Here is a 72,089-nt window from a genome sequence, read left to right as displayed (position 1 = left end):
TTCATCATAACATCCTGACGCCTAGGCCTAGGATGTTTTGCGGGCCAGCTCCCTCTGGGGAAGAGTGGTTTACACCGCATTACATGGTGCCCGTCTCTCCTCAGTGCCCTCAGGAGATCGTTCTGCCAACCCTGCCGGTGTTCCAGGGTGCAGCAATCTCCAGCGAGCGCTTCTCTCAGTTACCGCCCGGAGACCACAGCTACGGAGGTCTCTAGAGCAGCTAGTACGGTCGTCCCCTGCCGGTCCACTGCTTCAGGGCACCGAGCTAGTGGCTCTAGGCGCACCAGAAGCCAGTCTTGCGAGACTGGTTCCCTTAGGAGGTCACATGGCGGTGTGGGAGCAGTCAAGCAGTCACGGAGATTGCTGGGTCTGATGGCAGCTGCATCCAACGTGAATTCTATTGGCCTGCTGTACATGAGACCCCTACAGTGGTGGCTCAAGACTAAAGGGTTCTCCCTGAGGAGAAACCCACTCCGCATGCTAAAGGTCACGTGGCGCTGCCTACATGCCTTGGATATGTGGAGGAAGCCTTGGTTCTTGTCTCAGGGCCTGGTGCTGGGAGCTCTTTGTTGCCGCGGGATGCTAGTGACAGACGCATCCCTCACCGGCTGGGGTGCGGTCATGAGTGGCCACCCTGCCCGCGGTCTGTGGAGTGGTCACCATCTGACATGGCACATCAACTGCATGGAGATGCTGGCCATGCTTTGTGCACTTCATTTTTTTCTCCCAGACTTAAGAGGTCACCATGTGTTGGTGTGCACCATCTGTACAGATCTCCTCTCGCAGGTGGAGGCTGCCCCCCGCATGGAGCTTAGAGGCTGTAGGTGTGGTCTCTGAGGAGGCACAACTCTTAGCTTCCGGTCTCTCAACTGAGGTTGTAAGACCATTCTCCAATCCAGAGCTCCCTCAATGAGGAAACTTTATGCCTCGAAGTGGAAGCTTTTCACTTCTTGGTGCAGAGACCACCAGCTCGACCCAGTTAACTGCCCTGATGGTACAGTGCTGGAGTTCTTGCAGGCTCTCCGCAGGGTTGACCCACTCCACCCTGAAGGTCTACGTGGCGGCCATGGTGGCCTACCGCGCCCCTCTCGGTGGCCAGTCAGTGAGCAGAAACCCTCTGGTTACATGTTTCCTCCATGGTGTGCTGAGGCTGAGGCCTCTGGCAAGAAGAAGCTTATGCTAAGCGGTGATCAGTATGCTATCCTAAGCCTCGAGTCCTCTGATCTCCCCTCTTCTGGGGGTCAAGACTCACTCCTTCTGAAGTTTGGCCATTGGACGGGTTGTCCCAGATTTCTGTCAGGCTCCTTCTCCTTCTCTTGCTTTAGCTGTGCTCTTCCACACTAGGCAGAGATTTGAAAGTCTGGCGGCGTGAGCATTCTCATTCCCCAAACAATCTCAACGCAGTTCGAGTTCCTGAAGAGGAACGTCTTAAGGTTACGTATGTAATCCTGGTTTCTCGAAGGAACGAGACACTGCATCGCAGTGCCACACTTCCGGCATCTTTGGCTGGCGCTTGCTTCATCCTTGAGGCTGATTACCGGCTTCGCCGCTCATGCTTTTATGCTACCTGGTCTCTGACGTCACCCGCCTATGACGTTTTGCCCTTCCTTTGGACTGATTATACACGTTATTCAGAGACGTCACGCTGGACGCATTCCCCAAACGTTCTCGTCACAGCATCTCGTTCCTTCGAGGAACCAGGGTTACATACGTAACCTTAGACGTTTTCTAACATGGTGGAATCTGAGTTATTAAAAAAATATATATTTTTGAATATTCAGAATATTTTAATTAAACTCTGAAAATGTTCATTGTTAATTTAGAAATAAACAAACAAAAAACATTTTATTAGAAAAACTATTAATATTATTATTCTATATTTGTATATTAATACTATTGTTTTCATATTTTTATTACAATTGAACATTTTTTTTCCAGATTTTATTAGCAACATCCATACATTAGCCAGGAAAAAGTTTCAAATGTATAATATTTTGGTGAAACTCTCAACAGTTTGGCTTTTAATTAGAGTTTTCTATGACTTTATTAGGATTTATAAGTTTCAATGAGGTTTTAAAATTCCCCTGATACTCCAAATGTCTTAATAATATCCATAAACTGACCAGGAAAAAGTTTAAGATTAATAATAATTTTGTAAAACTCTGTGACATTTCTGTTACATTTTCAGGCTTGAAAATTACCATTTTAAAATTCCCTGATATTTCTCGGTTTTCCATGATGGTAGAAACTTAAAGTAAATAAAAATAAATTCCAAAACCAACACAGGAAATGGTTGAATATTTAGAATATTTTAATGAAACTTTTTTGAACAGCAAATCAGAATGATTCTGAAGGATCATGTGACACTGAAGACAGGAGTAATGATGCTGAAAATTCAGCTTTGATCACATGAATAAATTACATTTTAACATTTATTTAAATAGAGAAAAGTTGTTTTAAATATTAATATTTCAGATTTGTACTGTATGTTCGATCAAACAAATGCAGGATTACTCATTACTTTCTTAGATTCTCTTTAAAAAAAAAAGTTCTTAACTACTTTGAAAAATAACTATGCTAAATGTATCAATCCTTACATAATGAATTAATATTTAAAGTTATTCAATTAATACATAGATTTGCAATTTGCATGAAGCCATGACATAACTGATGTTCAAATGCAAAAAAAAAGGTTCAGTTTGCCACAATCAAAATTCAGTGTCAGTCTTTTTAGTCTTCTTATGTGTAAAACACCACTTCTTGAGTACAGAAACAGTTTTGCTTTCTCGGAAAGTCGAGGACGAGAAGTAAAACACGAATGGATCCAGACAGGTGTTGAGGGTGCTGGGCAGGAGCGTGTAGTACCTCCACCATGGGCTGTCGTTGCTACTGAAACCCACCAGATGAGACAAGTTGTAGGGTAAAAAACAGAGTAAAAAGATGGTCACTGTGCACAACGCCATGCCAATGGCCCTTTGCTTTTTCCCTTTAGTTATACGAGGTCTGGTGTACAGGATGTAGATGCAGTTGATATAGCAGAAGATACAAACTATGAGCGGCAGCAAGTATATAACCACAAAAAATTCAAATCGAACTGGTAACAAGAACTTTTTTTGCTGCTCTGTGAAGTTTTCATAGCAGATGTTTTTGGAAAGGGTGGCATTCGGATCTGGCATGTGGACAGTGATGAATACGATGCTGCAATGGGCAGCGCTGACCAGCCAGATGATGACGCTTCCTGCTGCGGCGTAAAGCGGTTTACGCATCAGTCTGTATTTGAATGGAAACACCAGCCCTAAGTAGCGGTCAATGGCTATAGCCATGAGCAACAGGGAGCTGGTGTAAATGGTGGTGAAAAAGAAATAGGAGGCAATGGAGCACAGGGTCTGGGATAAGTGCCATTCCATGCCAGCACCAGCTTCGTACATCTTGAAGGGCAGAAAGAGCAGGAAGACCAAGTCAGAAGCCGTCAGGTTGAAGAGCAGAATGTCATTCGGACTGGGTTTGTTACCCAGTTTCTTAAAGAAGGTGCAAATAGCTAGTAGATTGGCAGGAAGGCCGATCAGAAACGTCAGAATGTAGACGGCTAAAATCACCCAATGGTTTATCATTTTTCATGTGAATGGACTCTGAAAAACATCAAAATGAGACTGACAGTGTAAATGATAGATAAAATGTCACACTTATAGGTAAATTTATAATTGATTTGGCTAATATGAACAGCAACAGTAGTTTAAAAATGTATTTGGACATCTAAGTCACACTTAAAACCGCATGGTCTAAAGCACACAAATCCACTTTTACTAGTTTAAAGGGGTCCTGATATGCTCTTCTGCAAAGTCTTGAATTTGTTTTGGGGGTCTACTAAAACATGCTTGCATGCTTGGTGGTTTGAAAAATGCATTTTTTTTTTTAAGATAATTTATTAAATTTATGCATTTAGCAGACACTTTTATCCAAAGTTACTTTCAGGCTATCAATTTTTACCTATCATGTGTTCCCAGGGAATCGAACCCCCTACCTTGCACTTGATAACGCAATGCTCTACTAATTGAGCTACAGGAACACTATCTATCTATCTATCTATCTATCTATCTATCTATCTATCTATCTATCTATCTATCTATCTATCTATCTATATGTATATATTAATGTGGCTGACACCTGCATGCAAACTCTCACCCACGCATACAGACTTTTTCCTGGAGTGAGAAAATGAAGTAAAAACAATTATTTTAAACTCTGTTTTCATGTCGATATATACATTTAAATTCAATATTCCACTCTCAAACGGAGGTAATGACTGAAATTACGTAAAGTCATTATGCAGTCAATATTTGCATGACTTCCTAACATTACAGATGAAAAATATACCTGTGATGTGTCAGTTATCCACGGAGGAAAATGCTTCGCCTTATCTCAGGGAACCAAGGTTACGTTAAATAACCGAAGCGTTCCCTTTCAAACGTTTTGTTATGTATGAGAACAAATCCAATAACGCCTCACTACACCGCACAGATCTCACTGAAAAATATGCTGCTGGACCATGCCCATGAGGCGGCCATTACCCTTGTGGAGTGGGCTCTCACACCAATAGGGTATTCCAGTTCTTCTGATGCATAATCTAGAGCTATTGCATCAACAATCCAATGAAGGAGAATAATCTGACGAAAGGCGCTACTGGCTGATTTGTATAGCGGTTGGCCCCGGCCCTTTTGGCAGGCTGAAGCGCCATTGGTTAAATCGGGCTTCAGCAGAAAGGAAAACATTTGTTTTCCCATCCATAACAAGAGAGTGAACATTTGAAAGGGAACACAATTTCTCAGATGCATTAAAGAAGATCTTTTTTTATGGCCAAACATACACCCTTCACGCTGACTAAAATTCAAAAAGTGAAAAAGCATAATAGGACCCCTTTAAGGACTGAAAATGGTCAGCGTGCATGGTCTAAATGGGTTGTCCCTCTACTCTTATTGATTAATGACAGAAAGTGTCTCCAGAGATGAAACAGAGCTGCTTGTGTGCGATTAAATAGGTAGCCTAATTCTTATACATGCATGGGAATTCATTATGATATGTAGGCATTTTTATATTCATGAAGCCTACACAACAATAATGTTTTACATTTTAATGTTTTATTGTTTCATAATTAACAAGAAAATGTTGTGTGCTGCTGTGTAATATGTGTAATCACTTGTAAACAAGTGAATGCAGCGTTGTGGACCCGCCCAGAGGCACATTTTCTTGTAAAGTGCTCTTTAAATAACAAAAAAATATTCTGCCATTGACTTAAAGGGATAGTTCACCCAAAAATCATAATTATGTTATTAATAACTCGCCCTCATGTCGTTCCAAACCAGTAAGACCTCCTTTTAGATTCAGAACACAGTTTAAGATATTTTAGATTTAGTCCGAGAGCTCTCAGTCCCTCCATTGAAGCTGTGTGTACGGTCTACTGTCCATGTCCAGAAAGGTAAGAAAAACATCATCAAAGTAGTCCATGTGACATCAGAGCGCAGTTAGAATTTGTTGAAGCATCGAAAATACATTTTGGTTCAAAAATAGCAAAAACTACGACTTTATTCAGCATTGTCTTCTCTTCCGTGTCTGTTATAAGAGAGTTCAAATAAAAGCAGTTTGACATATCCGATTCGGGAACAAATAATTCGATGTAACCGGATCTTTTTGAACCAGTTCACCTGATCGAACTGAATCATTTTAAATGGGTCGCGTCTCCAATACGCATTAATCCACAAATGACTTAAGCTGTTCACTTTTTTAATGTGGCTGACACGCCCTCTGAGTTCAAACAAACCAATATCCCGGAGTAATTCATTTACTCAAACAGTACACTGACTGAAGAGAGAGATGAACACCAAGCCGAGCCAGATTATGACTCGCTTTGACTTGACACATGGACTACTTTGATGATGTTTTTCTTACCTTTCTGGACATGGACAGTAGACCTTACACACAGCTTCAATGGAGGGACTGAGAGCACTCGGACTAAATCTAAAATATCTTAAACTGTGTTCAGAAGATAAACGGAGTCTTACGGGTTTGAAACGACATGAGGGTGAGTTATTAATAACATAATTATGATTTTTGGGTGAACTATCCCTTTAAGACTTTAGACCAAGATGTCGCTTAATATATCCAAGATGAAATGTCACATCCAAGATGCTATCATTGTGCAATCAGGAACTGGCTAATTCGGTTCTTCGAGCGCACCTGTTGTTGATGATTACTATGGCTGGATTGAGTTTTCTGAGATAATTGCATGTTCATGGTTTGGTTTAAAAGGGGCTATGTATCAATACTCAAAAACACGATCAGCTATGCAGAAATTGGAAATACAGGCTTGACATTTTTTGTTTCAATGTAGTAATTAACAATATTCATATTTCAAATAAAATTTTATACTTGAACAGGTTTGTTACGTGACAGCATTAATTCAAGTTTCTTAAGGGATCATGTTGTCTGCATCTCCATCAAGCCACTCTCATAATAGCTGTCATCACTCAAATTAATGCATGACTCTACATTATACGTGTGTAATTAATACAATTATGAAGTAATTATTTTATGACAAATGTCTATAATATTAAAAACTACACAACGTTATTATATTATCTTGAAATTAATTTTTAAATGAATATTATTTTAAATTATTGCCCATGTATCAGTAGGATACTCTACTAATAAAGTAACGGTGGTAGTGGACAGATTTTAAGTATCAGTTCTGCTTAAAAAGATGCTATATAATCCTGTTTACTTTAAATAATCCTGCTCCTGAGCAGGTTTAAGCTTACAGACCTATTGCTATGACAGCAACTCCAGGATGAGCTTTGATGAACCAACCAATCCAAGTTAATACAAAACCATCAACAATCAAATCCAGCTGAGTTAGCGACGTACAAAGAACGAGACCCAGGTTTGAGCTGGTCTATGGAGCAGTATATTTTGAGTTCCTCATAATAGCAAGGCGCCAACAGTGCACTTGAACACATACATTAGTTAGACCAGCACACACATAAGCGCACAAATAGGCGCAAATGCATTTGCTATTTGCTATTGTGCCTAGTGTATAGGGTCCCATGACTTGCAGCCATTTTTAGGTTTCATTGATTCACTGATTGTGCACGGGAAGTTGTAGAAGAAGAAAAAGTAAAACAAAATAAAATGACAAAATAATGTAAAAAATATATACAGTACAGACCAAAAGTTTGGACACATCACTATTTTTTATGTTTTTGAAAGAAGTTTCTTCTGCTCATCAAGCCTGCATTTATTTGATCAAAAATACAGAAAAAAAAAATTAATATTGTGATATATTATTACAATTTAAAATAATTGTTTTTAAATTTAAAATACTTTAAATGATCATTTATTTCTGTGATGCAAAGCTGAATTTTAGAAATCATTCTAAAATGATGATTCATTATCAAAGTTGGAAACAGCTTTGCTCCTTAATATTTTTTCAGAACATGTGATAATTTTTTAGCTACTTTGATGAATAAAAAAAAAAGAAAAAAAAAAGAAGCTATGTTTTTAAAATATAAATATTTTGTAATAACAATATACACTACTGGTCAGTAATTTGGGGTCAGTAATTATTTTCTTTCTTTCTTTGAATAAAACCAATACTTTTATTCAGCAAGGATGTGTTAAATTGATAAAAAGTGATAGTAAAGAAAATATATTATTAGAATATATATTATTAGAATTTTTATATATATATATATATATATATATATATATATATATATATATATATATATATATATATATATATAAATGCAGTTCTTTTTAACCATTTATTCATCAAATATATTAGACAGCAGAACTGTTTCCAACACTCATAATAAATCAGAATATTAGAATGATTCTAAATGATCATGTGATCGACTGGATGTTACATGTGACACTGAAGGCTGGAGTAATGATGCTGAAAATTCAGCTTTGCATCACAGGAATATATATATATATATATATATATATATATATATATATATATATATATATATATATATATATATATTAAGTATATTCAAATAGAAAACTATTATTTTAAGTTGTAATAATATTTCACAGTATTACTGTTCTTTCTGTATTTTTGATCAAATAACTGCAGGCTTGATGAGCAGAAGAAACTTCTTTCAAAAACATTAAAAATAGTAATGTTTCCAAACTTTTGGTCTGTACTGTACATAAAATAAACTGCCTTCTAGTTTTGTTATCTAATAAATTTTCATTTATTAATTTATTAGCTAGCATTTTCAATGCAACTTACTTTTCTAAAAAGTAATAAACAGCTTTAAATTATTATTTTGACTTCAAAGTAATTTAATTTTATTTAAATGTATATTTATGCAACATCCTTTTTTTAGTGAACAGTAAGCCAGAATGCACTGAAACATATTTGAACATGAAAGTCAAATCTGCAAATGTCTTAAAATGCATTGTTTAGATAAAAATGTAAAAAAATGATTAAAAAAAAAAAGTGGCTTGGTTTATTTTGTTTTATGGTTTATTGTATTTTCTTTTTTTTTTAAATACTTTTATAATTTTATTTTATTATTTACTTTTTACTTTAGCATCCTTTGTGTGATCAGTACTCATTTTATTATAGTATTTTTTATGTTTAATAATTATTTTATTCAGATTTTGTAAAAGCGTGACTTAGGAGTCCAAATTAATTTTAAAACCAATATTTGATTAAAATAGATTTTTGTTTCGACATAAGGGAAATTACTTAAGACACTTGAAAGTCATATGAAAACTGCCTTACCACAAACGTCCGTGTGCTTCTTGGGGTCTTCTAAGATTTAATCTGATTTAGTTGATTTCCCTGTTTTACTCCTATAGACGTTGCCTGCGAATAGCCATATCGAGCACAGTTAATTGAATAGGATGTTTAAGAGATTCTTATGTAATAATTTAAGGATACCTGACTGGTGTATGGAAGCAGACACAGCTAAAGTTTAACTAAAATGCAAATCTGGACGTGTGCATAATATCTGAACTCGTAGGATTGCAAACTACACACAAACCTCAGTGTAAACAAACATGCATCCAAAAATATGTTCACACACTGGTTTCAATATATGATATTCAGTTTTTGTATTGGGAATATTTAGACTTTTTTTTTCAAAGCTTGTAAAACTGAAATTATAATATAATACAAAACAATTTTGATTTTGTAATAAGAGTGATTCTGGTCTTATACTGTTTTGATATCAGAAATACAGTTCTCCTGAGACAAGTTTTAGCTGAATCAGCTTCAACAATCATAGAAAAGTTTATTTATGTTTATTTATAGATATAAGCTACATCCATTTATGATTAAAAAACAAGAAAAGAGGATGATATGATTCTGATCTTTTGACTTCTTGAATCTAAATGACAAAGGTTGAGCAGCTAAAATCTGAGGATATTACAGAGCTCAGGAGGACTGCTGACTTGTCTCTCCGCGTCATAAAGGAGACCACCCGTGCCATCGGCAGGTCCATGGCAGCGATGGTGGTGGAGAGGCATTTGTGGCTGACCCTGTCAGATATGAAAGAGAAAGACAGGGTCTGCCTCATGGACACACCGCTTGCTCCTTCTGGCCTGTTCTGTGACAATGTCAATTCCATCATCGATAGGTACCAGTATCGATGGTACCTGTAAACAGGCAGTGGGATTCCAGTGGTTCCTCCCTTGCTGCTTTCTAGCACTTTTACCCAGCAGCCCCCTCCGAGTACTAGCTCCGAGTACAGGGACTGCGACTGAAGTTCAGGAAGCTCACACTCGAACAGGATGTGTGTCAGATCAGGTCTGAGTACTGGTTTGTCACGATTGATCTAAAAGATGCGTACTTCCATGTATCCATCCTTCCCACTCACAGGAAGTAACTGAGGTTTGCTTTTGGGGGTAATGCTTACCATTATCGGGTTCTTCCTCTCAGCCTTATTGCACTCTCACCCTGCACTTTCACGAAGTGTGTGGATACAGCTCTGGCTCCATTGCAACTCCGGGGAATCCACATACTGAACTATAGCAATGATTGGTTGATTTTTGACAAAAGACTAAATGGCAAGAAAAGTGTGCTTTCTCCATTACAGAGGTGCACTTATCTGGGCGTGGTGTGGGATTTTACCATGATGCAGGCACGCATGTCCTCTGCTCAGATCGAGTCAATCCTCACTGCAGTCAGGTGAGTCAGAGAAGACCTCTCTGTTAAGCAGTTTCAGAAACTGCTGGGTCTGTTGGCAGCTGCATCTAATGTGATACCTCTTTGCCTGATTTACATGAGACCTCTACAATGGTGGCTCAAGAACAAGGGGTTTTCTCCGAAGGGAAACCTACTTCACATGATCAAGGTCATGTGGCGATGCCTACATGCCTTGGACATGTGGAGGAAAACTTGGTTCTTGTCTCAGGGCCCAGTGCTGGGAGTGATACATCCCTCACCAGTTGGGGTGTGGTTATGAGTGGCCACCCTGCCTGCGGTCTGTGGAGTGGTCGCCATCTGACATGGCATATAAACTGCCTGGAGATGTTGGCTGTGCTTCGAGCACTAAGACACTTTCTCCCAGACCTAAGAGATCACCATATGTTGGTGCACACCGACAAAGCAGCAATGGTTTCTTACATTAACCACCAGGGAGATCTGCATTTGTGCCCCTTGTACAAGCTGGCACACTAAATCCTTGTGTGGTCCTTGGACGAACTTCTCTCGCTCAGAGAAGTGCACATTCTTGAGCATCTCAATATGGGAGCATACATCCTGTTGAATCAGGAGCTGAGGCCCAGGTAATGGAGGTTTCACACCGAGGTGGTAAAGCAGATGTGGAGAATATTTTGGCCAGGCTAAAGACATCCTCTCTGGTTCTCTACAACTCCAACTCCACTGGGGATGGATGCCACGTTACAGACATGACCGAGGCTTCATCTGTACGCCTTTCCCCCAGTCGGCCATTGCAGCCTACCTTGCCCCTCTCAGTGGCCAGTCAGTGGCCAGACACCCCCTAGTAACGTGTTTTCTCCACTGAGGCCTCTGGTTAGATCTCATGTCCCCGTAACTACCTTTCTTCTGGCGACATCTTCTCTCAAAAGTGCTGGGGATCTGCAGGGCCTCTCTGTGGCCCCTTCCTATCTCGACTTTGCACCCGGTCTGGCCAAAGCATTTCTGTACCCTCAAGCATATAGGTACGTTAGGTATGTTCCTAAGGTTCTCTCCTCTACACAACAGCCTGTCGTACTTCAGGCCTTCAGCCCTCCTCCCTTCAGGGAGCCAGACCAGCAGAGGCTTAACTGTATGTGTCAAATGCGAGCACTGAGCGTCCACAGAGCTGCCATGTGGAGAAAGGCGGACCAACTGCTTGTGTGCTATGGCTACAAAAAAAGACCCTCAGTCAGTGGATAGCAGATGCCATTTACATTGCTTACGAGTCCTCTGATCTCTCTTCACCTCTAGGGGTCAAGACTCATTCTACTAGAAGTGTTGCAGCCTCCAAGGCCTTCTTGGCAGGTGTCTAAATGTAGTTTGGTCATTTGGGGCCATATGAGGATTTTCTGTGGGCAACCCACTGTGGGCTTGCCCACAAAAAAACACCTGGGGCCTCTTGGTTTCTTTCATGCAAATGTAGTTTTCTGTGACCATTTCAGTTAAATGAAAACAATAAATTGTTTATGACTAAAATCAAATATGCGTGTGTACTATATATATTTATTAATTATATATAAATACACACCTGTATTTAAGAAAAATGTTTTCGTTTACTGTCTAAAATAAAAAAACTTTCTCACTCCTGAAAATCTAGAAATGGCTGTTCATGCATTTGTTATGTCTCATCTAGATTACTGCAATTCTTTATATTGCGGTATAACTAAATCTCAAATTGTGCAACTTCAGCTTGTACCAAACACTGCAGCCAGACTTCTTTTAAAATGTTGTAAACATGAACTCATCACTCCAATTCTTAGATCCCTACACGACTCTAGAATACCCTGCCTTTAGAGATAAGAATATCCCCTTCCTTGTCTATTTTTAAGTCCTTGCTAAAAACCTATTTGTTTTCCTTAGTGTATTGACTACTGTGATGTTAAATTTTAAATGGGTGGTTTTAATTTTTTTTCTGGTCTGTTTTCTGTGTATGTGTAAAATTCTTGCTATTCTGTAAAGCACTTTGGTCAGCCTGGTGGCTGTTGTAAATGCGCTATACAAATAAAATTGAATAAAAACCGAGATAAAACATCCCCCAAATGGAGGCATGTACAAACAATTGGAATTTGCATTAAGCCAGGTCCCAGATCTTAGTGGTTCACACCTCAAAGGGAACAGAAGGTAATTTACATGGAAGACTCTGGAAAAGGGCACTCCCATTACAGTAGGCAAAATATCTCTTAACTCTTAGGATCTGTACTTTCTAGGATCTTTTAGTCTACTTCTGTAGGATTGAGACCATTGTAATACTACTATTCAAATGATACCAAACATGACTGTAAATATTACTTGCATTCATGTAGAACATTATAATATTGACAATTCTGAGTGAACCAAGTAGAAAGAGAAAGGGAAAGGAATGGGATGAGAAGGAACTGATAATATATGGGAGAGAGGTGTTTCCTGCACCTCCACTGTGTGGGGTGTCTCGAAGATGCTTGTGTATGTTTGTATTTTCTGTTTCTCAGGAGATCAAAGTATCTGTTCTTTCATTCTTACAATAATCAACAGTAGTGAGGGAAGACAGCTTTTACATACACTTCAGTTAGTGACTGGATGTCAGGATACTAAAAGATTATCTTGGTTACAATGAGAGGTTTGGGTATTGTGATCAGTCAACAGGCTCCTTTATAGTACTCAGATGAGATTAATATTCTTAGCTCTGTTCAGTCTCTCGTCTCTAATGACATCAGCCGAGCCCATAGAGATTGTGAGGCTGAATCAAGCGTGAGTTATATTCTTAATGTAGAGGGAATCAAATCCAGTAGTAGAAACACTGAATATAACAACACATTCACTGGTATCTACATGACCGATAATGAAGGTATTAACATTGTAACTTTAACTGCAATCATAGACACATCAGATACAGCATGTGAGCATTACCATTATCATGTAGCATGTCTAATTTCATAACTGCATCATAACTAACAAAACAACTATAAACTGAATAACAGTGTAATTGATTGTTACTCACTCCTACAGGATGCACGCGATACAAAATACACTCAAGCAGAGGCTGATAAATGATAATGAACATCTCTGGTGCTCATTATGCAGTGAGAACGATCGCTAAGTGCCACAGACAAAGACTGCCAGCTTCCTCACAGTGACCTCTGCACGTCAGCGCGTACACGCGTACCACTTCATGATGCGCATCTTTCATTATCAAAGTCTCTAACAGAGTCAATGCGACATCAGTCCGTTAGTCTCTTTATCGCCTTTTTCACAGCCGCCCCCAAATTGTGTACAATTTGTCCCTGTAAAAGGCTAAGTTGAATCTGTGGTCACTGAAGTGCACAGCCCATCCTCCTCAGATTTAGGGATTGCTGGAAGAGTAATAATCTGGGCAGCTGGCCTGTTATACAGTAGACCTTATCCTTGACTTGGACATGTGAAAACCTTGCGTGACCATGTACTGAAACCACTTTACCAATGGGCCAGAGTGGCCCAGAACCTGACCCAAAAGTGATCCGCTATAACTTGGCAATTAAGCCATCTCCATCTGCCCAGTCCTTCACTCCTTCGTTACACTACTTGATGCAGTGCTCCATCATGCCGGCCCATGAGGAGGACATTTGGGGTTATGGCATCCAAGTCAACAACATCAGATGAGGTGTAACCAAGCATCATTGCATTTAAGATAGCTTCAACATCAAGCAGAACTGTGTGCAGTACCTCTTCAAAGATTGGCTGAACTCCTATGACCATTGTACAAAGATGTCTTGACAGACTTGATTTCCTGCTCCCATGTACCCCCCCCCCCCCCCAACATGAGATGCGGCAGGTGGATTGAAACTGAAATCAATCTTCTGTTTGGCAGAAGTTGGTGGAGATCTGAGGACATACTGTGGAAGTTTTCACTTAGCTCCTTCTCACCTCCTCTAAATTCTAAGTAGAGCTCCGCTGGAGTCCCTCGGCAGGCAATGAATCTTCTGAGACTCATCAGAAAGAAGTAGGCATCCATCCCGTGTATTAGGTTCAATTGCACAGCTCAGGTAGTGAGGCAGAGGATCTTGATGAATGGAAAGTCAAGGCTGAAGGCCTTGTGCAAGCTTAGTGTGGTTTTTTAGGCTGTTAGTTTAGCATCTTCTCCTGAAATTCCTGAATCTAAAAGAACTGCCCTGATCTAGTGATCAGTTATCTATATAGGGTGACGATGTCACACCCTCAGGACTTTAGTGAGCCAATGAGGAATGGTAGCTTTGGAGGGAAGGTTTACAACCTTTTGTCCTCAGGCATATGTTTCGCATATGGTCTTTGATTGGATGTGGATGAAGAAACTATTAAAGATTCTGGTAACTCTAATACCTTCCATACCCAGATAGCAAAAATCATCTGGGCCAGATCTGGCCTGGGTCAGTCTGGAAGTTCTGTTCAGTTATTTTTTTGTTCTAATAAAGAGAGCTTCAGTGCCCCTCACTTTTTCTGTAAACAGGATTCTACCTGCTTATTAAGGGGAAAGAGCTGGTCAAAAGTTTGGACACTTATGAAGCCAGCATTTAAAGCTTATTAGCCAGCATTTAATATAATGGTTTTCTATTTTAACATACTTCAAAATATTATGTATCGCTTTGACAGTTATGCTCTTAAATATATTCAAAAACCATGATATACAACCATGTTTCATGTGGGTGTTATTAAATAGAAATGACTATTCATTCAGCTTTTCATGTTTTCATTCAGCATATGGTTATTAAATTGATAGAAGTAAAATATTTATAATGCAAAAAATATATTTCAAATACTTTTGAACATCATCAAAGAATCACACAAATGTTTCCAGGAACTTTCCTGATTGCTCCCGCTTCCACTAACTTGTAAATCACTGCACTGTGCTCCTGAGCTTGTAAAGGGTCCTGACCCAAATGTCTCTCAAGACTCCAGAGGTAAGGTAGGATGGCTTTGATAGGCGCTCTAGGAGGGGGAGCATTCCGCTTCTGTAACAACGGCATGTCTTATCTGAGAATGTATCCAGCTTGCACTCTTTGAGTCTTCCCTTACGAAAATTAACCATGGTTTTACTACAAATAAAACCAAAAAACCATGGTTACTGTAGTTAAACCATGGTAACCACAAATTAACCATGGTTTTGCTATATTAACCATAGTTTAACCATGGTATTTGTAGTAAATCTGTGGTTTTACAAATGGCAGTCAATACGCCAAAAAACCATGGGTTACTACAGTTTTACTATAATAAAACCATGGTTATTTTTCGTAAGGGTTAGCTTCCAACGAGCTTCTCTTTCCTGCTTCGATCGCATAGCCAGCTTACTGCTTTGATATGGCAGGATATCCATCTTCCAAAGCTTCTCCAAATCCTGCAAAAGCTCTGCAGTCTGGCGCGAAATACCAGTAAGAAGACATTGTTGCTTAGATGACGTCCATTGTGTAAAGTGTGTAAAGAATGTCCATCCCAGTCTCAATGGTCATTCCAGGCCTAGGCCCAGATGGCGTTACACCAGCCTGTCTGAAAACCTGTGCTGACCAGCTGGCCCCCATCTTTTCACAGATCTTCAACATATCTCTGGAGTTTTGTGAAGTGCCTTCCTGCTTCAAACGCTCCACCATCATTGCCGTTCCAAAGAAACCCAAGATAACAGGCCCTAACGACTATAGACCTTTTGCTCTAATGTCTGTCGTCATGAAGTCACTTGAAAAACTGGTTCTGGCTTATCTGAAGGACATCAATCAATCAATCAATCACCTTTATTTATATAGTGCTTTAAACAAAATACATTGCGTCAAAGCACTGAACAACATTCATTAGGAAAACAGTGTGTCAATAATGCAAAATGATAGTTAAAGGCAGTTCATCATTGAATTCAGTTATGTCATCTCTGTTCAGTTTAAATAGTGTCTGTGCATTTATTTGCAATCAAGTCAATGATATCGCTGTAGATGAAGTGACCCCAACTAAGCAAGCCAGAGGCGACAGCGGCAAGGAACCGAAACTCCATCGGTGACAGAATGGAGAAAAAAACCTTGGGAGAAACCAGGCTCAGTTGGGGGCCAGTTCTCCTCTGACCAGACGAAACCAGAAGGTCAATTCCAGACTGCAGCAAAGTCAGATTGTGCAGAAGAATCATCTCTTTCCTGTGGTCTTGTCCTGGTGGTCCTCTGAGACAAGGTATTTACAGGGGATCTGTATCTGGGGCTCTAGTTGTCCTGGTCTCCGCTGTCTTTCAGGGCAGTAGAGGTCCTTTCTAGGTGCTGATCCACCATCATGTCTGGATACGTACTGGATCCGGGTCACTGCAGTGACCCTCTGGTCTGGATACAGACTGGATCTGGTGGCCACGGTGACCTCGGAACAAGAGAGAAACAGACAAATATTAGCGTAGACGCCCTTCTTCTAATGATGTAGCAAGTACATAGGTTGTTATGTGAAGTGTTTCCGGTTCACCTAATTAATGCAACCTAAAAATCCTTTAACAGATTTGGATATTAAAAGCATATTAGTATGTTATGTGTATGCCAGGTTAAAGAGATGGGTCTTTAATCTAGATTTAAACTGCAAAAGTGTGTCTGCCTCCCGAACAATTTTAGGTAGGTTATTCCAGAGTTTAGGCACCAAATAGGAAAAGGACCTGCCGCCCGCAGTTGATTTTGATATTCTAGGTATTATCAAATTGCCTGAGTTTTGAGAACGTAGCGGACGTAGAGGAGTATAATGTAAAAGGAGCTCATTCAAATACTGAGGTGCTAAACCATTCAGGGCTTTATAAGTAATAAGCAATATTTTTAAATCTATATGATGTTTGATAGGAAGCCAGTGCAGCGTTGACAGGACAGGGCTAATATGGTCATACTTCCTGGTTCTAGTAAGAACTCTTGCTGCTGCATTTTGGACTAGCTGTAGTTTGTTTACTAAGCGTGCAGAACAACCACACAATAAAGCATTATAATAATGTAACCTTGAAGTCATAAATGCATGGATTAACTTTTCTGCATTTGACATTGAGAGCATAGGCCATAATTTAGATATATTTTTGAGATGGAAAAATGCAGTTTTACAAATGCTAGAAACATGGCTTTCTAAGGAAAGATTGCGATCAAATAGCACACCTAGGTTCCTAACTGATGACGAAGAATTGACAGAGCAACCATCAAGTCTTAGACAGTGTTCTAGGTTATTACAAGCAGAGTTTTTAGGTCCTATAATTAACACCTCAGTTTCTTCTGAATTTAGCAGTACGAAATTACTCGTCATCCAATTTTTTATATCGACTATGCATTCCATTAGTTTTTCAAATTGGTGTGTTTCACCGGGCCGCGAAGAAATATAGAGCGGAGTATCATCAGCATAACAGAGAAAGCGAACACCATGTTTCCTGATGATATCTCCCAAGGGTAACATATAAAGCGTGAAGAGTAGCGGCCCTAGTACTGAGCCTTGAGGTTTTCCATACTGCACTTGTGATCGATATGGTACATCTTCATTCACTGCTACGAACTGATGGCGGTCATATAAGTATGATTTAAACCATGCTAATGCACTTCCACTGATGCCAACAAAGTGTTCAAGTCTATGCAAAAGAATGCTGTGGTCAATTGTGTCAAACGCAGCACTAAGATCCAATAAAACTAATAGAGAGATACACCCACGATCAGATGATAACAGCAGATCATTTGTAACTCTAAGGAGAGCAGTCTCAGTACTATGATACGGTCTAAATGCTGACTGGAAATCCTCACATATACCACTTTTCTCTAAGTAGGAATATAATTGTGAGGATACCACCTTTTCTAGTATCTTGGACAGAAAAGGGAGATTCGAGATTGGTCTATAATTAACTAGTTCTTTGGGGTCAAGTTGTGGTTTTTTTATGAGAGGCTTAATAACAGCCAGTTTGAAAGTTTTGGGGACATATACTAATGACAATGAAGAATAAATAATAGTCAAAAGAGGACCTATGACTTCTGGAAGCACCTCTTTTAGGAGCTTAGAAGTTTATACAATTCTTCCTCTCCTATAGTAGAGAATGAGTGGAACTGTTCCTCAGGGGGTCTATAGTGCACTGTCTGATGTGATACTGATATGTTTTTTATTTGTTGAACCTCAATTAAATTATTAACCTTAACTTGGTTTGGACGTTTTTTGTATTTTCTAGTTCGGGGAACAGACACAGTCTCTATAGTGTCATATCTAGGTGAAAGAGTCTCTATGTGCTGAGAATTAACTGACCTCTGCGACGGGAGGCAGCTAGCAGACGGTTTAGCCAGTCTGTCTGCTTCCTGACCTGGGCCCCAGTTAGTCAAGTATGAACTCTAAGACTATTTGCCATATTTCTAGAGAGAAGAGTGGTGCCACCCCAGGAGGGATGAAGACCATCTCTTTTAAACAGGTCAGGTCTGCCCCAAAAACTCGTCCAATTGTCTATGAAACCTATGTTATGCTGTGGGCACCACTTAGACATCCAGCCATTGAGTGATGACAATCTGCTATGCATCTCGTCACCACGGTAAGCAGGGAGGGGACCAGAGCATATTACAGTGTCTGATATCGTGCTTGCAAGTTCACACACCTCTTTAAAGTTATTTTTACTGATCTCCGACTGGCGAAGACGAACATCATTAGCGCCGGCATGAATAACAATCTTACTGTATTTACGTTAAGCATTTGCCAGAACTTTTAAATTTGCCAAGATGTCAGGCACTCTGGCTCATGGTTAACATTTGACTATGGTGGCTGGTGTCTCTATATTCACGTTCCGTACAATAGAATCACCAATAACTAGAGCACTTTCATCAGGTTTCTCAGTGGGTGCATCACTGAGTGGGGAGAACCTGTTTAATGTTTTGATCGGAACAGAAGAGCAGTGTTTTGACCCACGACTACGCTGCCTCACCGTCACCCAGTTGCCCTGCTGCAGGGGCTCTGTTTCCGGAACCGAACAATGTACAGGAATCCCTGAGCTAGACGCATCCAAAGCTGTATCTAGAGCCCTAACATTCTTACTGTCCTCAATTAAAGTTTGGGTGCGTGTCTCTAATTCTGAAATCTTCTCTGTCAGCCTAACTATTTCCCTGCATTTATCACATGTGAATCCCTCATCAGCGACAGAGATAAATAAACTGTACATTTGGCAAGAGGTGCAAATAACGATAGCAGGCGAAGCCATTACTCACCGTGCTTGATGAAATATTCTTACTGCGGTTGTTTGATGAACTTGTGAAAAACTGGAGCAAGAGAGAGGAGAGGAGAAAAGAAAACGCTAATGACAAGCTAACGAGTGCTAATGCTTTGCAGATGTACTGCACTCACGGAAAAGTGAACTATCAAAGTTAATCTGATAAGATTGATCGATAATATCAGAAATATGGTGTGAATTAAGTTATATTTTGCCACTTTAAAAAACAAACAAACAGACAGTGATAGTAAGATAAAGATTCTAGAGAAAAAATAAAATAAAAACAGCTACACAGAGCTACGATTAGCTACAGAAGGCCAACAGGAAGTAGAGAAAACACTGTCCAACAGCGACACCCGCAGGCAGGAGATCAGGAGGAGATCATCACTGGATCCTTACAGGACCTCCTGCAAATTGCTTACCAAAGAAACAAGTCTGTGGATGATGCAATCAACATAGGATTGAACATCCTGCAACATCTGGACAAAACAGGGACTTATGTGAGGATCCTGTTTGTGGACTTTAGTTCAGGTCTCAACACCATCATCCCAACCGCCCTCCAGACCAAACTGACCCAGCTCTCTGTTCCTAACTATATCTCTCAGTGGATCACCATCTTTCTGACATATAGGCAACAGTTAGTGAGACTGGGGAAATTCATGTCAAACAACTGCTCCACCAACACTGGTGCCCCTCAGGGATGTGTTCTCTCCCCACTGCTCTTCTCGCTGTACACCAATGACTGCACCTCTAAAGACACTTCTGTCAAGCTCCTGAAGTTTGCAGATGACACTAAAGTCATCGGCCTCATCCAGGACGGTGACGAGTCTGCTTACAGACAAGAGGTTGAGCAGCTGGCTGTCTTGTGTAGTGTTAACAACCTGAACACTTGAACTCAAAACAGTTGAGATGATTGTGGACTTCAGAAGAAACCACCCTTCCACTCCCCCCACTCTCCATCATTAACAGCACTGTGGCTGCAGTGGAGGACCTGAAGTGGACAATCACATGGAGTCCATTGTTAAAAGGCCCATCAAAGGTTGTACTTCCTTTGCCAGCTGAGGAAGTTTAACCTGCCACAGGAGCTGCTGAAACAGTTCTACTCAGCCATCATTGAGTCTGTCCTGTGTATTTCAGTGTTGGTTCAGGTACAAAATCAGACATCAGAAGACTACAGAGAATGGTTCGGACTGCTGAAAGGATTATTGGTACTCCCTGCCCACCCTTCAACAACTGTTTACATCCAGAGTGAGGAAAAGGGCTAAGAAAATCACTCTGGATCCCTCACATCCAAGTTGCCCCATCTTTGAATTTTTGCCATCTGGCCGGCGCTTCAGATAGTTACTCAACCTCCCCATCCGGACCTAACGTCTGCAGCATACCCCACAAGCGACTGCACCTGCAGAGAGAACCTCTCAAAGGCTGCTATATCCCCTTTTTTCACCTCAGCGATCCTCTTCAAGGCGACGATGTAGCAGTCCAAACTTTCATTTTCCACTCGAATCGAGTCTGGGGTGTGTGATATACAGTATATCTGTTGCGATAATATGGTAAGTGTTGTTGTAATGATGTGCAATCTGACATTATCAAGTATCACCAAATCACAGTGCACGAGTCACGAGTGCACACAAGTGATTAACAAATCTATTAAAACCCTAAATTTCAGGCATTCTAAATTGTAGATGGCAAAATTACTTCTGTATTTTAATCTATATCACACAAAGAGTACAGCTTTTCTGCAAATATCAGCATGAATGCATTTAATAATAATTTTATACCAGTTCAGTAAAGCAATGTTACTTACGTTTTAGACATAATATTGCTTGTTTTTGATCACAGCACTGCTTTGCATCTCTGTATACGTTTTTTTCTGCTGTAAAGTTGGACATTTTAACATGGGGAGTGTATGGGACTGACTCCCTTTTGCAGCCAGCCTCTAGTGGCCAGTCAATGAATTGCAGTAAGAAAATTAGGTAATGCAAACTGAAACAAGAATAGTTTTAATTTCTTAAATTTCTTAATTTCTTTTGCATTTAATTTGCAATATAAGAAAAATGCACTTAAATTAGTTTTTTTTTTCTCTTCATGGAAACGAGACTCATTTTACACCATATTCACATGCATATTTATTTGACCAATTTTAAATGGTAGTTTTCTTTAAGCACATTGTTTATGCAGAGCGATAAGGAAAGTGTGCATCGCTCTTACACTCATTCTGAGATTTTTTTTCTGGGCACAACATTTCAAAAGATTCACAGGACTTTAGGTCAGTGGTGTAGAAATAAATTACGTTTTCTTGATAACATTTTGCGGCGACCTCTGGAAGTAATCTGATAAATAGAAATTTCTTCAGGATTTCCTGTCTGATTGGATGCATTGATGCATATTCCCATTTCTTCACCTTTTGAAAATGAATCTGATTACTGTATAGAATGGAAAGATGCCAGATGGAGAGGTAGTACGAGATATATGTCCATCACCACCACTGCTGTTAAATAAACACACATTATTAACAATGTATATTGTCATCTTTATTTCCTAAAAATACAAAAGCAACAGTTATTCTTTTTTTCTTTTGGATTTTATAATTCTTCCAAAACTTGACCATCTCATCGTCATCTCTCAATGGTGCAGGTGCAGGTTCTCCTAGTGGTCCTGGGGATCAATAAACAACTATAAAATGGATTTTAAGAGCCTAGTTAATAGTGGATGAATGTGATTCAAAGGAGCTGTTGGTACAAAGGAGGAGTTGATACTCAGAGAATGCAAAGAATTCAATTTCAAATCATTAGAGATTAGGCTGGGGCTGCGACCTCCATTGCAGCCAAGTCTCCTGCTCCACCATGACCTCCCAAGTCTCTTGCTCCCTCATGACCTCCCAAGTCTCTTGCTCCCTCATGGCCGCCTGAATCTCCTGCTCTCCCATGGTGCCCTGATTGGGTAATGCTCTGGAGGCCCACTGTCCTGTGTCTGTCCTAAAGGACCTCCAGAGTGCCCACTCCCCCTCTCCATTGGATGTTAAATGGTGTGGCGACTGACATAAACTAGTGAAACTAGTGAATTCCCTGATATATTAGGTTTTCCAACATGGTGGAATCTGAATCCAAAATATTTTGAATATTGAAAATATTTTTATGAAACTGTCAACATTTTCACTGTTAATTTAGAAATAAATTATGATAAAAAGTTTAAGATTTATAATTTTTTTTTATACATTTTGGCTATTAATGTGACATTTCTATTACATTTTCAGGCTTGAAAATTACATTTTAAAATTCCCTGATATTTCTAGGTTTTCCATGATGTTCGAAACACAGTTAATAAAACCACCACAGGAAATGCTTAAATATTCTGAATATTTAAATTAAACTTTCTTGAACAGCAAATCTCTGAGATGATTTCTGAAGAATCATGAGCACAAGAGACACTTAAATTTTCTTAAATCTTAATTACCTCAAACTTTAGTACTACTTTGAAAATAACAATGCTAAATGTAACAATCCTTAAATAATGAATTTATATTTAAAGTTATTCAATTAATACATATATTTGCATTTTACATGAAGCCATGACATAACTGATGTTCAAATGCACAAAAGGTTTATTTTGCCACAATCACAAGTTCAGTGTCACTCTTTTTAGTCTTCTTATGTGTAAAACACCACTTCTTGAGTAGAGAAACAGTTTTGCTTTCTCTGAAAGTCGAGGACGAGAAGTAAAACACGAATGGATCCAGACAGGTGTTGAGGGTGCTGGGCAGGAGCGTGTAGTACCTCCACAATGGGCTGTCGTTGCTACTAAAACCCACCAGATGAGACAAGTTGTAGGGTAAAAAACAGAGTAAAAAGATGGTCAGCGTGCACAATGCCATGCCAATGGCCCTTTGCTTTCTCTCTTTAGTTATACGTGGTCTGGTGTACAGGATGTAGATGCAGTTGATATAGCAGAAGATACAAACTAAGAGTGGCAGCAAGTATATAACCACAAAAAATTCAAATCGAACTGGTAACAAGATCTTCTTTTGCTGCTCTGTGAAATGTGTATAGCAGACGTTTTTGGGAAGGGTGGCATTAAGATCTGGCATGTGGACAGTGATGAATACGATGCTGCAATGGGCAGCGCTGACCAGCCAGATGATGACGCATCCTGCTGCGGCATAAAGTGGCTTACGCGTCAGTCTGTATTTGAGTGGAAACACCACCCCTAAGTAGCGGTCAATGGCTATAGGCATGTGCAACAGGGAGCTGGTGTAAATGGTGGTGAAAAAGAAATAAGTGACTATGGAGCACAGGGTCTGGGATAAGTGCCATTCCATGCCAGCGGCAGCTTCGTACATCTTGAAGGGCAGAAAGAGCAGGAAGACCAAGTCAGAAGCCGTCAGGTTGAAGAGCAGAATGTCATTCGGACTGGGTTTGTTACCCAGTTTCTTAAAGAAGGTGCAAATAGCTAGTAGATTGGCGGGAAAGCCGATCAGTAATGTCAGGATGTATACGGCTAAAATCACCCACTGGGTTTTCATTTTTCATGTGAATGGACTCTGAAAAACATCAAAATGAGACTGACATTTATCGAGCAACATATATGATAATTAAAATTACACATTTTATTCCATTATTTAATATTTATTATTTGCTTTTTTAATGTAGCATCCTGTGCTTGATAAGTACACATTGTATAGTATTTTTTGTTCTAAGTTTTAAAAGTATTTTATTTTTTAAGACCAATGTACAGTATTTTTGTTATTATTTGTAACGATACGACCTTTGTAATCCTCGGGAAGAAGGAGGCGGGAACCGACGCACAATCAAAACATTTTAATAATTGAAAAATAAACACAAAACAGCGCACCAGCCCCTCACGGATGACTGGTGCGCACAAAATAAAAAGCAAACATAAAATAATGTCCCAGGCCTGGTCCTCTCTCGTCCTTCACGGTCGTCGCTCCAGTTTTATATCCTTCCATCTCCTACGTGGGACTCGATACTGGCGGTGGGGCACAGGTGCAGTTCATCTTCAATCACTACACCTGGCCTCACTCCTCGTTCCCACGCCTCTCGGCCCCGCCCCACTCGCCACATGCCCCCATCGCCCCTCGCAGGCCGGGGGGTAGTCCCGAGACTGCGCTCTACTCCCCCCCCCTCCCTCCGGGGGGGACCGCTCACGGGGACCTGCGGGAACCTGGGGGGTAGGACAGACGAGGCGAGAGAAAAGGAGATGGAAGGAGGAGCGACAGAGACGAGAGAGGGGAGAGAAAAAAATAAAATAAAAATTCCGGTTCCCAGACGCACTGCTGCTCGGCCCTCCACCAGCTGGGTGATCTCCTCCGCGGTGCCTGGTGGTGGCACTGGACGGCCCTCAGCGGACGGCACGACACTCCTCCGCCGCCCGATGGACGGCGACGGCTCCTCCGATTTTGGGCAGCAGCAGGAGTCCCCCGTTCCCTGCCCCTCCGGATTCCATCGCGGAGGCAGCAGGCTCCGGCCCCCTGGCGAACGGCGCCAACTCCTCCGCTCCCTCACGGACGGCAGCCGCCCCTCCATATCGTGGGCGGCCGGCAGCGAGCTCGCCCGTCCCCGGCAACTCGCTCCAGCCCACCGCCTCGAGCGTCCCTGGCGGCACATACTTCGCCAGCTCAAAGGCACCGCGGATTCACCACAGCGGCGAGGGATCTTCAGCAGCGCGTCCCTCCTTCTCCCGGGCTTCAGCACCACTGTAACGATACGACCTTTGTAATCATCGGGAAGAAGGAGGCGGGAACCGGCGCAATATCAAAACATTTTAATAATGTTAAGCTCATCTTCAATCACTACACCTGGCCTCACTCCTCGTTCCCACGCCTCTCGGCCCCACCCCACTCGCCACATTATTGTTTCAACAATTAGTGACTTAAAGTAAATTACTTAAGTCACTAATATGAAAACAGCCTTACCACAAACGTACTCGGTTACTAACATAACCTCTGTTCCCTGACATACGGGAACAATTACTGCATCTGCTAAAACGCTATGGGAAAAAGCCTTTTTCTCACAAAAGTGAAACTGCATGGCCATTGGTTTATGCAGTGTATTAAAAACAAACAAACTGCTTGGCTAATGGAGAGCGCCTGCAAGGCCATAGAGGCGTCTTGAAGACTGAGATCTAGCTTCTGAAATTGTGTTTAATAATTGCTCTGGGAGAAACAAAGGCTCCCATTTAGCGGTCAGAGGTGCAGGGCACATAGGTCAGGCCAAGGTTGCCTTATTGTCCTGTTCGCTTGAGAGGAGATCCTGAGGCTCCTACCAATAGCTGAGTTAACTCTGATAGCCACAGCTGGTCCATCATAAGGGGGGCCACCAGGAGAATCTTGTGTTTTTGTTCCTTTACTCGCCTGATTACCTGTGGGATTAGGACGATTGGGGGAAAAGCAATAAAGAAGGAGGTTGGGCCAATTGTGAGCCAATGTGTCCCTGATCTTTGAGAAATAAATTGGGCAGTGAGAATTGTCTGAGACAAAGAGGCAAAAATATCCTAGTCCTCACTGAAGATCTTCTAGGTCCTCTGACTGCGGTTGGAATGTCCACTCCCCTGAGCGGACCTTGCTCCTTGATAACATCTTTGCTCCAAGGTTCAATTTGCCTGGTATATGCGTTGCTCTCAGTGAGCGCAGGTTGAGTTGAGGCCATTCCAGAAGGCGCTCTACTAAAGTGAAAAGACACTTCGAAGAGAGGCCTCCCTAGCGATTTACCACAGACATGTTGTCTGATCGGATTAACACATGGTGCCCCTTTAGGACTGGCAGGAGGAACTGACAGGCACGACATACTGCTAGCATTTCCAGGCAGTTGATGTGGAAGTCTTTTTCCGTCCTCGACTAGTGGCTGAAAATCGGTATGCCCTCGCACACTGCCCCCGAAAAAGGGAGTTGGAGGCATCTGTCATGATAATTGTAATTCTGCAAATCATCTCCATGGCCACGCCATGTTCCATCCAGTGGGAGTTCTTCCAGAGGGCCAGGGCTGTAACACAGGCCTGACTCACCCTTGGGCCTATGACACCACGCATGGGATGGAAGCCGTGGTTTCAACCAGTGCTGAAGGGGGTGCATATGAAACAGACCCAACTGTAGCACTGGCGATCCCGCTACCATAAGCCCCAGCATCCTCTGAATTACCTTTTGAGGGTATCAATCTTGAAGGAGGTCGCCAGCCTCTGAATGGCCAGAGCACGTTCCGGCGTGACTACAGTCAAAAAAAAATTCCCAGGAATGATATTCCCTGGCTGGGGAACAACGTGCTCTAGGCAAAATCCAGATGGCTGAGGTAAAGGGTCCTGTGCGATATTGATTCTGAATCTGACTCGGCCAGAATGAGCCAGTCATCAAGGTTGTTGAGAATGCAGATTCCCATCCGTCTCGGAGGGGAGAGAGCCATGTCCATGCACTTCATAAAAGTGTGGGGTGCCAGGGACAGCCCGAAGGAAAGGACTGTACATTGATAAACTCTCTCGAACACGAATCTAAAGAATAAAGGGAGGTATTCGGATCTGGAATGTGGACAGTGATGAATACGATGGGCAGCGCTGACATCAGGGGAGCTGGAGCACTTAGGCAGGGAATGTTGCATAGCTTTGGACAATTACTGTCCCTCCATGAACCATCCAGTAAGCTGCCTTTGCTTTCCAAACAATAGCCATGGGCAGGCAGTGGTGCATGGACACCAACTCATCCAGGGGAGCAGCTTTTCATACCCCTTCTCTTCAGCGCTGTTGATGGAAGTGAGGGTGGCTGAAGTAGAAGCAAGAAGGCAGGCGTAGTAGGGCATGTGCCACGATCTGGTGAGATTGTCATGGACTTCCTGGAAAAATGGAGAGGAATGCTGACAAGGGGCTTGGTGGTGCCCCAACAGGCACCAGAATCCAGATAGCTACAGGAGGTTTACTCTGGTGGAGACCACTCTAAGCCCAGCTCTTCGACCGCTGTCATCGAGAAGCTCTTCCTCGCTTCCCCCTGAATTAGATGAGGTGATCAGCCCGGGAGAAAAGGACAGGAGAACACTCTCTCTAGGGCAAGAGCGAGGCATGCAGGATCTGGTCCAACCGTAAGCTCGCTTGAAGCTGGTCACACGAGTTCTCTGGAGGGCATGAGGAGCAGAACCACTCTCTGAAAAAAAGGGATTCATGAGCGGAGAGAGGGGAGACTGAAGGTCTCACAGAGAGAACAATAATTTCCTGTGAGCGCACATTCTGCATGGGATTTCCCCAAACAGGAAATTCTGTTTGGCCATCATTGGCATGCAGGGGAGACCCACAAACCGCAGTGATGGTGTGGAATTTGCAACAACGACAAGCTCATTTAGAAAGCTCCTTTAGTATTTCTGGATGATGTAGGGGAAACTCCTGTGGGAATGCCCGCTTATATAGCCAGATGATCCTCCCATTATGGCAGGCTTTGGTGGACTTCATCATTATAGCCACATGGTTCATTTTAATGCACTGCACTAACAAATGTCAGTGCAGTTTCACTGCGTGATTTAAAAAAGGCTTCAGTTTGTGAGAAAAAAGGCTTTTTCCCGTTGCATCTTGGGAGATGCAGTACGACCGTAGTATCGAAAAGGGAAGGTTTGCGTGCTTCCTGGGGTCCTCTTATAGTCTGATTTGGCAGATTTTTCTGTTTTATTCCTGTAGACATTGCCTGAGAATAGCCATATCGAGCACAATTCATTGCACAGGATGTTTAAGAGATTCTTATGTAATACTGAAAGGATAACTGACTGGTGTAAAGCAGACACAGCTAAAGTTGAACTAAAATGCAAAACTGGAAGTGTGTATAATATCTGAACTCATAGGAGTGGAAATCACAGGCAAACCTCTCGGTTACCGCAGTAAAGATAGTTTGCGGTTTGATATTCAGATTTCTTTTGGCTATAAATATGCAGTGCGCTCTCATAAACATGCAAATGATAATGAAAGTCATTCTCCATGATTTATGAATTCAGGTGATGCTGCCCTCTGGGCCGAAATCTATTTTCTTTTGTTGTGACTCTTAATTTTATAATGCCTATAGCTCCAAAGGTTTTACACGTAAAATGAATGAAACTGGTATCATCTTCACCAGCTTGAGCTGTGAATTTTTCATAGTAAAGCTCTTGTCTGTAAACCCCTTGATAAGTCCGGTAAGTGAAAGATAGGCATTCTTCATTTTTTATGTCTATTTCCAATAAACAGGCAGACTGCTGGAAAACAAAATCATGTTTTAGGTTGAGTTCGATTTGTGAAAACTTTCACAATCGCATTTTATTGCATGGCAGTGTTTATCTTTGCTCTGCCACATTTCTGGTATAACATAGGTGGAGTTTCACTTTTATGCTTGGGGGTGGGCAGCCATTGGCAGACAAGCCACAATAACTTAATGTTTTACATTTCATATATTTATATAATGCATATTCGATATGAAAAATCCAGGTTGTACCAGTGGCCATGTTTGAAATTGTTTAATTTGTATGTTCATTCTATTAATTCATTTGTGCTATTTACACAATTTTTTTCAGTTTGACGGTTTCCAGGTACAGAAACCAAATAATAAAATGTAAAATAGCACTTCATACTTAGTGTCTAAATAATTTTTGGTCGCAAAATTTTCTGGTATCCTACAGTATGAAGAATTTGGGGGTATAATCGGTCACAGTTCAATTTATTTTACAATACTCGCTTACATAAATGAGCTAGTCTATAGTGTCCTGCACCCACTAGTTAAACAATATTAACAATTATTTCTGGTGTCTGAATTTTTGATTTGAATGCGGATTAATACTTGTTAAAACTACAAATAATTCAGTCAAGAGCAGTGAGTGATTTTCTTTCATTTTCTTGTATTAACATTAAAGACACCTACCGTGGTCACTTTAAAAGATTATAATGATTATAATGATACACATCCGATTTCTCTCTAGCCTCCTTCATTTTTTTAAGTTTCTCTAGAGTAATTGGAGATTTTTTTTTTTTTTTTGGTTGTACCTTTCTTTGAATAGGCTACTTGGCTTCAATATTCTGATTTGTGAATGTTGCAGAGTCGGCTATTGTTTTTGTCAGTTGACTACGGTGGCCGAGACCGCTCAACAAGCTGGAACTTAAGAAAACACATGCAAATTGAAAAAAACTTCAGCAAGTGAAGAAAACATCTTCATCAGTTTGACAACACAAGTGTTGCAAATCCTCACAACACATGCATAAACAAAACGCGCTGCAAATCATCACAACACATGCATATAGCGAAACATGCTGAAAATCATCACAACACATGCATATAGCGAAACGCGCTGCAAATCATCACAACACATGCATATAGCAAAATGCGCTGCAAATCCTTCACAACACATGCATATAATGAAACGCACTGAAAAAACTTCACAACACATGTAAATTAAGAAACGCTGTAACTCCTCACAGCACATACACATTAAGAAACAATAAATTAAGCATTACAAATTTATTTTCATTAACCTTGAAATTCTATTTAGTTGAGAATATTAAAGTTAGCCATCTTAAGTAACGTTTTACATTTAATCATGTAATTATTCAGCTTATTTAGGCTAATAATATCCAAAAGATAAAGGAAACTCACCTTTCAGTTCACCAACAACTCCACTGACCAGTAGCCACTGCACGATAAACAAATCCAAGTCGGGTCCGACACTTTTTGAGGTCTCCTTGAAACATTTCCATTGTGGAATTGCAGCGCATTTCATTTATGCATGTGTTGTGAAGGATTTGCAGCACGTTTCGTTTATGCAGGTGTTGTGATGATTTGCAGCTCGTTTCGTTACTGTATATTCAGGTGTTGTGATGATTTGAAGCGCGTTTCGTTATATGCATGTGTTGTGAAGGATTTGCAGCGCGTTTCGTTACTGTATATTCAGGTGTTGTGATGATTTGAAGCGCGTTTCGTTATATGCATGTGTTGTGAAGGATTTGCAGCGCGTTTCGTTACTGTATATTCAGGTGTTGTGATGATTTGCAGCTGGTTTCGTTTATGCATGTGCTTTGATGATTTGGAGCGCGTTTCGTTATATGCATGTGTTGTGAAGGATTTGCAGCGCGTTTCGTTTATGCAGGTATTGTGATGATTTGCAGCTCGTTTCGTTACTGTATATTCAGGTGTTGTGATGATTGGAAGCGCGTTTCGTTATATGCATGTGTTGTGAAGGATTTGCAGCGCGTTTCGTTATATGCATGTGTTGTGAAGGATTTGCAGCGCGTTTCGTTACTGTATATTCAGGTTTTGTGATGATTTGCAGCTCGTTTCGTTTATGCATGTGTTTTGATGATTTGCACCTCGTTTCGTTTATGCATGTGTTGTGATGATTTGCAGCTCGTTTCGTTACTGTATATTCAGGTGTTGTGATGATTTGCAGCTTGTTTCGTTTATGCATGTGTTGTGATGATTTGCAACACTTGTGCTGTCAAACTGATGAAGATGTTTTCTTAATTTGATGATGTTTTTTCAATTTACAGGTGTTTTTTAAGTTGCAGCGTGTTGAGCTGTCTCGGGCACCGTAATTAACCCTTTCCTCAGCCAATAACTATTCTGATTTGCACATTTCTCAGTGCAGTGTTAGTCAGTTAACCTTTCCCCTCATTTACATCACTATTTTGATTTTGATTAGGTCAGCTGACCCTTCCCTGAGTCACGTAGCCTACATCACTATTCTTATCTGTGACTTTTACTGACTCAGGGTAGGGTCAACTGACCCTAAATGAACTGTAGTGAATAGTGATGAATAGTGACGTTACTGACCCAGGGAGCCGTACACTGAACATAATTGCACTGTGAACATTTTATCACAAAATGTTGATGTAAATCAAAATAATGACGTAAATGAATCAGGGAAAGGTTAACACTGCACTGTGAAAGTTTTCACAAAATGGGTGCATTTCCCAAAACTATAGTTGCTAACTAAGTTAGCAACTTTGTTGGTTGCAATACAATTTCCCATTGCCAACCAACTAAGTTGCTAACAGGTTAGCAACTAGGTTTTGCGAAACGCACCCCAGGGCTCAGGAAAGGGTTAACTGACTATAAACTAATATATATATATATAAACAACTATAGCCTATAGCATAACATAAACTATAACATTCGCAAATCGGAATATTGAAACCAAGTAATCATATAAGGGTTCAACAACCAAAACCTTATTGTGAAACAGAGTGTACAAGTGTATATAGCCCATAAGCTCATTTACCTAATGAATTGGAAACCGTTAGCAGCACCGTATAACAGTATTAGCTTACAAGAAAAAGGGGACAAAGCAAAGAGAAACCCTGCCACGCGCTAAAATGCAATTGTTAAAGTTTTCACAAATCAAGCTCGGCCTAAAACAACGATTGCGTGTTTATTGGCAATAGACGTAAAGCATGAAGGACGCTTATCTTTCACTTTCCTTACTAGTGGACTTACCGAGGGGTTTACAGACAAGAGCTTTGCTGTGGAAGAAATTCACAGATCAATCTGTTGAAGACGACACTGGATTCATTCCAGCTGCATTGTAAAATTAAGATTCGCTACGAAAGCATCAGCTGATTTAACAAATCATGGAGAATGACTTTCGGTATTTGCATGTATACTGACAACACTGCGTATTTATAGTCATAATGTGAATATCAAACCGCAAACTATTGCAAACTACTGCGGTCTCACACCGCGCTAGCTTTCGACAAACATATATGGATAAAAAAGGTTACAATATATGATATTTAGTTTTGTATTGGGAGTATTTTGACATTACATTAAACATTTATTTTAGCATGTAAAACTGAAAGTATAATATCATAATTAAATAAAAATAATATTGCTTTTGGTCTTACCCTTTCGAGAACAGAAATACAGTTCCCTTGAGAAATGTAACAGTATGAAGGATCATAGAAAAGGTGTCCAGTCCGAGTTTATGCTTCACACCACTCATCATTGACGTAGATAAGCCTACATGCGTTTATGAAATGAGCTAAAAAAAAAAAGAGGATGATTTCATTCTGAACTTTTATCAGAAGGAAAGTTTTTTTTTCCATGGAACCTATTTTTATTATTTTCCGCTAAATTATTTTTAGAGGAAAAAAAAACCCCGCAATGTTCAGACTTTTTATAATAGGGTACTTCTACTTTTAAAAATGCATTGTATCTAACATTTGACATTAGTTTTAATCACATTACTATGTACGTTAATAATGCATGTAGGCCTAAAATAAGATCAGTAAAATGAGAGATAACGTTACGATGTTGAGGATCGTCCACATATTTTATTAAATATATTTATTTGTGTGCAATGCATCTTTGTTAACAAACTTAGAAATCCATATTGCGGCCTTTGTATTGATTGAATAGCCTATTGTGTGTGTATGTATATAAATATATATATATATATATATATATATATATATATATATATATATATAGCCTCTCTCTCTCTCTCTCTCTCTCTCTCTCTCTCTCTCTATATATATATATATATATATATATATATATAGCTTGTAATTAAAAATAATGTGAATTGGTTGTAACCATAACTCCAGATCAGTGGAAAAAGAGAAATTTCGTTCTGGCTGTTGTGCTAAAGAGTGATAGCATAGGATATAGAAAAATACCCTATGTTTGTTGGTTTCTGTGTTATAAAATCAATAGAAATGCTTTTTAAAATGAGCTCCACCTGTGAACCTGAGGAGAAGTGACTTCAGTTCAAACATCAATTAAAAGTCACCAAAACACCAGCTGTTTCACAGACATTGAGCAGAAAAGTGTTCAAATACTTGCCACTGAATCTGCAAGGTTTGCATTAAAAGACTGTGACTATTTTAAATAATAGTTCACCCTAAAATAATTTACTTACTCTCATGTCATCCAAAACTTGCATGCTGTTTCTTTATCCATTATTTGCATGTCAGGTTTATGTAAAAAGAAGATTTTTTGAAGGATTAAGGTTTGTATAAAAAGAAACTTAAAATGAAGGTGCACACAATAAAAATATTTAACTAATAGTTCACCATATTTTTAATAATTGATTCATTACATAAAAAAATGTTTAACAAGTGTTATGTTTAAACATGCAAATTATGCATTATAAAATTAAATATGCACTTTTTACAGACATCTGAACACCACATTCAGATTCAAAATGACACTGATAACGTGTAATGAAATAAACTCTTAAAAGTGTGTTTTGAAAAAAAAAAAATCTCGTCTACTAACAATGTGTTATGAAAAGACAACCACGCCAAAATCTCTAAACTGACCAGTGCATGAGAAAACAATTTCTGAAATATTTGTCATCTTATTGATCTGCAGACATGAGAGTAATGAAGATGGAGTCAACATGCCTTTTCAAGACAGAAAGTCTAGAGGACCAAACAGGCCAAATCCGAATGAATTTAGTTTCTCTGCTGATATTTATAATGTCTTTTTAAAATATCTTTTAGGGAGCTTTTTGATCTCAGGAGATTTGTATCACTGAGCACAGCTCTAATATCCAAAAAGTATGGTAAAATCAATACATTTTAATAGCTTCATAACTCCTCAAATGTTCTAATCACCAGATAAATGATGCACAGTGTCCCATGCTATTCTGTTGAGAAACAAAGACAGTCGATTATTAAAATTCCTCTATTGTGGATTTTTTTCTTTCTTCCATGCAGTAACACAGCTCTAAGTGATTGAAAACATTCTGCAATGATTTAAATCTGAAAGTGCACAGTATATAAAGTTATTGCCTCTCAAAAGAAAGAGTCGACTCTGAATCACTGAAACGAATCCCAAGCTGTTTCATGTTGACGTCAATATGAAACATTAGCATATTGCCCGCCCACTTGTTGGTCTATTCGCGTTGGTTTGAATGAAAATGCACATTCATTCTTTGCCACTAGGTGCCGCTTGTGGAGCGGTAAAACAGAGGTTTCCCCGGTAACACTGTACACAAATCAAATCAGCACTGTGCTCACAAACGCTGCTTTATCAAGCATTGCATTTACAGGCATGATGACATGAGATAAATCGGACCAATCACCACAGACTAGCGACACACTAAGGACAGACTTGAAAAAATGTATTGTTAAATAATTCACTTGGGAGTTGTTGAGCACTTGTAAATGCATATTATAAGGGAATGAAAGTGTTTTTTGACCTTGCATGCATGTCTACTTGATGTTGGGGACTCCCAAAACCAAAATATGAAATACCTTTCATTATAATAGGGGCTTACATTTTATTTATTATTATTTTATTTTACATTGTAAAAGCAGTACAATTCTTTCTGTTTTGCGTTTGGCAGTGGGGATTGTCAAAAAGAAAAAGAACGACCAGGTAAAAGGTCTCCGTTTTGCTCATGTGCACAAATATGAGATTCTCCTTATATTTTGACTCCTTTACCTATATAGTTTTTTTTTTTTTTTTGTAAAAGTAGAAGTGTGCTCACACTAAAGGTTAAATGTCAGGGAAATTCTTTTATTTCACTTGTTTCTCACACATTCACAGCATCAGCAGGAATTTGTTCATCTCAGAGAAAAATCTGACAAATTGACGGACCCAACCAAGGCTTCTTGAACTTCTGCATAAGATCATATTCACAACTCACATTTTCCAGAATGTTTCAGTCTCTTTTACTCATATTTTCAGTTTTTAGCTCCCACCAGCTCCACAGAACAGCTTCAAGCGCAGATGGAAGTAAACCGTACAATCTGAAGATGGAGCTCAATAAGGTCATCTTGTACTGAGATGAAGTGGTATGCTATCAGCATCATGAAAAAGCAGTTCTACAAATACCAGCCATTTGAGAAAAGTGCTGTTTGCAAAAGTGCACAAATACAGCCTGTTACTGAAACAAAATCTAGATTAGTTGTACCAAAGACCACCTTCAGCTCGTGCTTCACTTGTCTTTTTGCTGTGAAATCTTTACTGATTTTTGTGAAGTAAATGTAAGAATAACTTCCATATTGTTAGAAATATTTCATGATGAACACTTACTGGACTGAAGCGGCACATTTCAAGTCATGTTGAAATTTATCAAATATGATCATCAGGCTTTCGAGGAGCGTTAATTTAGTCATCTCTAAGTGATCATTGTATTGCATTGCATTGTTTTGCAACTGAGCTTTGATCATAAAACTAAGCATGAAATATCATCTTACTAAGACATTATTGGGAGATATAGAGTCACAAATGACATTTTTATAATTTTATGTACTCTTTTATACTGTTACAAAGATGGCATTGATTTATATTACAAGCATCGGAATTTCATCTTACTTTATTTGCCATTTAAATATCAGCATCTGCACCGAATTGCATGCTTTTGCTCAGTTTGGGCCTCTGAATAACACTGAGCTCATTTTCCTATATATCTTTTACTATAGCATACTTAATGAGCAATAAAGTGGTCAATAAACTGTTCCACACACACACACACCACACACACTGAAAGAAATTATTAATTGACTTTACTAAATTTTTTATGGTAAGTGGTTGCCATCAATTTATTTTAGCTACATTTAAATACATTTTTCTGAAACTTAAATTTAATTTATTTTTAAATTGTCTAAATTAGTTTATTTAAATATAAGTTGATTGCAACCACTTACCATAAAAAATAAATAAAATAAAAAATAAATTCAAAGAATAATTTTTTTTGTGCACATATATAAATACAACCGTTTCAGGGTAAATGGGGGAAAGGGTGCAATAGCGCCATCTTGTGGTTGTTTCATTTGAAAATTCAAGTGTGAATTGAGGACACACACAGGTGGGATTTTAAACTTTTGTTATGCAGCACATTTTAAACCATTATGAATGAATGCATGAATAATTAACATTTTACACTGATTTCTGTAATTTGATCAGCCAGCGTGAGTAATTAATCATATCCATTGATGATGCTTACTGACAATTGTGTTGCTGTTTTCCCTCCAAAACGATGTCACTGGAGGGTGATGATGTCATTTTACGAATGTCTTTTGTTAGTTAAAAGAAATTAAAAAACGATAACAAGATGCAAAGTGATTTTTATGAACCATGTGGCTTATAACAAAACTAATGAAAAAAAAAACTAGACCCTAGGATGATGTCTCTAATAACTAACTCTTGTTAGCAGGGGCGGATCTTCCGGGGTGGCATAGAAAGCTTTGCCACCCCTGCTGCCAATTGGCAGCAACGAATTAAAGGTTAGGCCTATGGCCAATTTGAAAATTTACGAGCGCGAATCTTTCGTGATTCGTGATCCCGCTCCGAACTCCCAAACTGACTCAAATGATTCGCGAACCCGCTTGAACTCCCGAACTGACTCAAATGATTCGCGGACCCGCTATGAACTCCCGAACTGATTCAAATGATTCGCGGACCCGCTACGAACTCCCGAACTGATTCAAATGATTCGCGGACCCGCTTCCAACTCCCGAACTGATTCAAATGATTCGCGGACCCGCTACCAACTCCCGAACTGATTCAAATGATTTGCGATCCCCAAACTGACTCAAATAATTCGCGAACCCGCTTTGAACTCCCGAACTGACTCAAATGATTCGCGAACCCGCTCCGAACTCCCGAACTGATTCAAATGATTTGCGATCCCCGAACTGACTCAAATGATTCGCGATCCCGCTCTGAACTCCCAAACTGACTCAAATGATTCGCGATCCCGCTCTGAACTCCCAAACTGACTCAAATGATTCGCGATCCCCATAACTGACTCAAATGATTCGCGAAACCGCTCCGAACACCCGAACTGACTCAAATGATTCGCGAACCCGCTCCGAACTCTGACATATAATCAGATATAAATGTAATTTAAAAAATAAATTAATAATTTTCGATTTTCATATATTGCACCTTTCAAACATAGTCTATTTTGCCGTCAATACTGTTGAAGGTTTCCTTTATCAGTATACTTTATATTTATGCTCAACATGAAGTATAGATATCCTATTGTTGCGCTTTTTTTGATGACATCTATGCATAGTGCCCGGGATCTTGTGCAGTGCCCCCTCGCTCCCTACACGCAAAGTACGCAATCTGCCTAGGGCACCAACTCCCAGAGGGGGCACCATCCCCGCCATTCTCTAATCCGCGCTCCCGACTCCTCATGTTTGCGGTTGAATGTTAATGATTGATGGATGAACATCTATGCCCGGGTAGAGTACATCAGCAATCCAGCGAAGAGAAAAGAAAACTAAAAGTAAAAAAAAAAAAAAAAAAAAAACAGGCATAAAGTTAAAGCATCTTACTAAGACATTATTGGGAGATATAGAGTCACAAATTACATTTTTATAATTTGATGTACTCTGTTGTACTGTTACAAAGTTGGCATTGATTTATATTACAAGCATCGGAATTTCATCTTACTTTATTTGCCATTTAAAATTTAAATACCAACATCTGCACCGAATTGCATATTTTTGCTCAGTTTAGGCCTCTGAATAAAACTGAGCTGTTGTTCCTCTATATTTCAGCCATAAAGTGGTCAATAAACTGTTCCACACACACACAACACACACACACTGAAAAAAAATATTAATTGACTTTACTACATTTTTTATGGTAAGTGGTTGCCATCAATTTATTTTAGCTACATTTAAATAAATTTTTCTGAAAGTTACATTTTTTTTTTAAATTGTCTAAATTAGTTTATTTAAATATGCCTAAAATAAGTTGGTTCCAACCACTTACCATAAAAAAATAAATAAAATAAAAAATCAATTAAATGAATACATTTTTCAGTACACATATATAAATATAACTGTTTCAGGGTAAATGGGGGAAAGGGTGCAACATCTCCACCTTGTGGTTGTTTCAGTTGAAAATTCAAGTGTTAATTGAGGACAGGTGGGATTTTAAATTGATGATGCTTACTGACAATTGTGTTGCTGTTTCCCCTCCAAAACGATATCACTGGAGGTTGATGACGTCATTTTACGAATGTCTTTTGTTAGTTAAAAGAAATTAAAAAACGATAACAAGATGGAAAGTGATATTTATGAACCATGTGACCTATAAAAAAACTAATGAAAAAAAAAAACTAAAGATCCTCCATGCTAGAGGATGATGTCTTGAAGAACTAACTTAAAGAAATGAAAATGACAAGGAATATTATATATTAATCTGCTAAATAATCGAGCTAAATTTTGTATACGTAAATCCAAATATGGGAAATAAGCTTTTGGTTTTATTTTTAAAGACAATACTGAAAACAATTAGATGTTTTTAACCTTTTAAAAATGTTAAAAAAATTTAAAAGGTTAGAAAGATGTAATATATAACTATTTGTAAGAATTTTAATGTTTTTATTTAACTTTATTTCTGCCTTTTAAATGTATTTCTTTAATTTATTATTATTATTAATTTTTATTATTTTATTATCCTAATGTAGCCCCCGACTTTATTTGCAATTCTTAAAACTAAATAAATAAATAAAAGGATTGCAAAAGTTTTTTATAAATTAATATGCACAAAATTATGTTTTGTTTCAAACATTTTGATTATAGAAAGTAAAAATTAAGAAAATTATGAAGATCTATAAATAATTCTAAATAAATTCATTGTAAAAATTCAATGCAGGCCAGACAAAACTGAACATTCAATCAAACCAAAAGTAATGATATTAGTTCAATTTCATCACATATTCACTTAATGCTAACTAATATGATTTCCATCTTCAAAAGTTGTGAATTTGATATTTCTTCATATGTTATATAATAGGCAAGGTCATGTGGATTCATTGTCTGTCTGTCTGTCTGTGTGAATGGCAGAACCAGACAAAGTCAAACCCCGTGACCCGCAGCAGCTCTCCTCATAATCCCATTATGAATCATAAGCTGATTTTGTGTGTCTGAAGAACACATGCTGAGAGCTGAAATATATTAGCACAACATTAGATTGCAATAATAGTCAATGCACGCACATAGATGATTTACCTTATTTAAATCTGTTCACTTTAATGTGTGTGATTGACAGCCTTACACAATACATGCGTTTAAATGACTTTTTTTTTTTTTTAATATAAAATAGTCCCTTAGTTTTTATTAATTAAATGAATGTATTGCTTCCATCCACGTTAAAAGGATGGAGGAACAAAACATTTATTTGTGTCTGTGTGTGTGTATAAGCCTATGTAATGACATTGATTGTCTTTCTATATTTTATACAGGTTCAATGGGATCCAAAAGACTGAGAGCACATAGAAAATCTGTGATTTTTCACTTAAATAAATAATAGTTCAGAAAGCTTATAGAATTGAGAGAAATATTTAATATTCTGCAGAATGTGCTATTTCTATGACACTGATCAAATGTAAGACTACACAATTTGTGATTAAAATATTTTTTTTTGGAAACATTTTACATTAATGTCTCTTTGTTAACATTATTTAATGAATTTCCTAACAATGACCACAATATTGTTTATTTATTAATCTTAGACAATATACACAACAGCAATACACTTTTATTATTGGCATTTATTAATCTTTGGTAATGCTAGTTCATAAAAATTCATTTTTTCATTATTTATTCAGTGCATTTATTAATGGCAAAAGCATTAAAAATGTATTATATGCAGTAGAAGTATTGTTGCTCATTGTTAGTTCACGTTAACTAATGTAGTAAACTCATTGTGACCTGTTTTAGATGTGCATCATTGCATATTTATTTTATAGGCTAGTATGTCAATCCATACACAGCTCATCAGCGACCTCTAGTGCATAAAGACATGAAGTTGCAAAAAATAGGCATGACGGTAAATCACAAGTAAATATTTATTAGATTTTCCTTACAACGGTATATACACAACTATACATACTGCACTGTTTTTATAAAGAAACAAAAACATGGACACACCAGAGCTGCATCAAAAGAGTCGTACGTCATTTCCTGTCATTTACAGGCTGAGAAATGTCCATATCATCAAGCTGTTTTTCAAATGCATAGAGTAAACCACTGATAACTGGGATTGTAACATCGTTTTCGAATAACAAAATGATCCCCGTGTCTAGAATTGTGGCGAAAAAGTGTCATCTGTAAGGCAATCTGTACAAATGTCCATAAATAAAACTCCATCTCTTTCATAGTTTTGTTCCGTATACACATTTCCCGCTGTGTAATGGAAGACTTAAACACCTCTCTGTATGAAAAACACAGTTTAAAGTGACTCCGCTCATAAATGGCAGCTGGACAGATGGATATTTTCCATCTGTGCACTGTTATTATGGTGTCGGGGACACCTCGTGCAAAAGCATCGCTCCTGTTATACAGGTTCAAATGATGCTAACATGCTGCTAGCGACAGACATACATTCAAGGAGAAAAAAATACATCATATATATATTTATATATACAACACATAATCTTTTGGGACAAGATATGACATAAAGCTGCTCTTATACGAATAGCCATGCGTTAGCAGCTATTGCACATAATGAAATGATGAGGAAGTGTTTTACAAACACAACCTTTGCTTGTGCGTTATGGGCAAATCACCATGATACTAACATAGCTTTAAAACCTGAATGAGTCCGAATGAGTCTTTTCTCACAAAACAGTAAAAAAAAAGCCTGTTAGATACATTCAAGAGTGAAATGAACAGCCCAGGTTGGTTTAAGGTTGGATTTTGAAGGCGAGCAGCTCCTCGGAGTGCATGTTATTGAGCGAGCGCAGCTCGGGGAGCTTCAGGAGCAGCTTGGTGAAGACGGCGGCTTCGTTCGAGTGGTTTTTCATGATCAGGTTCCTCAGAGCTCTGATCAGGGTCTCCTGCAGGGCCTCCACACCGTTTACATCCTCGATGGCTGATCGGTCTGTGGAAACATGCAGAATTATTAAACTATATATTACCCTGGACCACAAAACCAGTTTGAATTTGAACTCGAGATTTAGTTGAATAAATAAGCTTTCCATTGACGCATGGTTTATTAGAATCGGACACTATTTGGCTGAGATACAACTATTTGAAATTCAGGAATCTGTGTGCAAACAAATTAAAATACTGAGAAAATCACCTTTGAAGTTGTGCAAATGAATTCTTAGCATTCATCTTTATGGTAGGAAATTTACAAAATAACTACATGGAACATGATCTTTACTTAATATCCTAATGATTTTTGGCATAAAAGAGAAATAGATCAATTTGACCCATACAATGTTTTTTTTGGCTATTGCTACATCTATACCCCAGAGACTGCTTTTGTGCTCCAGGGTCATATATATATATATATATATATATATATTCTTACTATATAATAATAAATAACATTCTAAATAGCCGCTGAATAATATTACTAAAAATGGGTAATTAGTAACAATTAGTGCTGTCAAATGATTAATCGCATCCAAAATAAAAGTTTTTACATAGTATATGTGTTTGTGCTGTATATATTTATTATGTGTTTAGAAATACAAACACATGCAAGAAAACTGTTATTTATATATTAAATATATTTATATTTAATATAAATATAAAATATAAATATAGAAATGTATATATTGTATATTTATATGTCAATATTTCCAAAATATATGAGTGTATTTATATATACAAAACAAATATACACAGTTCACATGCATATATTATGTAAACAAAAACCTTTATTTTGGATGCGATTAATCGTTTGACAGCACTAGTGATAATATAGTTTTGCATGAAAAGTGCTAAATTGAATATCTTGCTGCTCATTATGTTCCAAACAGTTAGTAATTGGTTAACTGTGTTCAGTTCTGATGCCACCTTAGAAGGCAGCTTCCTATGAAGGCAGTAGGCAACAGGACGACTCGCTGGGTAACAGTATCTTCTATTTTATTTTTAGTATTAATTGTTTACTATTTTAGTTTTTATTAATATTTTGAATTAGCTTTTCCATTTCCATTTTATGTTAAGTTTGTGCTTTATTGCATGAAAAGATGCATTGCTATGTTTTTGAAGGGCTCACCTGCAGACACCAGCACCACGGCGGAGAAGAGACTCATCTCTTCCTCGTTGAGCTGCAGGGCGCTGAGCTTCTCGCTGAACTCAAACATGCAGTTGAGCAGCTCTCCGGCACCCATGGAGCGCAGCAGGTCCACGCCGAACTTCCTCCCGCTCAGGAAGGTCACCGTCCGCTCTTTCACATCGAACAACGACACGAAGCGCACCATCAGCACCTGTGTGCAGGCAAACAGAGGAGAGCGTCAAGGCTCTGATGGATGCTTCCGCTGTCTGAAATGCATCGGGACTCTTGTTTTGCTTTACCTCGAAGGTTCCTGCCTTGAGGAGGTTGACCTGGTCGTGTTGGGAAAGGTCCTGGAAGCCCGGGATCCGCTTGGCAAATTCCACCACTTCTCGTACAGCAGGGATGAAGCTCCTGGAAAAGTCCTCCCAAATTTCATGACCAGGCTTGGAGGGGTCCACGAAGGGGGAAACACTCATGGGACACACCTGAGAGAAGACCAACAGAGTCACATTACACCAGATACGCTTTAGTGCTAAAAGAGCTCTGCTCCGATACAATGGCTGTTGAACAAATGGAACAAAAGATACATTTTTTGGGGCAAAATCAAAGTTTAATTCAAATTCTAGGACAGTATGGAATGCATTATTTGCAGAGCTAAATGCATTGCTTATAAATGCATTGCTTCAAGCTCTAAATATTTTCATAATTTAAAATAAATAAAAAATCAAGTAGAAATTATATAAATTATTAACAATATTTTTTTTTTATAAATCCTGTACATTAAATAATATAAATTCATAAAAAGTAAAATAATACAATTATTTTGTAAGATTTATTAAAATTATTTTAAATTTATTAAAGGCAAAACCAATATGTATCATTGTTAGCTTAGCAATGCATCCACAATGGTGGATGCAGCCAGAGAAATTGACTATAAATGTATTTATAATTTAGAAAAATAAATAATTAAAAATAATACATTACAATTTTTTTTTAAAGAACTTAGATACAATAATCACATAGTCTTAATAATATAAATAATATAATATAAATTTATAAATATTGATATAATTGTATACTTTTTAAAATAATTATATGGGTAATATTTGTAATATTTCAACAATATTTTTAATAATTATCTTTTATATTTGTTCATTTTTAATTGGAATGCTTGTGTTTTTTTTTTCCTCTTTAATATTTGCATTTAATTTCTAGGTATAATTATTTTTCTACTTAGTTCCCAAGACAAATATTTAATTGTTATTTAAAAGTTTTTCATCTAATATTTCAGCTTTAAGTCAGAAAACAACAATAACAGAAGGTCACTAACCAGATGTCCTCTGTTTGCTCCAGTCTGGCCTTGGTTCATGTTGTTTCTGTGGTAAGGCATGTTTTCTGAGCTTCGACTGCACTGCTGGGTCTCGTGGTACCCAGTCACATGTTCTCTGTAAGGTCCAGCGGTGGTTTGCACGGTCCCACTCTCGTTCCAGCGGTTCCAGCATTCCTCCCGCGGCTCCTCGTCCTCCTTGCTGTTGCTGCTGAGCGTTTCGGAGCTGGCCGGAGATAAGGACCCTCCGTGGGGCGAGCTGTATGAAAACAGGTCCTCGCGGGGAGCGGGTCCAGTGCTCGGCATCTCTTCCTCCCCGCAGTCGGACGAACAGGACGACGCCGTGTCCATGGGAGTGACTGACTCTGAGTCCCGGGAGAGATCCGAGGAGGAGCGTGGCGAATCCGGCGGCGAGGGCAAGGAGGAGCTGGACTCGCTCTGGCTGCTCTCGATGGCACACGGGACGGTCTGTGCGCCGTGAAGCATGTGCTGCAGCTGACTGTTGTTCATCATGTTATTCATAGCTGTCTGCATCTCCAAGAGCATCCGCTGCTTCTCCCGCTTCGGGATGCGTCCAAAACGCACAGCTGAAAAAGAGATTGAATGTTAAGATTCATTGCATTTAGTTCTTCTGCTTTCTGTTAGACTAAAAAATGTAGTTGTGCAACAAGTCCGTATGTCAATATCAGAAAAGCTTGAGGTCATAAGGAAGAAGGATATGGCTTGTAACTCACCGTCTCGGGACATCCCGACAGATAAACACTTCCTGAAGCGACACTGCTGGCAGCGGTTGCGGTTTATTCGCACTATAGTGCAGCTTTCTGTCTTCAGGCATTTCTTATACTGAATATTCTGCTGGATGCTTCTTCTGAAGAAGCCCTGTAAAAAATACAAAATAACAGTGTTTATACACACAAACACACACACACATATATATTTATATAACATAATATTTTGAATTAGCTTTTATTATTATTATTATTTTTTACATTTTTTATATAGCTTTATTTTTATTTAATTTTCATTTTCAATTAATAGTCAATTTATTACGTTTTTTTTTTTTTTACATTTAAATTTAAATTAAGTGTTCAATTTTATATTTATATTTTTCTTTATTTTGGAAATAATGGAATTGTTTGTTAGCAGGGTTATTTTAGTTAACTTAATTACTAATTTACAAAATTAATAAAACTTTTAACTAGAATTTAAATTAAAACGGAGATGATCAAAATAAAACCTAGTTGAAAATATTAATAAAACCTATAATAGTATTCAAATATTAATTAAAACTCTAACAGTATCTTAATTATACCAAAACAACACCGACAACAACAACACAAAATAAATTAATATTAAAATAATAATATTAATAGTAATAATATCATATCTTGAAATACAACAGTTCTGTTCCAAATGCTAATGACTGAAGAGATCAACTTGGAATGCAAACTATATATATATATATATATATATATATATATATATATATATATATATATATATATATATATATATATATATATATATTGCATGCACAAATAAAGTTGAAACATTTTGCCTTTTGGCATTGCATTCTCTGCAAAGTAAATAAAGTTTGTCTTGATTAAAGTATATACATGCAAAGCTGTAGAATTTGGCTAAAAGGTTCTACAGTGTGCCAATGGTGTCTTAAAATGCTGCCTAACCTGTACAATACTAGGTTTGGGCACAGACCCAGAATGTTAGATGATCCTGAGAGAAGTGTTTCCTCACCTTGCAGCCTTCACAGGCATGAACACCGTAGTGGAAGCCCGAGGCGATGTCTCCACACACTTTACACAGCAGCACCATCCCGTTGAGCTCTGGAAAATCATGTAAGAGTTAGTCATGCCCAGTGGACAAATCCTGCCAATTTTAGACAGCTGAATCACATACAAGCTTATTCAGCGTTTACTCACTGGTGATGGAGCTCTTGGAAGAGAGGGTCTTGTCAGAAGCGTGTCCGCGTGGGTGAGTGTGTTTCAAGAGCAGTCCAGCGGTGGGCAGGTCTGTCAGACGGCTCGGTTTAGAGGGCAGAGGCGGCGAGGATGATGGGGAGCGGCTGTTAGAGCTGTCACTCATGCAGGAGTCAGGGCTGGGGGCGGAGCTTGAGGAACAGACGTAGGCTATCACGCCTCCTTTGATATGAGAAAAAGAGGGAACATTATAAAAATGTGCATTGAAAAATATTTTATTGACAAGAGTATGAGCACCTATGCACATCACTGAACTTGGTTTCGAATATGCATTTTATGGAATAAATTTTTTGGTAACAATTAAAAAGTTAATATAGGCTAGTTAACTAAAACCATATATAAAAATGTATTGTTACTTGGAATAAATAATTCTTAACTGAAATATAAAATAATTAAAAATTAATAAATTTTATTTAACCTAGTTGCCATAATTTCTTATTTTACTAAGTTGATGCACTAAAATAAGGAAAAGAGGGAACTTTTATTGAATGCACACTGAAAAAATGAAATTTACAAGAGTATGACCATTCAAGCACAGTACTAAACTTGATTTCAAATATGCATTGTCTAGATTACCAAAATAAATGTTGCATAGTTAACAATAACCAGGGTTAATACAGTTACCTACAACCATAAAATAAAATAAAAATCCATAAAGAAATAAAATAATCATTAACTGATGATAAAAAAAAAAAAACTTTTGTTATTTGACCTAGTTGCCAACATTTCACATTTCAGTTTAAATGGAGGAAGTCAAATAAATTAAAACAATTTATAAAATAAATTAAAACAGCAAAAAGTAAAAATATTTAAATACCCCATTTTTGTTCTTCTTCTATGATAGCTACAATTTGACCTTCATTGCATTTCATTCAAATATTGGATAACTGCATTATGTAAACTAATTTCAGTAGGTGACCTGGTCATCTTGGTATGAAGAAGTCACACAAATATGCTTGCATAAAGAGTTATGTTTTATTGTTAAAAACTGTGAAATTAGAATCTTCAGCATTGCACATGTTGGATGCACTTCCTCATTATGAACAGCTCATGACCTATTTTTTAAATGAATGAAACTGCACGATTATTTAATTACACCAACCTAATACGGTAACACTACCATGGTATATGGATATATTAATCATTATGTATATCAAATGTACAATAAAAGATGTGGTACAAAAACCCATTCCATCACTTTTGTTGATGTGTGTAAACTGTAAGTGTAAGCAGGCAAAATATGTACAAGTACGGTATTTTTAGTAGTTAATTTGTTCGGGAACATAATATATATGGATTTATTTTACACCAAAGAGCCGTGCATTCACAGAGTGAATAAAAATGTACTGAATTTCTTTAAATGGACAAGGGAGGTTACTTAACCACCAACAGCCCTTAGTTTCTCAGACCCACCCACACGTGGACCTCTCATGTTTTGTACGGGAAGAATATTTAGGTCACGAGCTGTCTGCTGCGTCCTCACGTGGTACTGCAGAGAGTCTCGCGCCAGCGACTGCCACGCTTCGACCAATTAGAGACTATGCGCCGCGCACGTCACGACCAATCAGCAGCGGAGCCCTGACCTAGTACACACAGTGCACATGGCTAGGCTACGAGAGCCATGTGAGAGCGAGCATTCTAGTACTCGGAGTACAGAATGCGCGTGACGTAACCCACATCCACAGTTTGACGCGCTCTGCGCCGCAGCGGAGTCAACGGAGAGCATGTCAAAAGTGCTTTAAACCACAAGATGAAAAACTAGAACATTTCAATCTGATAACATATCATTTTAAACATGTTTTCATTTGATGACACCACAGACAAGTGCTTTAATATGCATTTAGCCTAAAGTAGGTATTACATTACTCCTGTTTGGTCTCTCTCTCTCTCGAGTGTGTCTGTGTGTGTGTGTGTGTGTCTATACACACACACACACACACACACACACACACACACACACACACACACATGCTAATTTCAGTGTTTTTCACCATGAACAGCAACACTGGAAAACAGGTATGATATTAAATGAAATGTACACATAAATCATTAAATCAGTAAAGTCGGGTTTAAATGTACATAAAAAATTCGACAACAAATGCAAATAAATATTTGAAAAGAAGATTTTTAATTACTGATCAAGGGTTTAAGGGGATTTTGCTTGAATACTGCTATTTTAACTGATAAAATATGTGAGCGTGATTACAGAAACATCTCTATAACATGTTTGTGTAGAAATCACACGCATATTCCCTAATATTTCCAGGTTTTTCACAGAATCACCGTAGCGCGGTAGCCTATAACACTGCAATTTATTAACATAACATGAGTAATGTTTCTAACAATAGCCTACTAAATACGTTATGCTTAAAATTATGAATAAGAAATAAATAATTATAAGCAATAAAATAAAATAAAACGTCTTACCTTGCTTTGTTGATGCCATGTCTTCAGACTCTTGATATCTTATAATTCAGGTGGACAATAATAATTCCAGCCTTTTGTGTCAGTTGTAAGCGTTCGGATCCTTCAGCGTTCCATAAAGCTCTCGAGCGTCTCACAATGGAATGGAACTCTCAGGATGTGCACGAGCGCTCAGAACTCAGTGTTCTATAGTTCGTGTTTCCGTCCGTGTCCCCGCCCCGTTGGTGCTCGACTCACGTTGTTAACCCAGTGACACACTTTCATCCATGTGTCTGTGCTTTCACCCGTCCAGAGGCGGAACTCAACACGCGCGCACGAACCCACCGCTGCAACGTGAGGCGCGCTTCTGGGAACATGATGTTTTTCTGGAACGCAACCGCTCCTCGTTCAGAACAACAACAACAGAGCCTGTGACGACGAGCCGTTCAACATTGAGCTCTTTAAGCTTGTCGTTTTTAATGCATGCGTGTTAGTAGCACAGAAACGTTTTGCTTAACTGTAGCATCAAGCCAAACACATACAGAACGTTTCCACCTTTAACTGTACTTTGAGTGTTTAAGTGTTTTCAATGCATCTTTTTGAAAGTATCACATAAAGGCTACATAATAATCTCTTTTTAGTCGTTTGAATATATATTCATGGATCATCAACTGTGAGTCAAGTTTACTCATCTCTCCACAAGGACGAATGACCATATGTGTCCAGATATGGTTTCATGGATGACGACTACCTAGTTCACTTGGGAGTGTGATTTGATTTATAGGTGGGTGGCTGCTAGAAGGGTTGGTTTCAAGTGAACTGACTGACTCTTTTCTAGCTTATTTCAATGCAGCTTTACAAGAGAAATAGTGCTTCAATGATGCAAACAATTTAATTCTACTGTAAAGCAGCTCTAAATCAAGTCATTATTCAGCTGATTGTTAATTCAGTTAACACTCTACTTGTATAATAATAGTCTTATGCTGTAACAAAAATGATATTAAACATTAATATTTATATGCATAAAATGACACATATACTGTATAATAATATTTTTATGCTGTAACACAAATAACTACATTAAATTAAACATTATGCATAAAATGCCATAATTTTATTTCCCCTTATTTACTATAGATATTCAACTACTGTTTTCACTGCAGGAAAACAAAGTCTATATAACACATACAGTAAATGACAGGATCATTAATATGGTTATGATATATTTTATGTAAGAAACAGTGGTCATAAATTGAATTGGTGGTTTGAAGTGAAATGTCTCTTCTAGAAAAGCACACAATGTGTGTACTCCTCGTCTGAACATTTCTCTGTTGTCAGATCACTAACCAAAGAACACTGGGACACGACGTACTGTTCTGTAGACCACAGAAAAGGTGTGGGTTAAACGCACCATCAGATGCTAAATATAGCTATTTGGTTGCATGTTATTTAACCATAATCTACGAATAATTAACCAGATCTTGATCTTTATCTCAGGAAAAATGACTGATATATATCTCAAACATCAGTCGACACTTACAGATCGAGGATGGGTTTACATTTACAGAGATTTTTAAATGTACTTCTCATTCTGTTCCTTGTGTCACAGTCTGTATTCAGAGTCTGTTTTAACAGGATGTCCACAGACAAGAAAGACATCATTGAAATGTTTCCATCAGATGCGTCACAGTAAACAGACAGTCATCTGCTGACCTCTAGTGGACAGACTAGATCTCTACAGTCCGCCTCACATGAGGGACCACATGGAAAACAGCTGATTTGTTCTCAAAAGCTTATTATTAACAATACAGTATGTATTCGAGTCAAAATGTCTTAGGCTAAAACACATAGGCCTAATAATTTAATTTGAATTGAAAAAAGCATGGATTTTTTCCTCTTTAAACCTAAAAGTTGTAGATTCTGCAAGTTAATGCAAATAAATTCATTAACATTGATCGTGTAACTATGCGTGGTCATTCAATTAGATGACGACATGTAATAACTTTTATTATTAGGTTTTACTTCTTTTTAAAAGTTTATTTTAATTGTAGTTTGTTTTTGTAATTATGTCATTTTTAGAACTTTTAATATTTATATACTGTAGCTTTATGCAATTGTAAATTTTAGTTTTAGTAATTGCAATACTTTTTTTTTTTTTTTTTTTTTTTTTTTGGAGCTGGACAAAATAATATAATGGGAGAAAGATTTGGAAATAATATTTTTTTATTTTTACTATTTTAAGGTGAACTGTTCCTTTAAGACAGCTGACTGCAGTGGTGTACACACTAGCTTATGTATGCAAACACTTGACAGATATGGCCTAACTTGAGAAAATTGTTAACTTTGACATTTAATGAATCTGGGGTGTGAAATTCACAAGGATTACCCAACCTTTTGACATTTGTGGTACAGCTTGCTCATTAAAATACACAACAGCTGAGAGATGTGTGTAATATGTGCGAAAGGTTATAGTTTTCAGAAAAGACACAACAGACAAGTCATTATCACATGATTTTAACTAAAGTAAATTAACTAAATAACATCTAATGTCCTGACTAAGATAAACTACCAAATAATTTTATAATTGAACCGGATATAATGACATTTCATGACTGATAATCTTTTAGAGTAATATAAACTGGGATCATACAATGCAACTGTTCCATGTCTTCATTCTGACACTGATCAAGGGCCAAAAATAGGAAAAACGTGTATCTTGTGCACATTTGAGTTTTTTCTTTAAAAGGCTGCAGGTTTGCTGTGCTTGATCGTACAGCTCCACAATTACTATTAAATAATTATATCAATACTAGTTTTATTATTGTAATAATATAGTAATTGTAAACCTTTAATTTCTGTTTTTCATCTAACATTTATATTTTATTTTATTTTGCCTTGATTAAAATATTTGATTAAAATACTTTTTTAAAATAAAATGTATCAGTATGAGTAATTAATAATAATAACAAAAAAATTATAATATTTCACACACACACACACACACACACATGCGTATATATATATATATATATATATATATATATATATATATATATATATATATATATATATATATATATATATATATATATATATTAGGGGTGTAACGATACGCGTATTCGTATTGAACCGTTCGGTACGACGCTTTCGGTTCGGTACGCGGTACGCATTATGTATACCGAAAAAAAAAAAAAAGAGAGAGAGAAATATAATGATATGCGTTCAACAAGGTAGCTCAATAACCCAAACAACGTAACAGGCAACGCCCCTGACACTCCCGAAGAAGAAAAAAACACCATCTTATATGTTTATGTTAGGCTACTCAGCAGGCGCTCGCTCACTCAGTACACGCTGAAGGCTCGTTGCAAAATAGCCAATGCGTTTAACAGACTAGAAATGAGAAGATCCTCCAATAACCAACAGGTCTGGTGTTTGGGTGCACTTTGGATTCCCTTTAAGCTATAATGGTGATGGCAAGAGAGTGGTGGATAAAAAAACAACGGTATGTCGCATCTGCAACATGACAGGGTACACCAGCGGGATTACAAAAAAAAAAAAAAAAAAAACCACCGGGAATATCTGGGATATATGCGTCAGTACTAGCCTATCTGGGAAAAGACGAAAAAAAGGAGAAACATGCACGCAGCAAACTATCCCTGCAGCATTTAGACACTATAGCTTACAGGGAATCCAACCCAAACACCAGACCTGTTGGTTATTTTAGGATCTTATATTTCTGGTCTGTTAAATGCATTCGACATTTTGCAACGAGCCTTCAGCGCGTGCTGAGTGAGCGAGCGCCTTAGGGGCCGTTCACATATCGTGCCTAAAAACGCGTGGAAAACGCTAAGCGCGTCTTTCTCCTGAGGCGTCTGTCTTTGCTAAGCAACAATGACGTGCTCTCTCCATGAGACGCGGAAATTTCAGCGAAGGATAAATGGATTTGCAGCTCTAAAAATCGCTTGCAGTAGCTCTGCTACTAAATTTATTTCAAAATTGCAATCCATATACAACTATGATCAGCTGATCCTTCATCTTGGCTGAGCTTTCAACGTTGTTACGGGAAAGGATGAAGCTGATTGGTTGGTTCTTGTCACATGACCCGCGGTGCGCTTGCGGCATTCTGAAAAGTTGAGATGTTTTTACATTTTGCTGTATCTAAAACGTATCGAACCGAACCGAACCGAACCGAACCGTGACATCAGTGTATCGTATCGAACCGAACCGTGAATTTTGTGAACCGTTACACCCCTAATATATACAGTCTTGTTCAAAATAATAGCAGTACAATGTGACTAACCAGAATAATCAAGGTTTTTAGTATATTTTTTATTGCTACGTGGCAAACAAGTTACCAGTAGGTTCAGTAGATTGTCAGAAAACAAACAAGACCCAGCATTCATGATATGCACGCTCTTAAGGCTGTGCAATTGGGCAATTAGTTGAAAGGGGTGTGTTCAAAAAAATAGCAGTGTCTACCTTTGACTGTACAAACTCAAAACTATTTTGTACAAACATTTTTTTTTTCTGGGATTTAGCAATCCTGTGAATCACTAAACTAATATTTAGTTGTAAGACCACAGTTTTTTAAAACTGCTTGACATCTGTGTGGCATGGAGTCAACCAACTTGTGGCACCTCTCAGCTGTTATTCCACTCCATGATTCTTTAACAACATTCCACAATTCATTCACATTTCTTGGTTTTGCTTCAGAAACAGCATTTTTGATATCACCCCACAAGTTCTCAATTGGATTAAGGTCTGGAGATTGGGCTGGCCACTCCATAACATTAATTTTGTTGGTTTGGAACCAAGACTTTGCCCGTTTACTAGTGTGTTTTGGGTCATTGTCTTGTTGAAACAACCATTTCAAGGGCATGTCCTCTTCAGCATAGGGCAACATGACCTCTTCAAGTATTTTAACATATGCAAACTGATCCATGATCCCTGGTATGCGATAAATAGGCCCAACACCATAGTAGGAGAAACATGCCCATATCATGATGCTTGCACCTCCATGCTTCACTGTCTTCACTGTGTACTGTGGCTTGAATTCAGAGTTTGGGGGTCGTCTCACAAACTGCCTGTGGCCCTTGGACCCAAAAAGAACAATTTTACTCTCATCAGTCCACAAAATGTTCCTCCATTTCTCTTTAGGCCAGTTGATGTGTTCTTTGGCAAATTGTAACCTCTTCTGCACATGCCTTTTTTTTTAACAGAGGGACTTTGCGGGGGATTCATTTTTTGCACCTCTTTATAGGTTTTCCCCTCTCTAATCAACTTTTTAATCAAAGTACGCTGTTCTTCTGAACAATGTCTTGAACGACCCATTTTCCTCAGCTTTCAAATGCATGTTCAACAAGTGTTGGCTTCATCCTTAAATAGGGGCCACCTGATTCACACCTGTTTCTTCACAAAATTGATGACCTCAGTGATTGAATGCCACACTGCTATTTTTTGAACACACCCCTTTCAACTAATTCAACTAATTGCCCAATGTCACAGCCTTAAGAGCGTGCATATCATGAATGCTGGGTCTCATTTGTTTTCTGAGAATCTATTGAACCTACTGGTAACTTGTTTGCCACGTAGCAATAAAAAATATACGAAAAACCTTGATTATTCTGGTTAGTCACATTGTACTGCTATTATTTTGAACAATACTGTATATATATATATATATATATATATATATATATATATATATATATATATATATATATATATATATGAAAATATTTCTATGGCAATATTTTATGGCAAAATAAAACTGGTATTTTAGTATATAATAATAATAGTAATAGTAATAAAGAAATGTGCATGTAAATGAGAAAATTAAGGTACAGATCCTGTCTCTGCTTTGTGAATATTCTATAATGTTTTTACGCACAAATGTGCAAACTTAGCAAGACAATTCCCAGGCAATCCTAAATCTGCATAGAACCGCATAAAAATAAATAAAACATGATCTGAATTGGTGCAAATATTAGAAAATGTGGGGGGCTGTTGCTTAGTGGTTGCAGAACTGGATCTGATAGACAAAAGATGTTTGCCAGAAAACGTTTTCACATTTTTGCAATATAAAAAATATTGAAGTTTAATGTGACTGATGTTTAAAGCGCATGTGACAAGCACAGGAAGAGATAAAAACACATGCACTGAACACATGACATTACATACAAGAAATGACAATTCAGCCACAGTGTTTATTTATGCTGTTTTTCATGAAGCAAGTGCACAACAGTCCATTCTGGCCAGAGCTGGCATGTAGCAATATGTACACATCATTTTTTTTTTTTTTTCTTTTCATATTTTTTTTTAATTCACAAGCAAGCCTATCGTCCAATGGCCGCCATGACATTGAGTTTAAAAAATACATACAAACAAAACAAGAGGGCAGAGTTTGCAGTTACATGCATGGAAACCTTACTGACTTCTAACAAAAGGAGAGAGAGGAGAAATTAAAGAAATACATTATACAGTTATGAGAAACTCAAAGTAGTTCATATAAGCTGTATTTGTTCCTGATGCCACTTTAAAAGAAAGGATATGCATACATTAAGTTGAAGGACAATAATAATAATAATAATAACAATAGTATTCCTTTTCTCCCAAGGGAATTCAAACATTCAGATAATTGGAAAATAAAGTCCCAATCTACTCTTTGTATAAAAAGAAGCTTTCAAGTCAACAAAGGAGAGTTTCTTCACAGAAAGGTCTACAGGAAGTTGGAAGGAAGAAGGGCCAGATCTATTGTTGCACTTGGTGAGTGTGCTTCAGCAGACGGGGAGAGAGAGGTAGAGGCACAGCAGGGCTGAGGGGGGTATAGTGTGTGTTTGAGTCGAGGACGGGACGGGACGGGAGCCAGGCTTTATGTGGCGTATCTCTTCGTCCACTGTTTAGCTATTCTGTCATGTTCTGTTCTGTTGGTCAAGTACTGTGTGGCGATGCTCCCGACCAGAGGATCCGCTGCGGACACGAGCCGTCATCAGCACGTTAATCGACCGGATACAAGACACATTTCATCTGACACTTACAGCTCAACTACTGCTCACGCTTAGGGTTCATTTACTGAGACCTGACTAGGGCTGCGCAGCTGGAGGAAAACTATAATAATAATAATAATAATAATAATAATAATAATAATAATAACAATAATAATAATAATAATAATAATAATAATAATAATAATAATAATTCTTATTATTAGTTGTAGTAGTACTAAACCAAAGAAGAAATTACACAATATTTTGTGTAAAATAAAAAAATATATTTAAGTTATTTTAATATAACAACAACATTATTATGCACTTATATTATTATTATTATTAGTAGAACTAAAAATAAGAAATTACACAAAACTAAATATTTTACTGTAAAATAACATTTTATATTTAAGAAATACATTTTATTAATATTATACAAGTTATTTTAATAATATAACAACAACATTATTAAACAATTATATTATTATTATTTTTAGTATTAATTTTAACATTTACATTTTTTATAGTATTAATTCCTCATATAGTTTTTTATTAGCATTATTATTTACATATTTAATTAGTAGCAACAATAATAATAATTATTACTCTTCTCTTATTATTATCAGTAGTCCTACTAAACAAAATGAGAAATATTAACCACACAAAATATTTACTGTAAAAAGTAATATTTAAAAAATACATTAAATTAATTAATTTTATATATGCGTTTTTATATAATATAACAACAACATTATATACACTTATATTATTATTATTATAAGTAGTAGTAGTAGTAGTATTAATTCCACAAATATTATTATTTCTTATTTTTGTAATTAGCATTATTATTTACATTTTAATTTAGTAGTAACAATAATAACAATTACCATTATATTTTTAGATAATTATATTAATATAATACATTTTACAGTACTATTACAATATTTATATTATGTAATATTTCTTATTTTGTTTAATATCTTATGTAGTAGTAGTAGTAGTAGTAAAAAATTATATATATTACATACAATTTTGTAATATTTTTCTGAAATATAAATCATTTAATATTTAAGAAAATATCCTAATAATGTTGAATAACAACAACAAATAATATTAATAATAATAAAAATAAGAAATATAACATGGCATATTGTAATATTTTTCTGTAAAATAATTAATTTTAGATACAAGGAAAATATAATAATGAAGTTTAATAATAATAATCATATTTTATAGTGATACTGTAAAACTGTAAGTCCCGCACTGCTTGTGCTAGACATGAATGAAGTCGTTACGTGATCAGAAGAGTGTGTGAGTCTCACCTGGGTTACAGTCTGTGAGGAGAGAGCAGATGGACAGCAGCACCTTCGAGATGGTGAGCGCCGGGCTCCAGTTGTCCTTCAGGATGTCCAGACAGATCACACCCTGACTGTTGATGTTACAGTGATAGATCCTCGTACGAAACGTTACCTGCGAAAGAACAAGACATTCAATGGAAGGCTGTCCCTGACGCGATTGATATCGAGCTCTTTTTGCCTTCTTTAATTTGTTGCGACATTAGTGCACCATAAATGTGACCCTGGAGCACAAAAGCAGTCTTGAGTCTCTGGGATATATTTGTAGCAATAGCCAAAAAAACTAAACACTGTATGAGTGAAATGATAAATTATATATATATATATTATGCCAAAAATCTTCAGGAAATTAAGTAATGTTCTATGAAGATATTTTGTAAATTTCCTACCGTAAATATATCAAAACCTAATTATTCATTAGTAATATGCATTGCTAAGATCTTCATTTGGACAACTTTAAAGATGATTATTTTCATTATTTAGAATTTTGTGCACCCTCAGATTCCAGATTTTCAAATAGTTGCATCTCGGCCAAATATTATCCTATTCTAACAAACCGTACATCAGAGGAACGCTTGTATGGTTCAGGGTCACATTTAAGTGTGTGCATGCTAACCACAAAACCATAAAAAACTGGGCCATGCAAATGGCAAATTTTATCTATATGTTCCACTGTTCAAACAAATCCTTTTAATCAAACTAACAACACCATAAATTTCCAGCCTGAATCAGTTTCAGTAGATAATATCTGAGGTTATGCCAGACCAAAAGCATCATATACACAGGAACTTGCCACTTTATGAACTAGAAACTGAACTAAAAAAAACAAAACAAAAAACAGTCTCAGCTTGTTCGGTGTACGAAACATCTGTGCAAGAGCCCGAGGCTTTCAGGGCAAACCTTTAATGCACCCTGACATTCCTTGCCTTGAGATTCATGACAGTTTAATTGCCACCAGAACGACTTCCTTTACCCTGTCCACCTACAAACCCACAAGAGCCCAGAGAACAAATGCATACAGGACCGGACGTCTCAAAATGAACATCCTGCTTTACTTAGGGTTCAGAGACCAATTGGAAGGACAATGACAGAGACACACGGACCCCAGGGATCTTGAGTTGGGGAACCAGATTCAGGAAAATAATTGGAAATTGAGTAGCAATTGTTAAAGAAGCAATAGGGCTGTAAAAAAAAAAAAAAAAAATCAAATATTCGTTGAATGCAAACCCGTTTTAGGTGTGCGTTGAGGGAGTCTTATCAGTGGTGCACGAGATGCGATGACGGTGTAAGTGTTGTTGCATTATAATATTTTGTTAGCCTTTCCAGTTGAATGCCACTAGATGCTGCATCGCCGCTGCTGCATTGTTCATTAAAAATATTGTGGAAAAGAGAACATCAATGCAGAGAAGATCTTGTTTACATCAAAACTGAATCCAAGCTGTTCACACAGATGTCCCACTAGTAAATGTGCGAGATATGTATTCTTTCACCATTGCACTCGCATCTCGCACAAAGAAGCCGCATGTTTAGAAAGTTATGTAAAGTTTAACTTTATGGCTGTGTTTTTCCCCCCATCCCATTGCATATCATGTTATTAAATGAAGGATGTGCTTGGTGTGATTGGCTTTCCACCCTTTGTATACATACATGATGCAGTTCTGTTTATAGTTTTTAAAGCAACTTAATGAATTATAATTGATTCATAAACATTATGCACTTTTTTCCTATAGATAGTCATGTTATCTTATGCTTTGAGTAAACATGTAGTAGTACTTTTTTGCTCGATGCACCATCTTGTAGCCTCAGGAGAAAAGCCAAAAGCTTTTCTTCACCTTAACTGAAATTATGCATTTGAATTTTGAATATAATTTGAATTTGGATCATATTTAAGTACAAAATTCGAAATTTTCAGCCATTTTGACAGCCCTAAGAAGTAAGTAGAATTTTAATCAAATCAAGTTTATCTGCTGTAAGTAAAATTTGTGTTTTAGTTTTTCCCCATTGTTCAGTACACATTACCCGTTTACCCATTAGGCTGTGTGATGCTATGTATACAATACAATTTATTCACTGCAGATAAGATGCACAGGTTTGCACAACACTTACCAAAAATGCAAAATGCTCTTTAGATATCCTTGAAAACTCATATCAGTCATCCCCTAAATTAGAAGCATATTTATGCAGCATGGATATTTCTTTGCTCTTACCTTGGGTGGTTTAAATGGGTAGTCAGGTGTAAATGCAATGTCCAGGAAAAAGACCCCTCCTTCATACACAGAGCCGGGTGGTCCTAAAATAGTTGACCTCCATTCATAGATATTGTCTCCTTTGGGGCCGGCGCTGTTAGTGGAACAAAGACAAGAGATTTGAGAAGTTAAACAGGCACTGACCAGCCATTCCGGGAAGATAAATCATCATTTATTTATGAGTCAAACACTAAGAACGAACAAGACATTGAAGACACATCAGCATCTGCTCATGCTAAAAGAGACGAAATCATGCAAAACCAGATGGACTCTCTCTCCAAAGACCATTTATGAAAGCTAAAAGGCTTAGATATCGCCAACTACCTCACAACACCATGCATTACAATCGCACTACAGGGACCAAGTAGAGATAACTTTTATAATCAATTGCTCGGATTAGTCAAAAATAATGAGTGATCCTTTTAAAGAAGACACTTTAAACATGCCACTTTGATGTCATGAAGATTACTTAGAAACACTCTAAAATCTAAGAAACAATGTCTTGTTTTTTTTTTTCAAACTTATGCCTATTCCTCCATCAGATGGCGACATAGTTAATGCATAAAAAAAACGTCAACAAATCTGCTGAAATGATGCTGACGGCTGAGCTGGTGAGGAAAGGGAAAACAGAGGACTTTAGAGCACATCTTGAGCTCGTTTGTCAAAGGGCTGCCACATCTGCCGGATTCCCTCGTGATAAGTGTCATATCGAAGATTTACGACTCGCTCGACTGCTGTATCTGTGCCAAACAAACAGACCGGGAGCAGATCCAGCCCATAATAATAAACAAGCCTTAGATCTGTGCTCTGATAAACAGCAGCAGACACATTTGAATATGTGCTAGTGTTGTGGAGTGTAGTCCGTCCTGTGTTTTTGCTGCTAAACAATTGGCAAGAGGGAATGCATGTACGTTCAGGACAAGGGATGGAAATCTTGTTCAAATGAATTTCTTTACAAATACCAATCCATATTCATGACCCTGTATGTTCCAGCAAAAGATCATGAAGCACTGTGGATACAGCAATCATTGTAAAAGATTAATGGTAAACTAGATGTTTACATAGTCAAGAGAAAATGTGAATGGCTGCTAATTGGTTGCTGGGGTGTTCAGGGAAATTTTAATATTGTTAATGAAAAGTTTGACGAAAAATGTTTGTTTACAAGCTTTTTTTCCCACAACGAAGACGAGATGACAATAAGGACAATAAACGATAACTATGACTATATCAATATGCGATATTATTGATGATAAAAGATGAGACTAAACTGTATTTAAAACAATAAAAACTACATCAAAGTTTATTTATTCATTTTTTTTCCTCGACGAAAATAAGAGAAACTATTATCGCGGACTGCTGTACACACCTCTACTACACAATCTTTAATGAGTGCGGTTGCCAGATATCAAGCGTTCAAATCCACAAATCTTAGCTTCTCTATTAAATGGATACATTTTTCTGCACTGTGTTTGCTTATTTTTTTTGCAATCTGGCAACCGCAAATGCTCACTCTTCAAAGTGGAAGCACAAAGGATGATCTGAAAACAGCTAGTTAGTCTGTCTTCTGTCATGAGATCTCGACTACATTGTTTGTGATTGTGGTCGCAGAATAAAATGCACTTACTGAACAGCTGTTTTTTAATAGAGAAACATTGTTGCAATTTGGAAATATTCAAAGTATTTTATTGTGAAAATGTTTTGTGTTTGATTTTGCAAGTTTTCGTAATGTAGACAGAGTCCATGTCTAAGTCTTTGATATTAATTGATATTAAATAGCCTATAATACATAAGTACACTAGATGAGGTGAAATAACCATGTGTATGACTCCACATTCCACTGATTTCTACTTATTGGTGAAAATGCAATACCTGAAATGTAACAATTAATCTCAAATGACAATAATCTTTGATAAGAATTTCGAAAAAACAAACAAACAAAAAAATAATTATATACACTATATTTTCAGCATAGTTTTTTTTGCAACATTTTAGCAAATGTATCAATCTGTTTTTCAGCTCACTGTTTCTGCTTCTGTTTTTAAAATAACCATGTCATCTGCAACACTTAAATGGTATTTCAATGTCTTGACAGAGAAGCAATGCACACAGGAAGGTTTGAATGAAGCACGTTTGGATCTAGATAAAAAAAAATAATGAATGAATATGCCAATGCTAGGCTGTTCTGGAGGGTTACTAGGTTGTTTCTATATGCCATAGTTTGTTTAATGTAGTTGCTTAGGCGTAAACGCTTCTAACAACTATTAGATTAATCAAGATAAATTATCCAATTTATTTTTAATTATTGTTTAATCACTTTTTTTCATAAAAATAAATAAATAAATAAATCAGTATGTCAATGAGTAATCTTGATAAATCATTGTGATTTCAGTACTGACCCAAATAAACATGATTATGATTTGTGCCATACTTGAGCAGCCCTGGTCTTACTAAGCGTCTATGATCTTCTGATCGCTCGGGTCTCTCATTCAGAGTGTGTCTGTGGGATGTTTTACACCCGTTTTAACGCCCTTCAGGTGGAAATGACACATCTGATCATTAACAGCACACCTTTCCTCAACAATGATTTGAGGAATTATTCATGTCTGCTGCTCAGACACTGCAGGATGACGCACACAATAAAGCTTAATACCCCGTTTAAATAATCCAAACAAATCACTAACTGCAAGTATGAGTAATAATAATAACACTGACACTTGCCTTGGCAAACACCACTAATTACACACATTCCACTTTTCTAGTGAATGCTGGTTTCCTGCATGGGTAACAATAAAGGGAGGAGAAGCTTAAAATTGCAGAAATTGTTTTGTATATAATAATGTGAGAGGCGTGATGTTGAAATGATATTCAGGAATGATATTAGGAAGATTTTAATTTCAAATCTCAAGCGGTCAGGAATTTCATTCCACATTTTCTTTTTGGCCCGGAGCAACAAGTAACATCAGATGCGATCAAAGTTTCACCGGCAGAAGGAACGAAATGGACACAATACACTCTAATTACTATGTGAAAAACGATCTGGGAAGAAAACATCTGTAAGATGACCGGTGTCATTCAACAGACAGTGTGGTTGTGCTGGTTAGGATCCTGTTTGTGGACTACAGCTCTGCTTTTAACACCATCATCCCAGATACCCTCCTGATTAAACTCACCCAGCTCTCTGTACCCACTTCCATCTGTCAGAGGATCACTAGCTTCCTGACAGACAGGGAAACTCACATTCAACAGCCGCACCATCAGCACTGGTGCCCCTCAGGGGTGTGTGCTGTCCCCGCTGCTATTCTCCCTATATACAGTATCTGCACCTCTACTGATCCCTCTGTCAAACTCCTGAAGTTTGCAGATGACACCAGAGTCATCGGTCTGATTCAGGACACTGACGTCTGCTTACAGACAAGAGGTTAAAGGGATAGTTCACTCCGAAATTTAAATTACCCCATGATTTACTAACCCTCAAGCCATCCTAGGTCTATATGACATTCTTCTTTTAGACAAATACAATAAGAGTTCTATTAAATCATGTCCAGGTTAATCCATGCTTTATAATGGGAGTGGATATAAATGTATCTATAATTATTTCAATACTATATTTAACATATTTTCCTATATATCAGGCATATTTAGAACAACAATCAATAAAATATTCTATTTAAGGAATACAGTGCAGATCCCAACAACAAATTAATTGTGATTTTTAATCTTTACCGATGTTTGCCCCAATCGTTCAAACCACTAGGTTTTACACATTTGTCACCAAGTTTAAAATATAACAATTTTGTATGATCACTTATTCTGTTATATAATTAAAATAAGCATTTAGTTTCATTTTTACATAAATATATGTATTTATTTCACAAAAGGTATTTTAAACATCAAAGCAGGCACTTTACTTGCATTTAAATTAAAATGTGTAAATTTTATTTGATGCATACCACCAAAAATGATGTTTTTGTACAGTAAAAACAATTTAATAAAAAAACAAAATCCGAAACAATATATATGCTTTAAGTACAATGTGAAAAATGCCTCTGTAAAATAAGTCATGCTTTTCAACATGCGAGTATTTTTCACTGCAAGTGTTGGTTGTAGTTCCAGCCATAAATCAGAAAGTGTCATCACTGCTGAGGTGTTCAGACTGCAATATGTTGCATTTGCTCTGTGATTCTGGGCGGTTGCTTTGTAACTAAAATCTCTGACCAAAAAGCCAAAGTGTGCACAGAAGTTTAATACTTCGGTTAAAGGGTTTGTTTAAATCACTAAGCCACGAACGATAATATTCGCACTAAAAAGTCACAGGACAAAGACTTCAGGGTACATGCCAATGCTGGGGGTTGCCCGGCAACAACCAACCCCCTCCTCCATCAGCACCACTGGCCACGGTGAATGGGTTTAAACACCGCAGTTAACCGACCTTGTTATTGAGCTTTCAGCTTCCTACTGAAACTCATTAGACTTGGGGGGAAATAAAAAACGCACTGGTTCAGCACTACATGAATCCTTAGCGCTTATCTGGAAAAAACAAAACAAAAACATGAATTGAATTCCTTTTTAAACACTCTGATAACACTCACATGTGATGCAACCCTGGCTGCACAAATAGCAATAGGCTATATAAAATATATATATAAAAAATAAAAGCTGACTAACAAAATTAACTATTTGCTAAATACACCAATGCAAATGAGTAAAGGTCAACTCACAGAAACAGAAATAACAGATGATGTCTCATTGCTCAAAGAGAGTCCCAGTGGCCTAATGGGAAATGCAGTTACATTTTATAAAGTCATTAACATTATAAAAGCACAGCAACCACCTGCTCACAGTGTTATTAAAAGGTTAGATGCCTAATGTTTTTTAAAGACCAAGTAAGCAGCAGTATTTTAGTGCTCAACATTTTTGATGGTTACAGCTTGTTAGGAAAGGTTTTCCCTTTTATAAAAGTACATTTGTGTGTCTATGCGTTTATTATATTGTATATGTCCTATAAGGGAACATCTTAGATGTGTGCTCAGGGGTAGGGCTGAAATGATTAGTCTACATTTTCCTGCATACAATCCAATAGAAGAAGACACGCTTATGAGAGAGCAAATGCAGCCGAACCATTAAAGTGGAGGAAAGTTGCACAAAACTACAACCAAAAAAAATGTGTTAAAGCCCCGATATACTAAAGGCCAAGTTCTTTTGTCGTTCTTTGCTAAGTGGTTAAAAGAAGTTCGATATATATGCAGGCAGCGCTTTACTGTTAGCAAACATCCCGATGCTGTTGAGAAGAGTAGCGTGTAAATGTGCAAATACGTGCTGCATGCTTTCTTCTCAAAAACAAAATAAACACAACAAATATGACAAAAGTGGGAAAACAGCAGTTAAGAAAGCATCAGATCATAGCAATGTGCAATTCAACACTCCAGTAAATTTATGTTACGTTAAGTTTATTGTATAGCACTTTATGCAATTGACTGCTATAAAGTACCTCTATATCAGGGCTTGAAATGTAACCGTTTTGGCTGCATATGCTCCCAAAATGTAATCTGTGTGACCCCAAAATATATTTGGGAGCATTTGTGCTAGAACGCATGACTGTTGTGGTTGACCTTCTTGAAGCTGGCAGCACCAGTTAGGCCAAGTAAAAAAAAGTTACATTTCAACCCCTGTATATGCATATGAATATTTATAGAACATGTTCAATGATTTGCAAAAGCTGAATAAACAAAGCTTACTGATTAATCAGTGAAATAATCAACGATTAGTCGATTAATCATTCTAAAAATAGATTATTTTTAAAATAATAATTTGCTGCAGAGCTACTCTGGGGCAACTGCAGATGAGCATTCATTCTTGCTCAAACCATCACAAAATCACACCTGACAAACAAGACAACTGCCATCGCTGACAACCAACTCAGTCACAGTGCCAACCGCATCCACTGCCAAAATGAATCTGCTGAGATCTCCCATTCACCTGAGCCAACAGACCATCGCTGCACTTTTCCCAAACAAACGCTCATCCCCCACACGAAAACCCTCAAACCCTCAAACCACAACCTACTTATTCCTGAAGCTGCATCTCACATCTCCTCATGACTAACTGTACAAGCAGTCGACTAAAAGCTCATCAAAGTTTGATGTTCTGACTCACTGCAAATGGTCTAGTGTTACTCACACGAATCAGAGATCCATCTGAAGAACAATAAAACACACTCAACAAGTACAGCTGCTCTGCGTCGTGGTCGAGTGAAGGGCTGGGGATGGATTTAAGATGGTTTCATCACAATGACTTTAATGTGATGCTTATTATTTGCCCATTAAGAGGATAGTTCAGCCAAAAATGCAAATCCTGTCATCATTTACTCTCCCTTCATCCAACCCTGGATGACCGTACTCTGTGGCAAAAGAAGAAAATAAGCCACTTTCAGGCCGGAGTTTGGAGTCCCAAATTTCTGATTTTCATCAGTTGTAAAAGAAATCATCTTATTTATAATATAGTTTCTTCAAATGGTGAACGATGACAATTTTGGAGTGAACTTTACCCAGAGATAACAGTTAAAGTTTTGGTGAATAAATTCCAAACTCTTAATCAATGATTCGTTGCACAAATCACTCAAAAACATTAAATGGAAGTGTTTATGAAAATTGTTTCCTTTTAAATGGCAGAAAAACATACCACATAAATCGTATAATTATGCAATTACATAATTTCATCAGAGATGACCATTGTCATTTTTGAAAAATAAAATAATACAGTGTCAACTACAAAACAGACCCATTATTTAATGTTGTCCAAATTGAAATCGATCTGAATTCTCTGTTCTTTTGGCTCTTAAAGACTCCAAAATGTATTCAAGAAAACAGTATACACCAATTGTTTACTGTTAAGGACAGAGCTCTCTCTCTTTTTCTCTGCAGGCAAATACATTATAGACCTTAGTCAGGTTAGACAGCATTCTGAATTTTACATGGATCAAAACAATGCTGCGAGGGATAGACTTACAGTCTTTTACAATGGCACACACTATATTCATTTAGCCAAGTGTTTCCATGACTTGTGAAGCGCTGCATCAAATCTCAATCACAAAGCAAATCTGACAGCAAGCAACATATTGTCAGTCTTTATTTGCTTTTGTACCTTCTGCTTTACTAAGCATCCAATTACTGCAAAAATAAAACGCAATGCAATGTGAAACAATGTGTGATTATTAATGTGTGGGCTGCAGGCAAGGTTGCGCGATCTGTCAGTGTGCAAAACTAATTAGCAAACACACATTCAGCCAGAAGGTCAGAGCGGAATTAAACAGAAGCTGCAGGCACAGACATAATCAACTATAAAACCAGCAGATTTTAATGTAACAGGTCTGACATGTTTAATCAATGAAGAATTTAGTAGATGAAAAGGTTATCAAATATGACTCTTGTTGATGCTAGTTGATAAAGATGGACAATGCGGTTTAGTGCACACCTGAGAGAGCGTTATAAAAAATTTACTTGCTCTAATTTCACCGCAAACCTGCGGGAAAACGAGGTTTTGAGGAATATCCTAGATAATGAAAGTAAATTAGGACTGGGACTCAAAAATACTGCATCTCATCAACTGTAAATGCAAGATATTTCCTGCAAGATATCTCCATCAGCCTGTGTTTGAGTCAAAGACATTAAGATGTCCGCGTCAAAAGAATTGTACAAAAGTGATTTTGTGTCCATAGAAAGCACATTAAATGTAAGTAAAATGTCTACTTTTAAAGTTTCAAATAAGTTTTTGGAGAATAAAATGTCAAAATTTGGTTGAAATAATGTTACATTGTCATTCAGTGTAACACAATATTTATGCAAAAATTCTAACAGCATGCTTATTCTGACGTGTACATATTAAAATATCTAAATGAAAAATGGAGAATACTAAATTTTATTTTTGTTTTAAATTAGTACAAAATTCTTACTGACAAATGGGCAAAACCTAGGATAGTGTCAAATGTTAAAAATGTTAAATTACAACTCATTAGTATTTGGGGTGAAAGTAATTAGTCTTTTAATATGTCATAAATAGATTTTTGTTGTAAATATGACTGACAAGATTGTTACACTGAATGACATTTTACTGTGTGTCTTCTGTAAATCAGGGGAAAATGTTTGATATAATTTTTATTGCTCAGAAAAACAAAAACAAAATTGCAATTAAATAAAACAGAAATTTTTTTTTGCAGCTCTTTTTTTGGGGGGGGGGGGGGGGGGGTACTACAAAAGTTTAAAGCAGTATTACACTTTTTTATGCTTAAACACTTTTTCGTCTTTGACCCGTTTACATTACAAATGATTTAACCTGGATATATTCATACTCAAGCTGCTTTTCAATGCAAGTTTCTGTTACCCGATCTGCTCAAAGTTGCATTGATTGATTTATTTTACTTTTTTAATTATTGATTTTTTTTTCTTGAATTATTTTTTGTACTTAATTTTTATTGATTTATTGATTTATTTTTTACTCTATTTTACTTCATTGATTTTATCGATTAATTTTACTTGATTATTTTTGTTTTGGTCGATTTTACTTGATTGATTTGTTTATTTGTGTTTGTATTTTTACTTCATTTGATTTATTTTACTTGATTTACTTTGCCATATCAGGATCAATCGATGCAATTTCTATTCATATTTTAGGTCGGTTTTCTAAAACACACCAAACAAATGTAGACAGAAACAGCAAGCAGCCAAATATTTGGTGCATCTCTAGTCCATTCCTCACACAAACCTTGAAATAAAATGCACTATTTCTATTGATTTACCTACTTTAACAGAAGAAAGAAAGTCAAGAGCAACATGAGTTTATGTATATGACCACATTTTCTTTTTTTTCAATGACTATTTGCTGTAAAATGTTAATATAATCACCATCTCTATCCAAAGAGACATTATCTGCCTGAGTTCAGCATTTCTGTGCAGTGCTCTTCTGTAATTGTGTATTCATTCAGTTAATATGGTCTATTATGCAGTGCTGCGGTGGTTATCAGAACAGGAACTTAATGAAGCAATGTTCTCTTTCTCTGACCGTGAAATACCCCGCTACCAAATTACGGCTGCGGCAGCTGTCTGTGCTCTCTCTGATGATACGGCTTCTTTTAATGGCACTGTCCAATAGCTCATCTTGTGCACAAATACGCAAGCAATTAGTTCCGAATCGAGCGCTTGAGAGGGAAATATTTGCTCGATCAGGGCCCAAGTGAATATCTTATTACAAGATGACACAATAGAATTTTCCATGTCAGTTTAACGTGTTTATTCTGCCTGGCTGCCGAATGTGGTTTCAGAAAAGTACCATAAGACCCTTTTAGCGCTTCGATTGTTCATGTAATCTGATTTCCACGCAAATCTATTAGAAATGCCAGGGGGTTAATATTAAAACTTGGGGAATTTAGGAGTTATGCTACATATCGAAATCAAATTCCGCCGAAAGCAGCCAAACAGTCGGCTCATTTGCTCGCCTTAGGCCGACTATGAATAATGCATCACAGATCATTATAATAATAAACAGGCTTTGCACACTGTGCATGAGTGAGAGTGAGAATGGACACTTGCATCATGAAAGTGAAGGGAATTCATCATCCTTCTGCTTTGACAAGAAAAATAAAATAAAACTGCTTCACGGAAAAGTGAATGCTTTAAACCTGAGAGAGAGTGGAAACTAACACACCGCAACAACTTTCATAAATAAACCAATAAATAAATAAATGGGTAAATATTAACGATAAATGATTTTATTAATTATTAAAATATAGTTAAATAAAAATTATATATAAATATGATATATAATCAAATAAATTAATACAAATAGATTAATGAATAAACAGAATGATTCAAAATAAATCAAACTGTTTCAAGGAAAATATAATTTAGAGGACTGCTTTTAATCTGAGAGGAACAGCAAACCTAGAACAACAACATTAAAACATTCAAGAACGTCAATCAATTAATTATAAACAATTGATAAATAAATATTATTAATTAGATATAAATAAATAAGCTTTCAAAGAAAAACTCTTTAGATTATTGTTTAAACCCGAGACAGTAAACCTAGCACAACATTACAACCTTCATAAATGATCAATTAAATAAATATAAATGAGAGAATATTAAGTAAATAGTATTAATGAATGAAGAAAAATTTACATTAATAAAATATGAATGAAATAAAATATATAAATAAAATAAAATTTATAATAATAATAAATAATAAATATGATATAATCAAAGAAATTAATAAGAATAAATTAATGAATGTTTTTTAAATGAATACATATATAAAGAAAAATAAAGAAAATTTTAATGAATACTTTAAATCTGAGAAAAACCATAAACCTAAAACACACATACACACACACACACACACACACAACCACACAAACAGACATAATCAAGAGAGCTTTCAATGTTTCAATGAATTTTTAAACCTGAGCAGGACTGTAAACCTGGCATAACAACCACCTTCAAGTTTCACATAATAAATAATTAAGGTTTCATTAGTATTTTGCACGTGAATAATAGTTGCATATATAAATCAGGAGAAGGTATTTTAACAGTCAGAGAAACACTTGATCTTTAAGGAGTGATGATAGTTGGTGCTGGGATAAACAATGCAGTGTGTTAAATAAACAGCTGAACTGTGTCTCTGCAAACACATCCAGAACACACAGCGCTTGGATAACACTTCAACAAACAGGTAGCTAGTGTGATATGTTAAGTGTCATGAACTGACGATCACAGAGCCAAATCCCTCCTTCCTGTTTGTTCTCGTGTTCAGACATGATCCCCGCGAGCAGCGCAGCAGGATATGCCAAACGTTTCCTGCCTTCAAGAGTCCAGTATTGAAAACGACTCCACACCAGGGCCTGCCAACATGAGCGCAGCTGTCTGAAAACACTTCATAACTAATTCATATCTGTGCGTTTCTTCAACTACTACAGGCACCTTTATGTTTGCAGGCACTGATCTTTACTGAAACAAACACATTTCAACGTTTCTTTGGTGTTATATCAGGGCCAGACTAAAATTGTCTTGGAAACATTTTACCATTTCAGCTAAAATGTATAATACCACCGTATTTTTCGGACTATAAGTCGCACCTGAGTATAAGTCGCATCAGTCCAAAAATACGTCATGATGAGGAAAAAGACATATATAAGTCGCACTGGACTAGAAGTCGCATTTATTTAGAACCAAGAACCGAGAGAAAACATTACCGTCTCCAGCTTTGAGGGCGCTCTATGTCTTCAGTTTAGACTACAGGAGAACTGAGCAGCACTGAGCAGCATAGAGCGCCCTCTGGCGGCTGGAGACGGTAATGTTTTCTCTTAGTTCATTTCTCTTAGTTCATTTCTCTCGGTTCATGTCAAATTAATTTTGATATATAAGTCGCACCTGACTATAAGTCGCAGGACCAGCCAAACTATGAAAAAAAGTGTGACCTATAGTCCAGAAAATACGGTAATAATGATACATTTATTTATTTGAAATCAGGTATATAACGATTAACAGTGAGCTGGTTGAAAATGTATTCAGAACGGTTGAGATGCAAAACAAATCGTGATACAACTGGAGTAGGAGTTTATATAAATGCATCTCTGAGGGGAACTGACTGTCTTTAGAAAAGTGTACGTGGTATTTTCTTTACATCTTGCGTCTGAACAATGCATATTAAAGTAGTGTTCATAAGCAGTTCTGCTTTGTTTACAGCAGTAACCCGGGAAACACCGTATCATTGCAGTTCGTAACAGAATTAAATGGAGAAAATTAAACCAGTTAAGTCTAAAGTGAGGGCCTTCTGTCTGACCATTAGGAGAACCAATATTGTGTGTGTAGAAACGACATGAACTTTTCCCTCTCTTTGATTTTAATTCTGTGTAACAGCTTTTATTTCGGGTCTGAGATGGAGGCCTTCAACACACATGATCATTTCCCGTGGGGTCGCTATGCCCCTCCCCCCTCATGAATATGCATATCCTCCCCGCTGCAGCTAATGGTCAGGAAGTGAAAAATGACTGGTGCAGATTTCCCCCAGGACCGTAATGCTAATCACTAGCCGGCAGCATCGTGGGGGACGAGAGATGACAGTCCGATCAGCTGCTGATGCAGGCGTCTTACAGAGAACGACACAAAACACAGACTGCAGCCGCCCAGACAGAGATGGACACAATCTTATTGTAGCTAATTAATAAATTATCTTTTTTAAATATGTTCTTATATTACACCGAATTCATATATGAAATACATTTAAGAAATTATTAATTTAATTGATATAAATAATTAATTTTAAAAGACCTTCAGTCAATTAAAGCTGCGGTAGGTATCTTTTGACACTCTAGCGGTTAATAAACAGAACTGCTTGCATCTTGCGGAAAGAACATCGTAGCCGGATCTACTTCTCTCTGTTTATGTCTATGAAGAATCACAAAGGTACTGGGTTACTCCGCCGCGGTACCCCCGAAGCAATCTAAAATAGTCCGAATATAAACACTTATTATAGGTGCACCCTAGTGATTCAGGACAAGCCCAAAAACACGGTTTGGAAAATGGATTCATGGTGTACTCACTTAATATATACATTTTTCTACATTTGAACACAAACAAAGTTACCGGACCCGCAGCTCTGATTGGTGTTTCTTACCTGGAGCGATGGAGTTTCTGCAGAATGGCAACAGGACACTGGGAGGAGCCAGAGGAGCTTGATTTTTTTCACAGATTATCTGTCTCATATTCTACTGTCAGGACATAATGACAGGTTTAACAAATATGTCAAAAATATATTTTTTACAAAAGTTACCTACTGCAGCTTTAAATAAATTAAGAAATAAAGATAAATTACATTTTATATATTTATACACACATACACACATTGAGTACACCCCTCACATTTTTTGTAAATATTGTATTTTATTTTTTCATGTGACAACACTGAAGAAATGACACTTTGCTACAATGTAAAGTAGTGAGTGTAAATTTGCGGTCCCTCAAAATAACTCAACACACAGCCATCAATGTCTAAACCGCTGGCCACAAAAATGAAAATGTCCAAACTGTGCCCAAAGTGTCAATATTTTGTGTGGCCACCATTATTTTCCAGCACATGGAGTTCAGCAGAGCTTCACAGGTTGTCAGTGGAGTCCTCTTCTACTTGCTTCACCTTCTGTTTGAGGATGCCACACAGATGCTCAATAGCGTTTAGGTTTGGATACATGCTTGGTCAGTCCACCTCCTTTACCCTCAGCTTCTTTAGAAAGGCAGTGGTCACCTTGCAGGTGTGTTTGGGTCGTTATAATGTTGGAATACTTCCCTGCGGCCCAGTCTCTGAAGAGATGCTTGTCTTCAGCAAACTGTTCGAGGGTTTTCTTTTGCATCATCATTAGAAGAGGCTTCCTTCTTGGATGACAGCCATGCAGACCAATTTAATGCAGTGTGCTGTGTATGGTCTGAGCATTGAACTTCCAGTGAGCAGTATGAGAGAGTGAGTGA

General features: G+C 37.4%; 4 protein-coding genes across 4 annotated transcripts; all 4 read right to left on the bottom strand.

The window, feature by feature from the left end:
- Positions 1-2,708: 2,708 nt before the first annotated feature.
- On the bottom strand, positions 2,709-3,611 carry LOC113059603 (free fatty acid receptor 2-like). Its single transcript, XM_026228154.1, has one exon. It carries the CDS (start codon positions 3,609-3,611, stop codon positions 2,709-2,711), a length of 903 nt encoding a protein of 300 aa, XP_026083939.1.
- Positions 3,612-22,944: 19,333 nt separating this feature from the next.
- LOC113059366 (free fatty acid receptor 2-like) lies at positions 22,945-32,273 on the bottom strand. Its single transcript, XM_026227825.1, has 2 exons — positions 32,187-32,273; positions 22,945-23,883 (listed from the first exon to the last, which is right to left on the bottom strand). Exon 2 carries the CDS (start codon positions 23,863-23,865, stop codon positions 22,948-22,950), a length of 918 nt encoding a protein of 305 aa, XP_026083610.1. The 5' UTR covers positions 23,866-23,883; positions 32,187-32,273; the 3' UTR covers positions 22,945-22,947.
- A 7,813-nt stretch (positions 32,274-40,086) lies between these two features.
- LOC113059351 (nuclear receptor subfamily 1 group D member 2-like) lies at positions 40,087-48,273 on the bottom strand. Its single transcript, XM_026227800.1, has 8 exons — positions 48,016-48,273; positions 45,532-45,750; positions 45,347-45,435; positions 44,329-44,473; positions 43,598-44,181; positions 42,567-42,752; positions 42,268-42,478; positions 40,087-41,139 (listed from the first exon to the last, which is right to left on the bottom strand). The coding sequence occupies exons 1-8, from the start codon at positions 48,032-48,034 to the stop codon at positions 40,943-40,945; spliced, it is 1,650 nt and encodes a 549-aa protein (XP_026083585.1). The 5' UTR covers positions 48,035-48,273; the 3' UTR covers positions 40,087-40,942.
- A 5,904-nt stretch (positions 48,274-54,177) lies between these two features.
- Positions 54,178-71,814, bottom strand: LOC113059602 (ubiquitin-conjugating enzyme E2 C-like). Its single transcript, XM_026228152.1, has 7 exons — positions 71,726-71,814; positions 71,245-71,282; positions 61,891-61,979; positions 61,660-61,794; positions 58,540-58,737; positions 56,300-56,447; positions 54,178-54,960 (listed from the first exon to the last, which is right to left on the bottom strand). The coding sequence occupies exons 1-7, from the start codon at positions 71,812-71,814 to the stop codon at positions 54,863-54,865; spliced, it is 795 nt and encodes a 264-aa protein (XP_026083937.1). The 3' UTR covers positions 54,178-54,862.
- Between the last annotated feature and the right edge of the window lie 275 nt (positions 71,815-72,089).

This window comes from Carassius auratus, chromosome 41 (assembly GCF_003368295.1).
Source record: "Carassius auratus strain Wakin chromosome 41, ASM336829v1, whole genome shotgun sequence".
Classification (NCBI taxonomy): Eukaryota; Metazoa; Chordata; class Actinopteri; order Cypriniformes; family Cyprinidae; genus Carassius; species Carassius auratus.
The sequence above is the reverse complement of the archived record's forward strand: the minus strand, read 5'-3'. Positions and strand labels throughout refer to the sequence as shown.

What these genes read in the sequence shown, in the direction of transcription:
- LOC113059603 (XM_026228154.1), bottom strand. Translation starts at nt 3,611, where the DNA reads ATGATAAACCATTGGGTGATTTTAGCCGTCTACATTCTGACGTTTCTG.
- LOC113059366 (XM_026227825.1), bottom strand. Translation starts at nt 23,865, where the DNA reads ATGAAAACCCAGTGGGTGATTTTAGCCGTATACATCCTGACATTACTG.
- LOC113059351 (XM_026227800.1), bottom strand. An exon ending in TTCCAAGAGCTCCATCACCA is followed by an intron (nt 45,436 to 45,531) that starts GTGAGTAAACGC and finishes ATGATTTTCCAG; the next exon opens with AGCTCAACGGGATGGTGCTG. An exon ending in ATGCCTGTGAAGGCTGCAAG is followed by an intron (nt 44,474 to 45,346) that starts GTGAGGAAACAC and finishes TATTTTTTACAG; the next exon opens with GGCTTCTTCAGAAGAAGCAT.
- LOC113059602 (XM_026228152.1), bottom strand. Translation starts at nt 71,814, where the DNA reads ATGTATCCAAACCTAAACGCTATTGAGCATCTGTGTGGCATCCTCAAA. An exon ending in TCAGTAGAGGTGCAGATACT is followed by an intron (nt 61,795 to 61,890) that starts GTATATAGGGAG and finishes CCTGTCTGTCAG; the next exon opens with GAAGCTAGTGATCCTCTGAC. An exon ending in CTAACCAGCACAACCACACT is followed by an intron (nt 58,738 to 61,659) that starts GTCTGTTGAATG and finishes TGATGATTTATC; the next exon opens with TTCCCGGAATGGCTGGTCAG.